We start from the raw sequence: 71,884 nt of genomic DNA, 5'->3' as shown, positions 1-71,884 counted from the left end.
CTGTGGGAACATCCACACCAGTGGCTTTGTCAGGAGCAGGAGGAACAAATGGGAACGAACCTTCCTGCGTCATCCCTGGAAAACAACACCCACTGCCTGTCAGGGTGTGAGGATATAACATAATAAATACATTTATAATGGAGCCTGCAAAAGAAAAATAACCCCAGCCATGAATGGCGAGCTCTGCTGACAGGAGGTTTGTTATGGGTTTGTTGTGGAGATGCCAACTCGGATCCTGGCAGGTGATTAATTACCCGGAATTGGAAAGATCCCGCAGCCAGTTCCAGGAGCTGAGTGAAAAATGAGCGAGGGCAGAGGCTGCAGAACGTGACAGGCTCCTACAGACAGAGGTGAAAAATGTCTGGGGGAAAGCATAGCTTAAAAAGCAACTCAAAACCAATCAGGACAGCTATAAAAACAATTAAAATGTAATGGAGGCTATGACATTCTGAATTTTCCTCTTCCCAAAAGTCTGATTAAAGCAGCGGTGGAGGAGTGTGGGCTCTCATCCTGAAGGGAAACACTTGCTGCAACAGTGATCCATCAGGCTGGGAGAAAAGTTCATCATCAGGGGATTACTTATGGCAAAAGAGAATGCCAGCCCCAAGTCACAGCAAACTGTGGGATTTGGCTCCAAATCCCAGTGGAAGTGGCAGGAGCCTCATTCATTTATCCAGAGGATCTGTTTAATAAAGAAGGAACAGGTCAAGCAGCTGATGGCTCTATATAAATATTTAAATGGCACCAGGGCAGCCAAGCATTTGTGTTGCCCAGGGCTTTGGGCTAAACAAATGAAGTTGGCCTTTCCTACTTTGTCCTCTGTAGCTCAGTAAATATTTGGGATGCTCAGCCTCCGAGGACAGAGTTTGGGAACAAACCCACCCCAGGCACTGAATTTAGGAGAAAATATCCCCATGCTCCCACTCTGGGGGAAGAAATGACTGCTGCTTTCTGGTTAAGTCAGGATAATAAAGAACTTAGTAAATTTTCTGCTTAAAGGCATCTGAAATTACAGACAAATGATGTAAACTGAAATCTTATTGATCTTTTGATCCATCTCAGGGGCAGGCGGGGACGTGCAGCTCCACATTTCTGGCATGTGATGCTAATGCATGGAAAGACAAACTCCAGCCTTCAGCTTTCCCTGAGCAGGAGGAACTCTGCCGGGTTTAATGGGCTTTGAGGCACCCTGAGAATTCCATCTCGGACCTGGGATGTGCTGTGTAGGTGAGGCACGAATGAGTCAGGGTTTTTCTCGCTTGCAAGAGGCACAAGGAGCTCCTCCCGCTTTTCAAGGGCAGAGCCACACATTGATCCCATCCCTACCCAAATCAGGGTTTTTGCGTGTCTCCGTTCAAGGCAAAATCACTCCAATCGCCGTGTGAGTGCTTTTCTCTCCCCCCAGCCCACGCAGAGCAGGGCAGAGCACCAGCAGCACCAGCCAGAAATAGAAACACTCCTCGGCAGAGCTTGGAGTCCCTGCACTTGCCCAGCCTTCGCCTCACGCAGGGGAAGGGTCACGAAATCGTTGCATAACGGGGCTGCTGCAGGAGCTGCTGGGCTGGAGGGTCCCCAGAGGGGTGGGAAGGGACAAATCCCAGCTGGAAATTTCCGACTGAGCCGGCTGGGATTCAGGCTGGTGGCAGCGTGAGGGGAGTGTGGTCTGGTGGAAGTGCCTCGGTGCTTTCCCTGCAAAGCAAATTTAAATTTCATCGTTTTCTGTACAATGCAAAATAAAAGGTGTTTTGTGCAATCAGCGAATGGTTTGGGGGGGAAGGGATGTTGAAGATTTTCCCATCCCCTGCCACAGGCAAGGACACCTTCCCCTAGCTCAGGTTGCTTCAAGCCCCATCCAACCTGGCCTGGGACACTTCCAGGGATGGGGCAGCCACAGCTTCTCTGGAAAATCCTTTCCAGGGCCTCCACATCTCCTCAGGGAACAATTCCTTCCTTCATAAACCCTCCATTCCCCAAAACAGAGCCCAGTACAACCTCCTGTAACAGCTCAGGGACAGGAGAAATGCCTGGAAATGGAATTCCAGTGACCAACACAAACCTCTTCATCCAACCCCTGGCTCGACCAAGGCAACACAAACATCTATTGAGAGGATAAAACTCTGTGATCAAGGAAATAAATATTCCCCCACCAGCTTTATTGGGATCAGGATTTACCCACTGGGTAAGGCAGGAAGGTTTGGCAAGGAAACACCTTTTGTATCCACTCCATATCTACCTCCCCTCTCCTTGGGGGCTCACCTTGTTGAGATAAAAATGGGGAATTTTATTAGATTGATTTAGATCCTGCAGCTTGTTTTGCATCAGAGGAGCTTTGCTAGCTCCAGTCAATTATCCATTTGAAGTCTCAACAAGAATTTCTTTTAGGGGTGGGAAGGAGGGGCCTGTATCACATTAATGATTAAGCCTGGTCCTGGCTGCTGTGGGCATTGGGATCTCACCATGGCCCTTCAAACAGGGAAATAAAGTGTGCCAAACCTGGGAGTGTCCACAGGCTGCAGTCAGAGGGGGATTTGAGATGGAAGAAAAGTATGAATCCACACTAGGTGATAGAAAAGATGAGATTTCTCCTAAAATGAGCCTTCCCAGCTCTATGAGGTGTGGAGAAATTCACTCTGAAGAGGAGAAAACCAAACTATCATCACTGTGAGCGCTGCTCAGAGACATCTGCAAGAGCTGTGCTGAAATGTCACAGATAAATGAACACAATAATGTAATATTGATAAATGAACACAATAATGGGATATTGCTGTGCACATCGTGGGAGCAGAGCATTTAAATGAGCAATCCCTGCTGGATGTAAAACCCTGCACAAGGTGAGTGTGCAGTGCCTCGGGACCCTGTGTCATCCCAGGTCACATTTCCAGGTGGGCTGGGACAGATAAATGTGTCCTCCTTGACTTGGCATGTGGTTCTGGAGACTCTGCTCTGGCATTTAAATGGGATGTGGGCAGGAAAATGCAGAGGGAAGGATCCTGAATGGCACCCAGGAGGCCTCTCCCACCCCTCCTCCTCCTCCTCTGGCCCCACCGAGTTCATCCAAGGTTTCTCTCCCAGCTAAACACAGCTCTGCCACCTGAGCTATCAACATTGGGGATTTTTTTCCCAGTCCCACTTCTTTCCCACTGCTGTATATTTCCAGGAACATCAAATCCTACAAGCTTTTTATAGTTGGGTTAACACACACCTTTTATAAAGAGAAAATCCTGCTCTCCCCATATAAAGTTATTTGTGCTGAGGGGGAAATAAAGGGAGTTTAGTGGACCTTCATCACTAAAGTAAAGGGGAGTACAGGAATTGTGTGTTGAGGGAATTTGCATCCTTTCACCCCAGAGCAGCTCAGACCTGTCCCACTTCCACAGTGTCCAAACAGGAAAATGAAGTCACAGCTGAAATGTCTGAAACAGCCAAATCCTGCCTGTTTGCCCAGGAAATAATAATAATTGGAAATAATAATTGGAAATAATCAATTTTCCAGTGATGGGACCTGCAGGTGGCAGCCTGGATATGACACTGGAAGTAGGAGCTGCCAGGGCCATGGGATCACCTCTGCCAGACAAGAATAATTTGGAATCTATTTCATCATTTGATGACTATTTGATGTTTCTTCCATCCTTTAATTCCCCCTATAAACTGTTTCCCTGCTCAGGTTTTGGGGGCTGTGACTGCTCAGAGGATTTAGAGATTTGCATCCTATGGAGAAGGATCATTTCTGCTCATTTAGAGCTGCAGCTGGAATTTTAACCACACCTGGAACACAGAGGTGCTTTTATCTCCCCAGGTGATTCCAGGGGCTTTCCTTCCCCAGCCTCATCCATCCCCTGGCAGGTAACCAGGACAAGCATTCCCAAAAGCTTTTTGCAGATTCCTTGGTTTGTTTTTCACTAAAACAGAAACACCTGAGTTAGATTTACTCAAATAAAAGAATAGCAGGGGAAAACTGAAAAGGACATTTGCCTGCAGAGCCAGCCAGGAGACAACACTGCACCCAAGGCACAAACAAGAAAACTTCAATGAAATAATTTTAATTTGCATAAAATTGAAGGCAAAGAACTTCCAGAGATCCTTATAAGGGCTCCCCTTCCCAGGGCTGGGAAAAGGGAGAGGGCTAACCCAGCCCCTCTTTTTATTTACTCAGAACACCTGGTGGCAATTTCTTGCAGGACATAATTAGCTTTTAATTACCAGGCAGGTCATTTGTTACCTGAACCTGTTGATCAACACCCTGGGTGCTGCAGCTCTGGCCATCCTGTCCTTGCTTGGTGAGGGACCTTTGCTCTCAGGAGCTGAGCTTGTGTTTGAGGTGGTGCCTGCTACTAAAAAAACCCAAAAAAACTTTATTTCTGGTATTATTTACTGTGGCATTGATAAGACTGTGGGGGTTTTTTATCCACCTGCTGTAATGAACTGGACCTCCCCCGGGGGTTGCTGAGGGTGGGGGAGTGGAGATGAGGAGCAGAGAAAGGGGCAGGGCTGCTCCAGGAGGCTGCTCAGGAGCAGGGAGAGGGAGGTTTTGGAGCAGTGCAGGAGCATTGCTGCCTGCTTGGGTGTTTTGTCACCTTATTCCAGCTGTGCCCACGTGGTTTGAGCTGTGTTTGGAGCTTGGTATTGGGATTTTGTGAGAGAGACCACTTAAAGGTGTTTTAAAGCATGAGTTATTATTCTTCTTCCACAGTCTCATGAGGGAGTGAGATCTTCATCTTCACCTTATTCACCAGATGTTCTTGCTCAGTGGTCACAAGACCACAGGTTACAGGGGTTTTAAAGGTTAATTAACCAATAAACTTCTGCCACAAAATCACATTTCTACTTTTACACCAATAGTTAATTATTTTGTTTTATACATCTTTGCTGCAGTGCGGATATTCTTAATCATACAGCGGCACACAAAACTCCTTATTATACCTTAAACTTCTTATTACCTCCATAACTACTTCTATATCTTAACTTTAAAACCTTAAAACTTTCTTGCAACCTAGCTTAATGTCTTTTTATTTAAACCCACATGCTTGCTTATGATTTTAAATCCAGAAGCCTTTCCCAAGGTTTCAGGTCAAACCCTGTGTTCACGTCTATGAGCTCACATTTAAGAGATCCTGAGAGCTTTTTGGGCTTGGAATTCCCACAGCTTGGAGCAGTCATTAAAGGAATTTCTGCCCTGGATCAGTCAGCAGAGTGGGGGATGCTCAGATGGGGTTTGGCAGAGTTGCTGAGTGTGTCAAGGGGTGCAAGAGCTTCTGTTCCTGCCCTGCTGCTCTGAGGGGTTGGATGGAAAACCACAGCATGGACAGGGGAAGGATGAGGTTATTTTAGGGAAAACCAGTTGTTAATCATGATGGAAATCTACTGAGGAGGGGGGAATTTCCTGGGTGCCTGCTCACAAAATATCCTCATAATGTGGATTAAAAATCCTGGATTTTAATGCACCTGCCCATCCATCTGATTCACCCAAACACTTGGAAGCTTTCCTCTTGACTTTCTGTGGGGGAGAAAAGCTGTGTAAATCTTTCATAGGATGGTTAGGAAGGGTAAATTTGATTAGGGTAGATCATATTAGGGGGTTATTGCCTTCCTCTGAGGTGGCTCTGTAACAAACTGCTCCTTCCCTGATCTCCCTGTCCCAGGCACGGGCTCCTTCACAGTTGCAGAGTGTGCAGGAGAAAAGAAAACACTAAACTGAGGGGAATGCCATGGAGAACTTTCTTTGCTGATAGCTGGGGGCAGCAAAATGCTTCCTGACATGTATTGATTCAGCAGAAAGTCTATGATATATAATGATGCCACTTTGTCATTTTATATCCAATTATTTCTGCTCCACATCCTTGGGATTTCCCAGCTGAGCGTTATGAAGTGGGCAGAGAGCAGCCTGCACTTTTTAGTGTGCTTAAAAAACACAGATTCTGCTGATCCTGGAGGAGCAGCTGAAATTCCTCAGGGTTGGCTGGGCAAGAAGTCCCCTCTCATGGCCAAAATGCCCTTTGCTCATGTTTGGGATTCCCCTAAAAGTGGCTGCTCCTGATTTTCCTGGGCTTTGCTGCCTTCTCCTTGCAGGAAGCCAAGCTGTGATGTTCCCTAAAATCCTCTGCAGTGGTGGCACAGCAGCCTCTGGGTGGGGGCTGAGGGCTCAGACCCCTCCCTGAGGTTAGGAGGGGTTTGATTTTCTGCACAGATCATCACTCACCTGAAATTCAGCTGCTCTCACCTGGCCTTAGCTGCAGTGACTCCAAACACTGCCCGAGCTCATTACACAAATAACCTACCTAATGAGCTTTAGAAATTAATTGTTATTGATGTTCAAAACCACTGCAGAATGATCCTGTGCTCATGACCATTGTTCCAATTAAAATTTCCTGCTCTGAAAATCCGAGACTTGAATTAAAATTAAAAAAATAGCAGTGGAGAAGGTTCCTGTGTGCCACTCACAGAGCCCAGTCAGATGTTCCTCATGCAGCTGGGCAGATGTGACCTGAAAATAATTCTAGGCTGAAGGAGAGATCAGCTATTAGGAAAATTCCTCTGTGTGAAGGTGGGGAGGCCCTGGAATGGATTTTCCAGAGAAGCTGTGGCTGCCCCTGGATCCCTGGAAGTGTCCAAGGCCAGGTTGGACAGGGCTTGGAGCATCCTGGGCTGGTGGAAGGTGTCCCTGCCCATGGCAGGGGGTGGAATAGGTGATCAATAGGTGATCTCTAAGGTCCCTTCCAGCCCAAACCATCCTGGGATTCTATGGAATGACTGGATAAGGTGTGAGGTGAGAACACCTGGAGCCACCAGGGGAAATAATGTGGCTTTGTACCAAGTTCCAAGGAAAAACCATTTCAAATACAGACAGCCAAATACCCAGAACTGATCCTTGCAGATCACAGACCACCTGCACTTCCACGTTTCCCTCTCATCCCACCTTTGCCCGTTTCCAGTACAAAGACAAAGCCCTGCCATGCAGACGAGGAGCAATTCCCGGGAGCTGATCCATTTATTTTCCCCTCCGATATCTCAATTATTCCTTTCCCTTGCACCCTCGCCGCCTCGGGCCCATCATTACCATGCAGAGCACGGGCTCTTTAGGCGCTGTTAACATTCACTGGCACTCCAGGTCCTCCCGCAGAGCCAACCTTTCCTGGCTCATTGTCATTCTCTCCGTGACACCGGTGCCACCGGGAGCCGAATTCCGACGGTGGCATCGCCGGGTGACATCAGAGCCTGCGTCACCCTGCTCCTTCACAGTCGTCCCTGGAGACACGAGGAGTCTGGGGTGCTGATTATTCCGATTCCTCTCGAGCTCCAGAGGTTTCCGAAGGGTTTCTCGCTCGCTGTCCTGTGCGATCCCGTTGTCATGGTGACCGGGCCGGGATGCTGGGCGCAGCCCGGCTCCCCTTCCCCGAGGATGGGCTGCCTCGCAGTGGAGCTGGTGGAATTTTGCCACACCTGAGGAGAAATGTTAAAAACCAGCAGAACAGGGAAATCTGCTCTAAAAAAGACTTGGAATTTTTTGCTTAAGCCCGATGACTGGAGATTCGGGGTTTTCAGTATTTTCATAGAATCACAGAATGGTTTGGGTTGGAAGGGACCTCAAAATCATCCCACTCCAAGCCATGGCTAGGGACATCTTTCACTTTGTAGATTAAACACAAAAATTAGAAGCCTAATCCTGGGACTGGACCAAACCTCCCATGGATGGAGTCATCGTGGAGCAAACCTGAGCTGGAGCTCCTCGGTGTTGTGCCTTCACACAAATTTATTTCCTCCACAGGTGATCATCACTCCTGTGACCACACATTGTCCCAGCAGGACTGGGGCTCCATAACTCAGTGCTCTGCCATACTGATCCCTCTCCATTTCAGCAGGAATGCAGAATTCACCTTCCAAAGAACTGCAGGACTTTCTGCTGCAATGTCAAGTCTCCCACAGGACCACGTGTCCTGGTGGTGCACGGAGAAGTGTCTTTGCAGTTTTGAGCAGGTCACCCTTTGTGACCTGGTTTTTGTCAGAGCAGCTCAGCTGACGTGTTCTGCTGGACACCGTGTCCGACACAACCTGTTTGTGGAGTCACTGCATTCATTAAATACAAAGAAACTGAAAGAACATAAATTTTGCATTATCTATTTGCTCACATCTCCCAGACCAATTGTTTATTTTGGTGGACTTCCAATGCCCTGGGCAGACAGGTCATTGGAGCCACTAATAACATTTCTTTCTCCTCTGCTCAGCCTGTAATTATTATCTTTCTCTCCCTTTTATCTCTTCTTCTCTGTAGTAATAAAGTTCTGGTTCTTCAGTGGTACCTCAGGATGTCTGACTTACAAGAGATGCCCAAGGGGATGCGCTGCCACCAAAGCAGGAGACGTCTCCAGCTGCATTTTAATGGGATGTTGTCAATTCAACAAGAAATCTGCTTTTTCTTGCTGGTCAGATGAAAACTTCCAGGCATGGGGAAGTTGGTGACAGAGGAAAGCAGGAGTGCTGCTGCCCAGGGTGGGCACCAGTTGCTCAGGGGCTGGATGAAATGAGAAGAGATGGATTTAACTTACAGAATTCCCCTGGGTCACACTTGCTGCAAAGCCCACGTGGCCAAGGGTAGATTGTGGTGGTTATGGAAAATATTTTTACATTGTCACATTTCTCTTCATGAACCGTGGAGTGTGGGACACCTGGAGAGCACTTCCCTGCTGGCAGATTTTATCTCACTTTAACTGGCTCACTCTGGAACCAGCTCAGCATCATCTCCAAGCCCTTTTCCCTCTCCTCCAAGAGCTCTTGGATCTCTGTGTCAGTGCAGGAGCCCTGGCAGAGGCACCACTGCAGCTCCACTCCTGGTTTGCTCCTGGTTTGCTCCTGGTTTGCTCCTGGCTGGTTCCGCACTCCTTGGGAACTCGCCTCATTTCTGGGCTGCTTTTGATCACCCCAAGCTTTCTGGGGAATTGTAAAAGCTCCTGCTGAGGTGATTTCAGCCCAGAAATACCCCAGGAAGAGGTCACCTTACTTTTCTGGATCCTGGACTACCTCAGGCTGCCAATTTCTGCAGTGGCAGAGCTGAGGGTTTGTTCTTTACCACCTTTCAACCCTTGATGCTCCATAAACACCCAGGGCTTGATCTTAGAACATCCAAATCAATATCTCCTTGGATCTGTACTGCACAGAAAATAGATAAAATATCCCAAAACCCTAAAGGATGTTGATCTTAGGGAAATTAGTGAAGGCCAAGTAGCTCCTTTGTGTTTTTCTACTACCAGACAGATGTTAATTCTTAATGAATTATGTTTGCCTGAATCCAGGAGCACCATTTATCCCTCGTGACCTTTGCTGAGTTGAGTTATTAAGTGTTATAAATAACTACTCTTAATATGCAGGCAGTGTCCAAGTGCTTTTTATACTGATTCAGGAACAATCACAAACTAATTCCCCACAAATAATTCCTCAGATATTTGAATAAAAAGAAGACTGCATTTGCATATCTGCCCAGAAGGAACTCATCTCCCTGAAAAATATTCTGGTTTGTGAACTGCATTAGTCAATGGCTTTAGCACAGTCACTCTCACAAGAAATTATGCTAATCCATGTGGGAGATTTCATTTTCCTTCAAAAAGAATGGAAGCACAGTAAGACACAGAACAGCCCAAACGGCTGCAGGGAGAGGCGCTGCCCTGAGAAATGGATTGCAGGATCTACTCAAATAAATCATGCATGGTTTGTTAGGGAAAAATAGTAGGCAGGTTTAAATCAGATATAGCTATGGACAAGTATTCAATAAAGAAATAGAATTTAGGATTTAATTAGAATATGCAGGTGTTGTGTTACATGTGCTGGACTCACTGGGCTTGGCTACTGAAAAATACCCACTTGGAAATATCCAGGAGAGAATCCCAGAATCCCAGAGTGGTTTGGGTTGGAAGGGACCTTGAAGCTCACCTCATTCCATTCCCTGCCATGGGCAGGGACACCTTTCACTATCCCAGGTTGTTCCAAGTCCAACCAAATCAGCTGGAATACAATTTAAAACCTCACGGGCCATTTGGCTGATTGACCCCACATATCCCCCCCACAACCAACAGGGTGGAAAATAATGCAGAAATCCTGGGATTCTGTGATTTCCGGGCTATTTAATTTCTGATTCAATGAGGAGGACATGGAGAAGCTCAGCACAAGGCACAAGGCACCTGAGGTGACGTGCAGAGCTCAGATCCAGAGTTTGCTCCTCACCAAACCCAGTGCCAGAACCGAGCACAGAATATTTCAGCAGCAGAGATGTGATGCCTTGGCCAAAACCCTGAGTCCTTAATTGCCAGCTTTGAATGTCACCTCTGTTTGAATAAGACCATCAAGCTGTGCTTTAAAGCAGCTTTTTAGTCAAAGGAAGATACAAATATTCTCATGTCTGTGAAGAATCCCATCAACTGAAAAAATCATGAGAAAACCTCTCCTGAATGAAGCCTGGGCTGGGTTGTGAATCTTTAATGTGCATTTCTGCAGCTCCTTTCAACACTCAGCAAATTCACATTCTCTTTGACAGAGTAGACATTTCCATGAAGTATTTATAGCAGCCAAGCAAAATAACCTGATTTCCTTTTTAACAGAGGTTTTTGGGAGGCAGCTCCCAAATCCCAGTCTTCCTTATTTACACTATAAACAACAAAGAGATCAAATAATAAAATGGAGCTGCAATTGCACTGGTTGTTCCAGTGGAGAATACCTTCTTTTGTAAGAAGATCTGGGTAGATTCTGACTGTTCTGTACAGCTCAATTATTTATGAGTCAGGAGGAGAAGGGAGAACCGGGAAGAGCCGAGGGAGGAGGAAGGAGCAAACCCAAACATCAAAACACAGCCCATCTCCTGGGCATGTCCCAGCGAGGGGAGGATGGTTTGCTCTCCAGGGGAAATGGCTTCATCAATTGATAAAATTCACTGCAAGACACAACTGGCAGATTTCTCTCAGGAAAACAGGAGAGACAAAGATTCTCCATCCTTTTACTTGGTGGAAAAAGTCCTGCTGGCTGGAGACCCTTGGAGGGCAGCTCCTCTTCCTTCCTTCCTCCTCCAGCTGCTCCGTGGTGGCCAAATCCTGGTGCTGTCCCTCCTAACACCACAAATATTCCAGACTTTGGATGGATTTTCTCTGTTTCCCACAGGCTTGTGACTCACAATCTGCTGCTTTTAAAGTGGCTGGGTTTAACCAGTGGCAGAAAGATGAGATTCTACAAATGTGAATCCTCATCTCCAGCTTCTGCATTTTATAAGTCACTCGATATTTCCCCGTTTAAATGACTCCAATAAATGTGGCTTGCTGGTCAATTTAGCAAGATGAGTGCTTCCAGTGAGGTCAATGCAAGACAAATAAGCAGGTTTCAGTAAAATGACTCGCACCATTTCATAGAAATTATTAAAAAATCATAAATGAGTGTTGCTTCTCACTAATTGCCCTTTTACAGCCGTATTCCCATTGCTCCCTTCAGGAGTTTCACCAGTCAGACCTTTAAAAAATATACAAGGAGCCTAGAGAAGACATTTGTTACGACTGATTGGATGCAGTTGTCTATAAAAAATGGAAAATGGGAAAAGGAGAGCAATATCTCTGAGTTTTTCTGGCTTTTATAGGCAGCAGAAGACACGGCTGCCGTCGTTCCTCTGCCTGAAGGCAAAGATTTCCATTACCAGTTTATCAGTCACATGGGCAGGGAAAGAGATAAAAATTGGTCCTTTGTACAATGTTCAGCCGAGGTAATTAATTGGGGATTGATTCAGGAGAAATCCAACTCATTTGAAGTCTGTGGTGATAAAATCACGACAGATGGGTTGGAGCAGGAGGAAGTCCAGCCTGGCAGGACATGGAATGAGCTCTGGGTGTGGGAGCAGCCAGCCTGCCCCAGGGCTTTCCTGGGTTTTTCCAAAGCTGGGAATTTTCTGTTTAACTCTCTGGAGTGGCATTTCTGTCCCCATTTCAGCTCCATGTGGCTGCTCCCACCTTGAAGGGCTGAGGCTGCAGCCTTGTGCCTGGATCTGCTGGGATGGGACTTTTTAAAGCCTGTAAACTGTAATTATTCATAAACCACCTCCATAAGCCACATCATTCTTTCCATCTTCACAATTTTTCCTGCTCTGAAATATGATCCAGACAGTGTTGTGCTGTCACTGGGCTGTCCTGTCTCCATCCTCATGGAAAAACTGGTGCCATCTACTCCTGGTTTTCCAGCCCAGCATCCCCAATGTGCTGGATTACTCAGAGCATTACTGCTCTGTAATCTCAGCCTCCTCCCTCTCCCTCCTCCTTTCCATGCAGCTCTGCTGACCCTCTAATTGGGAATTCCTCAATTAACACTGTCTTTTTTTTCCTCTTCCAGGCTACCCAGGGCAGTGGCTTCAGCAGCCTGAAATATTCTCTTTAATACCCACTTTTCATCCAATTATGGATCAAAAAATCCATCAGGCAGAGCAGCATCCCTGCTGATGGTGATGAATGGAACAGGCAGCAGCAGGATTTCGACCACTGGATCTCCTCCATTCCATCTCATTCCATCCATCCCATTCATCTCCAGGGCCAAGATCCTGGGATCTGCACACCCATTTGGAACCTGGAGCTGGAAAAAAGAGAAAACCCAGGCAGCAAAGTCCTGCTGCAGAATTTAATATTCTCCCTGACAGTTTTTAAGGTTTTGGTACAAAACAAGGGTTCTTAAACATGTTACTCCATAATGAAGGGGGATTTTAAGCCATTAAAATTAAGGGGGATTTTATTCAGTATTCCACTGTTTCACCAAGCACACAGAGAACTGGACCAGAGCAAGAGTTTTTTGTATTTTATGTACAGCAGAGCTTGCTTGTTGTATTTTAGATACAGCCTTGGCTGCTCAAAGCAATTTTCAGTATTTCTAGTGAGTTAAATTAAAAAAATAATGAAGTTTTCTGTCGGCTCCTGGGGGAAATAGAGGTGGAAATAATGAATCCACGAATATTCCGTGTGCTCCATAAAATGGTGACATGGAACAGCAGTGGAGGAGGCAGCCACAGCAAAACCTGGCACAAAACTTCCTGTGGAATTTCCTCCTGAATTCCCTGAGCCTTCTGGATACCCAGGAGAACACCAGCCAGAGCAATCCTGACTCTCATGTTTTGTCTGCCTGATATTCTTCACACTCAGGTGTTTGGTGTCCTCATCTCCTGGAGCTGAATGGCTCTGAGCAAATTTTACCAGGATGCAGGAATGTGATGTGTGGATAAAGGAAAACCCTAGAGAAATTTGGTTTTTTGCCAAATCTTGGGAAAAACACATTAAGAGGAGAGCTCCTGCATGTGGCAGCGCCAGGGGTGGTTCAGGCTGTTTCTGTGTAAGCAAAAAGAGCCTTTTTCAGGTTTGAATTTAACTTGGATATAATTTGAATTTGTGTTTTCTGCATTTTGAATTGTACAGAAAACGCAGAAAATTGACTTCTCAGTTAATCACAGTCCTCCCCCAAAAGCTACCAAACTGAAATGTAGCTGGTTTTGCAAGCAAAGGAGTGGTTTTGCAGCTCTCAGTAATAAAATACCTCAGACAGAGCTAACAGCCTCTCTCCAGAGGCAGCACAGTCATTCCCACCCTCCAACTTTATAGATCCTTATTTTCATTAGGTTTTTATTTAATGAAAGAATAAAACCCCACACACACACAGAGTCAGCACGGAGACAAAACCCCAAGAAAGTCTATTTTAAATAAGAAATCAATGTAATTTTCATCACAACCTTTCTTCCCAGTCTTCCCAAAAATCTGCTCAGAAGGATCAGTTTCAGGTGGGACCTTGTGAGCAGCACTCGGTAGAAGATATTTTTATTTATGAAATATTGTATTTTATCATAGATCCATGGATGCCATGCCACTGATTCCCACAAACCTCATGTCCCATCTGAGCTCTTCCAGATGTGAACCCCTGGATGTGCTACAGCTCTGCATCCCTTGCCAGGCTTATTTAACACCTTATCTCCTTCCCTGCCAGGAATAACATTAATTTTAATTGAAATTTTAAATTTAATTTTTATTTTAACTTTAATTGTAATTTTAGTTAGTTTGATTTTTTTTCTAATTCTAATATTTTTATCTTCTTGGTGAGGTCCCAGGTGCTGCCAGGAGATGGGATTTTCCTGGGCATCCTGGCATTGTCCAGGTATTAATGTGGATGAATATTTCCTGAATATTTGCCTGACACAGATGACCTCAGGACCTGGAATTCCTCGCTGAGGGATGAATTAAATTATTTTCTCTTATTTTCCTGGCTCTCAGTAGCAAGAGGAATGATTTATGCACTTTGAGTTGGCTTCTAATCTCCTTCAATGGGCTCCCCTAATGGGAAATGAGTAGATCAGGGTCAAACCCCTTGTCTGATGCTCACATGGAGATAACTCTGCTAACACACCAGCAGGAAAGAATTTCAACTCCAACAGGTCCCAGGGAGCTCCTCCCTCTCGGATACCACAGCACAAAGGTGGTTTCAGAGCTAAAAATAAGCTTTATTTCACCCACTGCTACAAAGTGATGAGGAAGCTTTAACCTATTGATCCAGGGCACGGCATCATGTGTGGCAATGATCCCTGTGGGAGCTCCGGGGCTGGATGTGGAATTAAAGGAGCATTTACCACACTCACACGGAGCCTCCAGAGCTCTCTCTGCCTTCAAATGTGTTTTCCTTGGTGTTTGTGTGAATTGTGTCCATTGTTTCCCTGCTAGGAAAGAGCAAAATGCTTTCCAGCATGGAAATTATTTGCCATTTTATGAATAAAATTATCCCATTGTATCCAGCAAAAGGGCATTTGCTTGGGTTCTCATCACTCCCTGTTCTCCCTCTTTCAGTGCAGTTTCCAGGCTTTATTTCATTGTTAACAGAGAGGGGAAAGCATCACACGCGGGGAAAATCCCAATTCTGCCCTTCTGCAGGAGCACAAGCACAAACCCCATCCCAGAAACAAACCTACCACCAAAAAAAAATCCCATTTTTGCCCTGTTTTACCCTTGGTACAAAGCTATATTCCAAGAAAACAAGCAAATAGGAGGGAGCAGTGTCCATTACAACCAGACTTCCATGGTATGAAGGCTGAAAAAAAACATCTACTGTGAGGAAAATTAAACTTTTTATTTTTTTTTCTTTTGCCCTCCTTAATGGTTCTTAAGTCACTCAAAGTTTTGAAGGTGAAAATTTCTTCCTAAGCAAAGCCTTGGACCAGCTCAGTTCTGAGGGATGTTTGTGGCCAAGCTATAAAATGATGGTAATGGAAATGTTGGTAATCTTTAACCACAGTGATCCCAGCTGGCCCCTCTGATAAAAAAATTATATAAAATGAGGATTAAAAAGGACTCTCTGATTCACCAGGGATATCTGCAACTGAGTGGTGAAAACAAGTTGGATTTTCAGCCCTGAAATGTGTTTTGGGTTTTTTTTTTTCCCAGTTTTTATTTTGACCCAACTGCTGGAATGTTTTAAATTAATGTTGGGGATGTGTAAAGATTTTATATCGTGAATATTTCAGTGGATATGAGTCTTTAATACTCTGCTCTTTAATATTCTGCTTAGTTCAGGAAATTTGAGAATTATGGTGCAGAAATGACACAAAAAACATTGTTCTGTGGTGCACCAGCAAAACAACCACCCGAAATTTTTCAGGGCTGTTTTTCAAGTGCAATTTTTGCAGTGCTGGCTGCAGTCTTGTAATCAATTTAGCTTTGTACACATGCAAAAATGTTCCCTTTGGGAATGTGCTCGATATCAGATTTTCCCCGTGCCTCTGGAGCACTGAAGGGATCAATAGTGACCCAAACCAGCCAGCAGATGGATGTTTCCTCCACAGCCTGTTCAAATGGTCCCCATTTAAAATTCTAATGGCTAAACAAGTCAAAATGCTTTAATATGCTGGGGAAAAATAAAAAATAAACAACATGGATTTAGATTTGGCCGTGGATCCGGTTTTGGAGCAGGGAGCTCCAGGTTTCCTGGGCAGAGCCGGGCAGTGGAGCTCAGCCACGAGCTCTCGCTGCACAGCCTATGCTAATGAGCCTCATTATTTAATGATAAACAGCAACATTTAATTAGCGCAGCCATTAGTGCACATCAAGCCCTTTAATTAGGCTGGGGGCTGGTGGGAATGAGCCAGTCCGGGATGAGCTGAGCTCCGCTCTGGAACGCGGCCACGGGCAAAGGCAGAGCCGGGATGCGCCTTCGCTCACGGGTTAATTAACCCACCGTAATCACTCCTCTCTGGGTGTTAATTGGCACAGGGTGTCTCTGCTGCCGGCTCGGGGATGGCTCCAGCTCCCTGGACACTGTCCGGGATGGTGCAGCCGAATTCCCGAGGCAGGATCTCAGCCCTTCACTCCCTGCGAGCAGAGCCTGCAGCCTCCCTGCAGCCGCCCCCGGCGCCTCGCTTCCTTCCTCTCCCTGGCGCTTTTCCTCCTCTAAAACGCATCCTCAGACCTGCCCAGGTCTTTCCCACCTGCAGGAGCATCCACGGGCACAGGGCCATGGACACGAGGAGCCGGGAGGAGGTGGCTGCAGCATCCATCCCCTCCCTGCCGAGCAGCCGCTCCCATCCCCCGGCTCAGGAGGAGGCTGAGCCAGGGGTTTGGAGCTCCCCGGAGGGATCCATCTGCCGGGGCTGCTCCAGGAGGAGCCCGTGGGACCCCACACGTAAATTATTCCTTGTGTCCTCCCCGCTGGAGACACAAATCCCTGGAAGCCGCGGACGGGCTGGAGGAGCCTCAGGAGCATCCCTGGAGTTGCCAAGTGGTTCCTTGTGTTGTCACTACACGGGAGAGGAGCTCGGGACGCGGCTGTGGCTGGCTGGAAACGATGGAAAACGATGAAAAACTATGAAACTGCCGAGCTGGGGTGGAATTACAGCTCAAAGCTTATCCCTGGAAGGATAAACATAGGCAGGATATGGACCCTTGGGGTGGAGCTCTGCTGAAATCACCACTCAGGTTTTCTTTCACTCCAAAGACTGTGCCTGTACATCAGCCTGCCCCAAAATTTGCTGCCCCCAAAGCCAGGAGGATTCACTGTCTGACACTGAAAAGTATCTTGCAGCTTTGCTGGTGTTTAAAAATGAAATCTAATCAGTTAATCAAATATTTCATAGTTGATTTTATTCACTACATCACTTTTCTCGAGACAGAGCTTTGAAATTGTTGAAGACTTCTATTGTAGCCTTTTCTAACTGAGAAATAACCATTTAAATAATAAAGCAACAGGCCCAAATCACCCCAAAACACTTTTAATAATGGTATAAGTGTGGAAAAGCAGATTACAATGAATTGATGAGAAATGCCTGTGGAGTCTGGGTCCAAGGTGCTGGGTGAGGTCTGCACCTCCCACCTACCTGGGACCAGGGTGTGCTGGGCTGGGTGACTTCATCCACCTTCTGCTCCTCCAGCTGCATAATTTCCAATCTAAATGATTCCATGAGATGTTTCAAACCCACTAAAACAAATGATAAATATCTGGCTTTGTAACAAATACATATTTTGCAAGTTTGGAAACTTCAGTTTTTTTGTGGAATGCATTTTCTTCTGGAACTTTGTGCTTCTGCCTTTATTCATCAGAAATGCTTTAGTCTTAATTTGCCATTATTCTGTGGCTGCTTTATGGAGGAGAACCACGTTTCTCTCCCCCCATCCTTGCATCTGCTCGGAAAACAAAAAGCTGATCCTCTGCACCTGTCCCCAATTCACCACCAGCTGAAATGAAATTCACTCACTCAACAAAGTGCCAGCAATGACTCAGTATGGAAATAAGAATTATTTCTTTTAAACTCTATTCTGAGGCAGCACAAGAGAGCGGGCCCATGTTCCACGGCAGAGCAGATCTGCTGGGTCACGTCCACAATCCTCTCCCAGAGCTTCCTCAACAGTTCAGAGACAAAAGGACAAAATACTGATTTTCTATCCTAGACTGAGGCACATCTGCCTCAGTTCCTATTTACATTTCTGAACGTTGACAAGGCATGGTTAAAATGCAAGAAAATGGAGCAAAATTAGAGGAAGCGTTGCAGGTCCCACGTTACAGCCAACCTGCACTTCAGTTTTCCCAATATCCACCAAATGGAATAGAAATTTCTTTAACAGACTGGGTGATTTCCCAGAGACTGAGGGCTCCATCCCTGAAGGTTGTTAAGATGTGGCTGAGCAAAGCCCCAGCTGACCTGGGCTCGCGGGATGCTGGACTGGATGAGTCCCACGGTCCTTCCAGTCACCCTGGCTGGGATTTGGCTTTCCTGCAGCTGTTATGGATAGAGCTGAATCCAAACCATTCCTAAAGGTGTGGGTTAGGAATTTCACAGTTCTGCACTGCTGATGGTTTCCAGCCACCAGATCTTTCCTGTGAGGGTGGGAGGCCCTGGCACAGGGTGCCCAGAGAAGCTGGGGCTGCCCCATCCCTGGCAGCATCCAAGGCCAGGCTGGATGGGGCTTGGAGCAGCCTGGGATAGTGGGAGGTGCCCATGGCAGGGCTGGAATAGGATGGGATTTAAGGTCTCTTCCAACCCAAACCATCCTAGGACTCTATACTGAAATAATAAACCAGGAAATATTTCAGCTCTGAGGATGCTGGGGCAAGAACCATTGAAACTTAAAAAAATTCCTGTAGCAAACCTGGGGATATCTGCTGTTCACCTTAACCAACCCAGCTCCCTTCTCCACTCAGATTCTACAGCCATTAACTTCCAACAAAAGTTTGGGTTTCAGGTCTTCTATCTGTTCCCTGTTTTCAATAAAATCCTTTTTGTTGTGGTGAATAAACCTCATCCATTCCTCATGGCAGTGAACACAAGGAGTTTTTGCAGCCACATAATACAGCTATTTAAAAATTGCTAATTGCTTCTTTTGGAAAAAAAGTGCCTGAATGTTCCTGTTCCAGCACTGAACGAGCCACATTTGTACGCTGCTCTCAAGAGTGTTTATCTTCCCTGCTCCTCTATTCCTAATATTCTCCACTTCAGTTATTCTGAAGCCTCCAGAAGCAGGCTCCATATAAAAAGAAAATGAGTAAATGATTTAAAAAGGAGCTGGTTTAGAGTTGAGCTGAGTGTAAAGCAATGAGTAAAACAATTTTATTGCAGTTATGCCATCCTAGTGTGGAAAGCCATGGAAAACCATTGTACCCTCACCTCAGAGAGGCACTGACACAATTATTTCTCTTTCCATTTGCATAACATCATTAAGAATTAAGAATTAAATGCAGGAATATTCATCCTCTGAAGGATATGGCTTGGGGACAAAAAGGCAGCAAAGGTTTTCACCGTGTCACCCAGAGAGCAGGAAGAGGATTGCTCTTGAAAACCACTCCTGAAAACCACTCTTGAAAACCTCTCTTGGAAACAACTCTTCCAGTTTTCCCACTTCATGTTTGATTCACATCTCTGTTAAAAAATAAAGACAAGTAAAAACTGTTCTTTGTGGCCCAAATAATGATGCCAGTTAACAATTGTGATTTATGACTCTGGCTGCTCCCATTTGGTGCTTTCTGCCCACGATTCCATTTGGAAGTCACCGCCAGGATTTCACTCGCTGTCAGCCGATGGCTCCAAAGCTTTCTACAGGTCTCAGGTTTATTGCTGTGCTAATATTTGGGAAATAGGATTCACTGTTGAGGAGCATGAGGGAAATGATGTCATTCAGTCACCATAATTTTGTGAAGAATAAAAAATACTGGGCCTTTCCTGGAGGACAGAGAGGCCACCTCCTTCTCCCATAAAACCAAGCACCACAGGATCTGTCTTGGAGACAGACTCCTGCAAGCCAGACAGAACATTTGAGCTGTAGAACAGCTCCTCATCACAAATGGCTCTGTGCCATTACAAACAGGAGAGAAAACTCTCGTTAAAGTGTATTTGATACAGCAAAGTTCAGCTTGACCCATTTGCTAGGCTTGAACGGTCAATTTTTTGCCTCTCAGTGTTAATCCAGCCCGAAAAACTTTGTATTCAGAGTGAAAGGTTATCCAAGACTCCATGGAGATGTTGCAGTGCACACAGATTGACAAAATCATTAAAACAAAGCCCAATTTTAGAGAGGCAGAAGTTGATCCAGGTCACAGAGCCCAGAGGGGTGGATATGTTGTGTGAAGCCAAATTAAAAACATCTTGTGATGTGAGGATTGCACCAGAACTCGAATTTGGGGCTGTTTAAAGCCTTGGTGATCACTGTGGGTGCAAAGGTGACTCTGACCCCGTTTCCAGGCAAAGCCAGAGCAGCCATCCCGTGGATGTCACTGCTGTCCCATCCCTGGGTGTGACTCATTCCCGAGGCTCAGGGAGCTCCAGCCATGCAGATTGCCAGGGACAACATCCAGCTGTCCCCTGGATCTCACCTGGAGCTTTGCAAACAGCACTTAGGCACCAAATCATCCCTGGAGAAGCTCTCCTTGATTCACCACCCAGTGCCACTGTGGGATCCTGGCAGGCTGTGACGAATCCGTCATTCCCATGGTGTGATGGGAACACGGTGAGGATAAAAAATTGCTACAAATCCCTCTCCTTTCTCTCCCATCATGAGAGCTCTGCCATCCCAGCCAGGAACAGCCCCTAAATCTGAGTCTCTGCTTGGGAAAAACCAAATGTTTGTGCACACAGGGCTTCAGGCTCTGCGAAACAGGAATTTCCAGTCTGAGCTGCCCAGGAGTGACAGGACAAGGGGAAAGGCTTCCCTCTGCCAGAGGGCAAGGTCAGGTGGGATAATGGGAAGGAACTCCTGGCTGTGAGGGTGGGGAAGCCCTGGAATAGATTTTCCATAGAAGATGTGGTTGCCCCATCCCTGGGAGTGTCCAAGGCCGGGTTGGACAGGGTTTAAAACAACCTGGGCTAGTGGAAGGTGCCCCTGCCCATGGCAGGGAGTGAGGCTGGAATTTAAGGCCTTTTCCAAACCAAACCATTCTGGGATTCTGTGATCCTAAAATACTGCTGGTAGATTTTGTATGAGTTGCCTGCCGGGAGAGACATGGACATAAAATCTCATCCCTGACAGGGAAATCCAAAAGCAATATTTTATCCCCGGAAAATGCAATTTAGTTCATGCCTGTAGCACAACACCCTTAAAAATGATCTCAAACTGAGATGTGACCGGCTCCAGGCTGCCCACACAGATCAGGGACACCAAAGACATCCAGCTGAAGCAAACACCAAAAATGAGCTCAATTTGAAACTCCAAGGATGGAGTTTCCAAGACAAGCAGTGTCTCCCCTGAATCTCTTGGCAGAGATCCCTGCTCCTGCAGAAAGGCTTGTGAGCCAGATCTCAGCATTTTTTGGAGAGGCAGCAGCAGATATTTGATGAGCTCTATGAATAGAGTTGTTGATTCACTGCAAAATACAGGAAAATCTGGGGAGAAAACAAATCAAGTCAATTTAAACTGCTGACACATTCCTGGGTTGGGGAGGGAAATGAAAAAAGTGTTTTGAAGCAAGGCAATCACTTGGTAGCCCCCACAGCAGAATAAATTTCTGATTTGACACTAAGTATATTCAGAATAAAATTACCAAGTGTGATTTGAGAACTGAAAAACCCCCCCTTTTGAAAAATTTCTGGTAATGGAAATATTGGGCAAAAGTTTTCAATGAAGAAAATACTAACATAATCCATTCAATATCTCCTATTGAACTTAAAATATTTAGATATTTTGAATGAAGAATTTATCCTTCCTCTCGTGCTGGGGAACTGGAGAACAACAAAATGAAATCACAGTTCAACTTTCCCCTCCAATTTTGCCAGTAAATGTGAATGCCCAGAGGTTTGGCCCAAGAGATGCTTCAAATGCAAGAGAATTCAGGGAACTGAGGTCCTTTTCAGTGTTGAGGAGTCTTTTAAAAGGCTGCATTTACAAGAAATTATTCTGTTTGTGGGGTTTTGTTGTGACATCAAAAATCAACAGCATGGAAGGGACCAAAGCTCAGTGTTTGAGCTGGAATTCACAACCCCCCCTGGGGTCCCTGAGCAGGAACTGTTGAGCTGTGATAACCCACCTCACCTTAAAAACAAGTTCTGCAGGGTGATTAATTTGCTCTGGGATTATTTACTTGTCTAAATGTCAGCAAAAGATTTTGTGTTCTTAAAAAAAATTCTTCTCAGTGATATTTCTTCAACTGAGAGACTTTGCAGGTGCTGCCAGCACAGTTACAAAGGCTTTGGGCTTTTCATCCAAATCCTTTTAACACATTTTACCAAAAATTCTTCTTTTGGTGCCTTCCATGTGTGTGAGCACAGAGAAGAACTGAGGGGCTTGAATTTTTAAATTTGGCTTTCTCTTATTTTTCCCTTTAAATGTGAACTTCTTACATTTCTGATGCTCATTTGGGACATAATTAAAACAGCTCTCTTGTGTATATTCCTGGAATTGTTACAGCATGTTCTCCACCTTGGAGTCACCATCTCCAGGAATATTCCTGAATGTGCTCCAGATGAGTCCCAGAGTCAGAAGAGAAAGGAATCTTCCCCATCCTGCTGGGTGTTCATGCCCACATTACAATATCATTAATTAGTTTGCTCTGCAGTAATTAGATCCTTTCTGAGGCCAGTGTTTAATGAAAGGCCACCAGGCAGCAGAAAAAAAAATAAATTCATAAATCCATAAAGTCTCATTAACCACTGGAGCCATTGGAGGGAAGATCCACTCCGAGGAGTGAAGTTTCTCTGCTTTTCCTCCTCCTTTAACAGCTCATGGATCCCTGAAGACAAATCAGGGTTGTTTTCCTGCTAACCCCAAACTCAGGATATCTCTGAAGCCCCACAAGCACAGGACCATCCCCTCTGCTCCAGGGGAGCTGTGCTCCATGAAATCCTCAGGGAACAGGTCCTGGCTGGAAGCACTACAGGTGACCCAGCTTTTTCCCTGTGTTTTATGGATAATGATCTCCTGGGCAGCAAAACCAGTCAGGCCAGATGCTGCCCAGCCACCCAAGAGGGTTGTAGGGAGGTTGTTTGCACGGAGCTGTGATAGTAGGGCATGAAAGGAAGTTAAATATGTTTTACTGAGTTTAGATTTGCCATCTCCCAGGCTCAGCAGGTTAATTTCCCTTCTCTTTGTATCCTGGCAGGCTGTACATAACTTCAGTGCTTCCCAGGAGGTTCTTCTTGTAGCCACACAGTAAATGTGGGTTTGGATGTGAGATGCAAGGGGTGTTTCCAATGGTCTGGAAGTTGTGGATATTTTTTTTTAAATGAAAATTAAATAAACGTGAACTTCCATTCATCAAAATTGGAATGGAAAAGGAATATTCATTTAGACCTCACAAATGGAAAATAAGGAGGAAGAGGGCAGGAGCAGAGACCACTCAACTTGGCTCCCAGAGGTCTCATAGGGATGGATATTCCTGACGTGGGGGGTCCTCCAGGTCAACAGAAAATATTAATTTATCAGCCTGAAAATTAAGTTTTCTATATTCCTAAGAATTTAACTCAATCAACACACTGAGAAGTCATTCCATTTCTGCTCTTCCTTAGCTTTTGGTTCCCTGCTGCAAAGAAATAACTCTCCACACTCAAGAGGTTATTGAGAAATTGTTTTATTAAAGCTCAGCCAGAAGATGAAAAGAAATTTAAGAGTGGCTGAGAGCACTGGCATGAGCTGATAGGAACTGCCAGGACACAGAGGGACCTTCCACAAAGGGTCCCAAAAAACTTAACCAGGCCCCAGGCTCTAAATTGAAATGTTTTAGGAAACTCAGGTGGTGATGTGGGGACCAAAAAACCAGGGCTACTCAAAGTTTCCAGCATTTCCAGCACATGTGGGATATTGGCTCATTTGGCAATGTGCAGGTTGAAATAAAAGCCTGCAGATTCCCCCCAAAATTGTGCAAATCTCCTCCTGGTGTCAGAGCATGGGATGAGCCATGAGGAGCACCCAGCCCAAAGCTGACCCACTGCCTGACAAACCACCAATGACCAAAACACAGCATGAATGCACCAAATAACCCCAAGGGAGCAGAAATTGGAGGAAGTGGGGAGAATCACGACTGAGATGTGGTGGAGGAGCCTTCACAACAGCCTTGACAACATTGAGCCATTGAGTCCCCTCACATGTAACCACAGACCTGTCAAAAATTTCAACAGGCTTTTTGCCCTCTCTCCTTGAAACAGTAACAAAATCAAGAAATATTACAGTTCTGAAATCAGGTTTTGGAGGGTTAAAAGTGCTTTTCTTGGCTGGGTGCTGCAAGGAGATGCATGGTCCCTATGATGCCATCAAGGTGTGCAGGGTCCCTGTGCCACCAGGAAAGGTGCTGGTGGTCCCTGTGCCACTGTGCATGGTGTTCTGGGTCCCTGTGCCACCAAACAAGGTGTGCAAGGTCCCTGTGCCACTGAGCAAGTTGTGCATGCTCTTTACATTATTACACAAGGTGTGCAGGGTCCCTGTGCCACCAGGAAAGGTGCTGGTGGTCCTTGTGCCACCGTGCAAGAGGTTCCTGGTCCTTGTGCTTCCAGGCAAGGTGTGAATGGTTATTCCATCACTGTGCAAGGTGCAACTGGTCCCTGTGCTGCCATCTAAGGTGTGCATGGTCCCTGTGCCATCAGGAATGGTGTGCACGGTCCCTGTGCCATCAGGAATGGTGTGCACAGTCCCTGTGCCATCAGGAATGGTGTGCACAGTCCCTGTGCCATCAGGAATGGTGTGCATGGTCCTTGTGCCATCAGGGAAGGTGTGCATGGTCCTTGTGCCATTAGGGAAGGTGTGCATGGTCCCTGTGCCATCAGGGAAGGTGTGTGTGATCCCCATGCTGCCATGTGAGGTGTGCACAGACCCTGCATCCCTGAGCAAGTTGTGCATGGTCTCTGTGCCATCAAGGAAGGTGTGCATGGCCCTTACAGAATTATACGAGGTCCTTGCACCATCATACAAGGTGTCCCGCTTCTCTTGGAACCCCAAGGTGTCCCACATCTCCTGCCCTGCTGTTTGGGGAGCACAGGACAGCCTCTCTCCCACCAGACACCGCTTCTCGCCCAGCGCGGGGTGCATCCCCGAGCTCTGCTGCAATCCCCCCGCAGCCCCGGCTCAGCGCAGGCCCCGGCCGGGGCAGGGCAGGCAGGGGCAGCAGGAGCAGAGGCCGAGAGCCGCAGTCAGCAGGGCCGAGCGCCGCGACGGCCGCTGGTATTTGCCGGCTCTCTTCACCTCGCCGCCCGTCTGGGCCGCGTAGTCGAGGGTGCGCAGGACGTGCTGCTCCACGCTGTCGGCAGCGCCGTGCTGCTGGGCCAGGAGCCCCTCCAGCTGCACGAACAGCCCTCGCAGCTCCAGCATCTGCGCCTCCAGCTCCAGCAGCTGCCGCTGGCGCGCCTGGGCCAGGCCCAGGTGATGCTTGGCCTTCAGCTCCTCCAGATCGCGGCCGACGATGCGAGGCCCCTGGGGGCTCTCGGCCAGCAGATCCACGTCCTGGGCGCCAAGGTTGATGCCCGCCAGCTCCGCCTGCCTCTGGATCTGCTCCTTCAGCCGGTGCCGGTAGCGGCTCTCCCGGGCGTAGTGGCGGGCGAGGACGGCGCCGTAGCGGCGCAGCAGCAGCCACAGCTGGGTCTGGCGGACGCGGGGCCCCGCTCGCCCCGAGCCCCCGGCCGGGGCCGCCGGCAGCGCTCCCAGCTGGGGCTGCAGGGCCGCGGCCTGGCGGGCGAAGGCGGCCCGGGCCGCGCCGAGGCCGCTCTTCTCGCGGGCGATGCTCTCCTCCGAGGTGCAGCACAGCACCGACTGCTGCGTCCTGTCGATGCTCTCCGAGAGCTGCTCCAGCCGCTCCAGCGCCCGCCACAGCTCGGCCGCTTCCCGCAGCGCCCGGCCCACGGGGCTGGCGTCGTCCCCGACGAACGCGGGGTTGTCGAAGCGCGGGGAGTCGTCGTGCGGGTCCCCCTCGGCCGCCGCTCGCTGCCGCAGCTCCGCCAGCCGGTCCCTCATGCTCCAGGGGCTCGGGCACCGTCTGAGGGGACGTGTGAGGCTGGAGCTGCTGCGGGAGCGCTGCGAGCCTTCCCTCCCGGCACCAGAGCAAATATTGATGGAGGAGGGCAGGGCCTGCGTCAGCCCCGGGCCGGACACCGCCGGCGCAGGGAAGGGTTTGTCCCGGGCAGAGCGGGAGGAAGGCCCGGGCCGGGAGCGCTGCCAGCACCGCCCGCACCTGCGTCACGGGACGGGCTCCGGCTCCACACCTGACCGGCACAAAGACGCTTTTATTCACCCAGAAACAAGGACATCCGAAAGTCCCGTAAGTGCAGGCATGGAGGTGGTGGCCCACTCGGCACCCCCGGCCTTCGAAACGGCTCCGAATTGGCACCGGCCTCACAATGTGCCCAAACGCAGCTCCTGGATGTACCAAATGGAGGGAAATGACACAGAGTCACTGCCTCTGCCAAGGTGGGAGGGACCCACAGGGATCACGGAGCTCCCGGCCATACAGCACCATACCCCAAAATCCCACCCTGGGCCTGAGGCGCTGCCCGAACGCTCCTGGAGCTCGGGACGTTCCTGTTGTGAGCTGGAAAGGTGCGATGGACCCAAACCTTGGCCTATCCCTGGTGAGCATGGACTCAAAAAGGTGCTCTTGGAGTTTTCCAGGCTGGAAATGAGCCTTGGGATGACCCAGCTGTCCCACACAGCATTGCAAGGCAGTGTTCACTCGCTGCTGCAATGCATAGAAATCACAGCTATGTTGTAAGACATCTATAAAAAAATACCTTTAAAAAGGTACTGCTACAAAATGCATTTCCAAAGTGCATGGGAAAAATAGTTGTTTCTCTACCATTCCGGTGTTTTTTATAATGTATTTTATAACATGTATTTTATATTATGTATTATCACATATGACCTAAACATGATGATATATGATATAAAGTATATACCAAGTATGATATATCAAATCAATATATTATCGACAGAGGGACAGCCATGGGAGGTTTAGCAAAGGTCAAGCACCTCTGAAGGGAGTGGAATTCCTTCCCTCTAATGCCATCTGATGGATGTACATAAAGGGGGGTCCAGCATCTCTGCAAAACAAGTTTAATTTTGTTCTCTCTAACCATCAAGGCCAAGGAAAAAATAAAAAAAAGCCCTTTTGTCCCTGGGTTTTGGAGAATGAGTGCATGTTAAAAAGGAAATATTCATTCCCATCAGAGAGGAAATGCCACTGGAATCAGCGCAATGAAGTGAAATGTCAAATAAGTGAGCAGATTAATGAGGGGAAAAGTCAAAATAGAATGACAGAATCCCAGAATTGTTAATGTTGCAAAAGGCCTCCCAGACCTGTGCCCAACCCCACCTTGTCACCAGCCCAGAGCACTGAGTGCCACCTCCAGTGGACACCTCCATGGGTGAGGACTCCAAACCTCCCTAGGCAGCCCCTTCCAGTGCCTGACCACCCTCTCCAGGAAGAAATTCCTCCTGAGTTTATTTCATATAATATTCCATATAATATTCCATATTGCCAGCACCTGCCCTCAAGCTGAGCATGGAGCACCCCTGGCAGCTCTACACCAACCCAGCCCCATCCACCCCAAAAATCCCTGTTCAAACAATGTTAGCACTCCTATTTAACAAGGGCAAGAACAGAGGAGTAATTCCTTGTTTCCCATGAAATATCCCTTAGGTAACAGGCACAACCTTCTCCTGGAGCCGAGTCACCCCCTGAACCCACCCGTGACCCACAGTGGCTGAGGGTCCTCACCCAGAGCCTCCTCCTCTTCCTCCCCTGCTCCCTTCATGGCATTTTTAGCCATTTGACAGCACTTTTAGGCATTTTCCCTTCTTTTTCCAAGAAATCATTAGCTGCTCCTATCCTTTTTTCCCAGAGAAATGGTATTTTGGAGCCAGATCGGATGGTGATAGGGGTGAAGGCCTCCATCCCATCCTGTTCAAGACCTTCACAGTGTATAAAAGCTTCTCTATCCATATATAAAGTTTCTATATCCATATATAAAGTTTCTATATCCAGTTTATAAAACTTCCAATTAAACCTCCATTTTACCTACTTTTTTTTTTTTTTTTTTTTACCTTTTAATGTCTCACCTACTCAGGAAGCAATGCAAAACCAAAGTAAGAGTTTCTCTTTTTATTTTTTTTTATTAAGACAATCCCACAGCTGGAAAATGAAACATCCTAGATTACATCAGTGACTTCAAAAAAACTCTAGAAAAAAATCTTTACAAATTTACATTTGTACAATACAAAAAACTAACAGCTCATTGCATATAAATATTACATTTGGTCTGCCAACATGTGGCATCAAAATCCCTGAAGTATTCATTAAAGGGACCTGAGATAGCGGATGTGAAGATATGGGCATAAATATCACCTGAAAAAAAAATAATATAGAAAGCAGACATAATTCTAATAGTTTTGTGCATTTTTGGAGTATTTTAAATCCAGAACACGACCTGGAGAGCCTAAATCATGTGAATTTTGCTTCGACATCAAGTGGTATTTCTACATGAAATCTGCTCTAATGACTCATGGAGGAATGAAGAGCCTGAATTAATATTTCTACAGATAAATAATCCTCAGACACTGAGTTCTGAACACACCCAAACAGCCACCACTCTCTGAGGAAGAATTTTAGGAAGAGAAACGGCGGATTTGGATTTTACCTGCCAATATTCCAGCAGGATTTCACCCCCCACCCCCCCCAAACAGCTTCTCTCAGACCCAAAACCCAGGAAGATCTGCAGTGCTTGCCAATGAAAACCCCCAAACTGAAGAATTGCTCCTGATTTCCCACTGCTGGAATTATTTCCCAACTATTTACACATTTGCCAGCTCCCCAGCACGGCTGCAGTTACTACCAGGAGTAGTAACTCCAAGTGCTTGGTTTGCCTTGGAAGTCTCCCAGACTCGGATCAGGTATCCACATCCACGCACAAAAATGTATTTCAGCACCATTTTTAGAACACTAGAGTTAAGGCTGTGACAGCAATTCCCACTGGAAATCAAAATTTTTCAGGGATTCGTAGCACAGTTGTGTGAGTTCGCTGTGGGCCGAACACGAAGTAGTAAAAATGTACAAGCTTCCAACAGGTCCTTGCATTTCTAAGACTAAAGAAAGATGAGTTTTTAGACTAAATTTTGCAGGCTGTTACTTACTGTACATAAAGGAGATTTTTTACCATGTGTAAACCTCGGATATATTGAAGAGTTGAAAAGTCTCTGTCGCTCATGCGCAGGGATTTGCTATAATACACATTGTAAGAACACAACAACAGCTCCCTACCTATTAAATATTGAGTTAGCCTTGGAGGGTTAACTACTCCTTCAGGAAATCATCAGCATTTTATAAAACTCTGCAGGATGGTTTTAAATAAAAAGATAAAATTAAGACATGTAAACACACAAAGACGCTTTTAACCCATAAAATCCATGACAGGACGCTCCAGATCAGGACACAACATCCCTAAACTTTTAACTGTTCACTTTTCCCTGGTGCTCACCACTCAAAGATGGAATGAATCAAGTTTTTATCAAAAATTGATGATTTAAATTGATTTTCTCACGTAAAAATTCTGTGATTTGGAGTACAGAGACATTCCTGAGACACCCAGGAGCAGCTTTTCCAAATGCTTGGCAAGGGTCATCTTGGTTTTGGGAGTCAAGAAAGCCTCCAAATATTTTATTTTTTAAAATTAATTTAAAAACTCTCTGCCACACCCCTAGTGCCAGCTCTCTTCCATGCTCTCTGAACCAACTCAGTCCTTCTGCTTCCCCACAGGAGGAGCAGCTGAAATGGACATTGAGGAAAACATTCCAGGAAAATGAAATTACGCAAAAAGGACGCAGAATTTGAAACAGCTAAAAATCCTCCATGAATTATTTCTCCACAATCATTTTTAGTTTTTGTGTCTGCAGGGTGGGGGTGGTTGGGATTAGGGGGTGGCCTCTGCTTGGCTGATGGAGAAAGGAGTGATGGAAAGAGGGAGGAAGGATAAAACTGCCCAAATCCATCCAAGTTCAAGCACCATCAGAAAGGTTTAAATTAAACCAAACAGCCTGGCAGGCCAGCCAAAATAAAATTCATCAAGATATCCAAAGTTTCCAAGAGAATAAATAAATAGCCCATAAAATGAAACTACAGGATAGAGGTGGGGCATGGCAAAGAGGAAAATAAAAGGTGATGGAGAAAATAAAAAAACAGGTTAAGTTTGGGCTGAATCATGGAATTATTAAGGTTGGAAAAGGCTCCAAGATTATCAAGCCCAACCTTCGAACAAATCCCACCAAGGGCCACAAGTGCTCAGTTCCCAGATGGTGACTCTGCCACCTCCCTGGGCAGCCTCTTCCAATGCCTGGCCACTCTTTCCATGAAAAAGCTTTCCCTCACCCAAGACAACAGCACGTTCCACTGCCAAATAAGCTTTGTCATCCCTGCCCTGGTCTGGAGAGAAAGGGACAGTGCCTTGGGGCAGGGAGAAGCTGAGAGTGAAGACACCCAAGATTTCAGCCCTGTCTCTGGAGGATGGAGTGTGTGTGCCTTTCCCAAGGTGTCCCCAAGGTCCTGAGGTGCCCCAGCAGCTCGGGATTGGGATCTGCCAGCAGGATGGGACATCTCAAGGGAACACAGGCACCAGTGCCCAAACACCTACAGGAACTGAGGAGCCCCTGGCCTGCCTGCTCTTCCTCAGGAATCCCATTCAAAATCAGACCTGAAATCCCATTCCTTAGGCAAAGTCTGGAGTTTTTTGTGAAAGACAGCACATTCCTGACTCTGCAGCCTGCCCAGAGCTTGACAGGGTCAGGAGCAGGGAGACTTTTGGATGGTTTAAATCACTTTAAATCCTGCTTCTGCTGCACCTGGTGGGCTCATCCTAAGTTTATCACACCCATAAGTGGCTCCTGATAGGATTTGGGATTTGAGAGCATCCAAGTTCCTATGAAAGTGTAATTATTCCACAGAACTATGAGAAATCAATTGCCCAACTCAGAGAAAGAATCCAGACACAAATCCAAGCAAAAAGAACAGCTCTAAACCCAAGTTATTTGTCATGCTTATAAAAGGTTCACATGCACAAAAAAAAAAAAAAAAAAGCTTTTTTTTTCAATTTTTACACTAAATTCTGCAGTCCCAGCACCCCCTGCTCTAGCTCATAGTCATGGGGCACGGTAATACTTACGCCACAGCAAAGTGATGCTTCATTGGTATCTTCACAGTACAGAGAAAAGATACAGTTAAGAACATATTTAATCTTAATCTAATTGCTGCTAAAATACACCAACTTATAAAATGATTTCTCTGGAATCCCTGTGGTTTCTCTCTCCCCGACCCCTACACAAAATAAATAAGGAATAAGTGGATTTTCGGCCAGTCAGAAATAGAGGAAAAAAGCATTTCTTTTGCATTTCAAGCTTTTCAGGCTTTAGCACAGAACCCATAGTGTTTACATTAGCTCACAGGACTGATCTAAGGGATATGATTCCAACTATGGACTGATGCATACATGCTATTCCTGGTTACCATATGTAAAAAGACCAATCAGTCAAACAAATAATACATTTCTTATAAATATAAATGCGTGTATATATACAGATATATGAGAGAGATGATAGGACAGGTGTTTATAGTTTAAAGCCCAATGCAGAACTAGGAGAGCCTCTGCACTTGGTTTTTTCCCCACCCCCCCCATCAAAATCAAATCAAGTCCAGCAATGGATTACGTCTGATTCCAAACATTCCTTACAAAATTAAAAGTGTAGTTTTTGTAATGTACCATAAACTCATATTAATGAGCAATTTAGGATATACTCTCCTCCATCACAAAACTAAACCTCTGCTTTTATTTTCAAGTCATTTTTGCATCTAACTAGGATTTATTTTTTTTTGGAAAGCGAGATAAAATAGCTAGTGCTTCATATAGAAAGTCAAAAATTAAATTCCTTCTGCATCTGAGAATATACACGGGTCACTCTTTGCTGCCTGAGGTTTTCCAGAATTATTGACCAAGCTGTGCACAGAAGAACTTCAGGATATTGGATGAAAGCTTAAAAAAAACCCTAAAAACCTTGCAAAACTCCACTGGAACTTTGTAGTCTATACTGACTTGCTCTTCTCTGTAACCTGACTCTGAACTGTCAGACAAGAGGAGGAAATTGGAATCCCACATCTATTCCAGCCAGAGCCCAGGAAGGAAGGAAGAGGCCGCTCACCTCCAGCTCAGCCCACGCCACCGCCGAGGTCACCGAGGAGCCAGAGCAGGGATCTCCTCACCAACTGCACTACCACTGCCAGAGGATTTCAAGTCAGCATTTCCCAGGACAACAAGAGCACAGTGCAACAGGAATTCTCTTCTGGAAGCTTGAGACACAAGAGTCAGTGTTGGGGGGCAACAGCTCCCTCAGCACCTCCGAGGGGCCAGCAGGCCCAAACCACATTTCCATGGAGCATGGGGCAGTGGGGGCCAGGCAGCCCCTCTGCACAACCAAACCCCAAACCTGCCCCAAACATCTGCTGCTGAGAACTCAGAGCCACTGCATTTGTTTTCATGATGGCAACACAAGGAAGATAAAGCTACTCACAACTTCCACCCCTCTACGCTCCTTCTCGCCTCTTCTTCACCACGCTCTGAATAACAGCATCTATTTTCTTTTCAGTTTCCAGTAGTTGTAAATAAGAGGTAGCTGAGCTACTATTAAAAATCATGCTTTGAAGAGGAGGAACCTTTCAAATGTTGAAGTCACCCCTTTAGCTGCACAATCTCGATTAATACTATAAAAATATGAGAGGACAAAAAGAAAATAGATGCAAGTAACTTTTGCATTTGGCACCTTTTGTCTAGATATTCATACTTCTCAAGTATTCTCTTTTTAATAAAGTTAATGCACACATAGGACACACCACATCAAAGGTTTGCTACATATTTACAAGGCACCAACCCTTTGTCACTGTTTTTACACGAATAAAGAACCGATAGAAAGCACATCAGGACCCCCAAAACTGTAGTATGGGCATACTTCAGTTCAGCACAATTCCATCAACGTTTGGCCTGGGAAGATTAAAATAATCCAGATCCTTCTTACAATATAGAAACTGTAAACATTTTATAGCTGCCTTTAGGATTGGTGTATTGTGCAAAAGTTATAATTATTACTGTGTCTAAGGATTTATGGCAGAAACCACATAAAAACTCTGTAAGAAGGTGCTATTTCTATAATACAAAAACAAAACGAGGGAGAGAAGTCATAAGCGTGACTCGAAAATGTCATGTTCTTACTGAGAAGCTGGAAGCCTCTGTAATGTGATGAACTTGTAGTGTGTGGGGAAGAATTTCTGTAATTTAAGGCCTAATGACTAAGGCTTGTTTTGACCAATGAAGTGTGGAGATCTGAAGCTTTAAAACAAACACAAACTGACAGGATGGAAAAGCACCACTGTGAAACGTGAGTGGAGTCCCCGCACAACTTGCTTGGTAGAATTTCTGGTAAAATCCCTGCAGTAGAAGGCCATTGAAGTTCTTTTAAAATTGTTCCAAAGTTTTCCATCTGTCAATAATTCCATCCCATGAGATGGCTGACCCTGGCTTTTTCTGTCATTTTCCGCACCCTGCCTGACCTGGAAGTACCAAGGTTCAAAGGATCCTCGGTGTGCACAAAATTGTCATTGTCGGAGTCATCGTTGTACAGGACAGTTCTCCTGCCCTCGTTCCTGGTTTTGATCCGAGGGGGTCGGCTGAATCTCCCTCCAAACACGTTCTCCCCAAACTGTCCCCCAAAGAGGTTTTCAAACTCATCGTCGGCGAGCCGGGCGCGTTTCGCTCTGGTGGCTCCTCGTGAGGCCCCTCGGCCTCCTCGGCCTCTCCTTCCTCCTCGGCCGCCGCCTCTTCCTCTGCCGCAGCCTCTTCCACCTCTGCCCCCTCTTCCCCCTCTGCTCCACCTGCCCCACCTGCCCCACCTGCCCCTCCTCCCTGTCCCTCGGCCCTGCCAATTCCGTTTGCCCCCAGCGAGTTTCCGTTTGATTTTCCGTTTGGGTTTTTTGGATTGCACGACTTTGCTGTAGTCGTGGTCGCCGTCGATGTAATCCTGGTCTGTTCTGGAGGTTGATTCCGAGTCGGAATCAGAGCCACTTCTGCTTTCAGAGCTGGAGCTGGATCCCGATTCCCCACTTTCTGATGAAGACAAAGCAGATTTTTCCTTTAATTCTCTCTTCTTCTTTTCCTCTTCCTCTGCCTCCTCCAGGTGCTCGTCCTCTTCCGAGGCGCTCAGCAGCTTCCTCTTGACACCTGCCCGGGGTTCTCTGCCGTCCCCATTGGTGAGTGGCCCATCAGGACAGTGATCTAAGCAAACACAAAATAACCCCATCAGCATCACACCACAACCAAACAGGACACAAAAAGTGGGATTTGCCTCAGTTGCCTTTGGGATTCTCCTCAGCTGCCTCTGAGGTGTGCTCAGGGGTGATCCACTGGGAGCTACTCACCCTTTATGTGCTGTGGACACAAGCAGGTGCTCTAAAGGGAAAATCTAAACTCTATCAAAGTAAACAGAGTTTTTATCTGGAAACAATGACTGCAAACTCTCCTGAGCAGGGGTTCAATGAAGATCCAGGCAAAAAAAGGAGCCTAGAGTGACCAGGTTGGACACAAACATCTAAAACTCAGTCAGGTGAATCCTACCTGGGGTGCCAAGGCAGGAAAACTCTTAAAATCCATTTCAAAATTGTACATACACAAAAATAACATTCTGCAAGCAGAATTTATTCCCTATCAAATGCATGTTCTCCAAAGAATATTAATGTTCTCCAGGGAATATTAATGGAAAGCGTAACTCAAGAGAGTCAACGACCCAAGAAAGCTCCCTGGGATTTCTGAACACCTTAAATTAAAATTAAATAAAGTGTCTTGCTGGCTTGGGACCCAAAACCCTCCATGTTTTCAGGGTTATGAATCTGACATAAATATCTTCTTTAAGACAGGAGAGGAAAAGCTCACCTGCAGCATCCAGCACCACTACAGCACAGCAGTGTGGACTTGGGAAAGGCTCCAGGGTTCAGGAAACACCCATGTAGTGCCCGCCTTGGTGGAAACTCTGAGTAACTCATCCCAGAGATTACCACACCTGAACTGTCTCCCTTCTATTCACAACTATTTTCTTTTGCATGTGAAAAAAATACTTAATTGTTTTTGTAAACTTTTTGTATCTTTGGTTTCATCTTGATTAATAAAAGGTGAAGGTTTCAGGGTGGGGATTCTCTTGGTTTGCTTTCTGTGAATCTTGAAGCAACTGTAGGAATTTAAGAGCAATCAAGTTTTCCATCTGGAGAGATTTTAAAGGACTTCACTAAAGTGCACATGGAATAATCTGCATTCCACACCTCAGACAAGACACCACAGAGTACAGGAGTAAAGTCAATTCAATTTTTTGGTATGGTTTAGGAAAACATACAATGCTACACTGAGGCAATAATTCCATAAACATCAGATAGAAGCAAGATCTTTCCTCTCTAGTGAAACCAGTCAGTCAAAGCACAGAATCTTATAATTTCTCACCTTGTTTCACTGGTGTAGATTTGCTCCTGACTGGTCTGCTTTTCCCTGGATCTATGGCATTTCCACTCCGGCTCTGTGCATTTGAGCCTGATGAAGATGGCTGACCCTCCAGCTCTTCACCAGTGCCTGAACCTGGAGGTTCTTCTGCTGTATCTGAAACTTCAGACAGGACACCACAAAGGGACAGGGTGATTTTTATGCTCTGTTTACAGGGCTGTGTCTGGGGAGGTTCTGTGTGTCCTGAGTTAACAGCTCAAGTCAGGGTAATCTCACCAAGCTGCTCTGCAGCCATGGAAAGGCAGATTCCTCCAGAGTGCAACTTCAAGTAGGATAAATTTCATTAATTATTCATCACTGCTGTACAAGAGACGCCCATAAACAGCAAGTCTAGGCTTTTGCCACTGGAATAATTCTTATTGTGGCCAAACCCAGGTTCCCAATTCCCCGATCCTTACCCAGAACTTCCCAACAGCTAAACTCAGCTAAAACAACCTACAGACAACACATTTCCAGGACCTTGCTCCTTCTACAGGCAGGTTTTGCATGTGTCTCATGAGGACAAGACTCAACCTGCACAGACAAGCTGCTGTAAGAGAAAGGCTGGATTTTCCTCACCATGAGATGAGACTGAAGAGTTAGTCCTGGTCAGGGGCAATGAGGTATTTTGGTTGGGTTTAGGTTGAATCTTCATTTGCTTCTGTTTCCCTTTTGGGCTGCAAACACAGAATACCCCGAAGAGAGAAATCTGTTATCACCAGACTCAAATATAAAACTGATTTCTCCTGTAGTGATCTCTTTTTCTAAGTGTGATCACACTAAAAATAGTTACACCATGGTACTGTTTGCTTAAGGTGTAAGAGTTTACAGGGACAAGATTTTATCTCCCATTTTAAAACCAAGTCTGTTTACTTAGATAATCTATCAGATGAAGGTCGGGAAGTGTTATACAACACTTTTTTCAACAGTTAAAAAATAAAGAGACAGCTGATCTTTCATTTCCTCCAGAGGGAACACTTGTGGCCACATCATCTTTGATTTACCAGAATTACAAACTACAAACTGAGCATGAATTTATCTCCCAAAAGATCACCTTCATCAGGAAATGAGCAACACTGCTGCTGGTTATTCCCAAAGCACATCAACCCCTGTGCTCTGGAATGGCACTGCCAGCCAGGCTCACTATCCCTGCTTTACCTGGATGCTCTGCTGGTTGAGGGGGAACTGCTGCTGCTCCTCAGCCGTTTTCGGTACCGAGGCCTTTTCCTCTTCTGACATTGCATTGCTGATTTGTACTCAGAGATGATGTTTTTCATGTGATTCTCAAATAAGGCAGAGAGTCGAAGGGTCATGCTGTAAATCTGCAGTGGGGAAAAACGGTCAGGCTTATTAGAGCTGAATAACTCGATGATCAACCAAAAAACCATCACAGAGATGTCCAGACTTTGTAGCACAAAGAAAACATTCACAGTGATGTTCCACTATGAGGTTCTTTACAGATTATTTCCTTCCATGAGCCATGTGTATTCTTGCAACAGAAAGTGTTTTCATAAAAGGATTTAATAACAGCACAAAATATTTCCAGAGTTGAAGAAAAATGGATTACTGGAATACAGTCCCTTTTGTCAATCTCCATGAAGCATGAAAGTGGGCCTTAAGATAATTTGAATACCAAGGGAAAAACAATTGGATTTCATGTCTCCTCACCTTTGTTTTTGCACTAAATCCCTGGTGAACTGTCCTTCCACAACCCTTACAGAGCTACAGAGAAGCAACCCAAAATGTCCTCAGTCCTAATTTCTGTAAACCAGATGTCAAAATCCTTAAACCACTTTTCTGTCCTCTTTCTAGGCCTTGGTTTTGTGTAGCCTCATCCACAATATGTGCAGTTATCAAGTTTATGACCTTGTTTACAGGGATAAATTAATGAAAAATATAAAAGCAACTTGTGACCAGTTTTCTGTTACAAATATTGCAAGGAACAGCTGCAACAGTGACCGTCGTCCCAGATGAAAATGGATGTTAAAAGTCATCTGGGAGAACAGAACAAAGCAAGTTTATAACCACAGGATTGGTGTATCCTGGTTATTTTTATTACACCAAGTAGTGCTTTGCTTTTCAGACCTCATTTCATGTGTCTTATTCATGTAGGGCCAAGATCTTTGTTAAAAAACAAACATTAAAATTGATTACTTACACGAGACTTTTTATTAGGAGTGTAAGCTTTAGAGTTGCAGAATATTAAACGAATATCTTTGTAGAATTCCAAGGGACTGGTGTAGTTTCCTGCTTCCAAGGTTTCTTTCACAGTGCTGAAGTCCATGGGAGTGTCTACAATATCTCGATAATCCTGTAAGAACACACAGGAAGAAAATCAAAGCTCTCAAATCCCCCTAGCATCACCTCAGTGTTCAACCAGTGGCTCAAGTCATTCTTTAACTTTGAGAATTGTTACAGATAATTCCCTGAAAACATCAGCTCATAAAGGGAGAGGACAGAGCCATGCCCAGCATGGATGTTCTGCCAAAGGAGGAACAATTCTGGATGTGGAAGCTGCACTTACAGGGTAAGAGAAGAGATCAACAGGCTGCCTGAAAGGCTCTGAGTCCTCCCGTTCATAAATCAGGTTTAAGAGCTGCTGGCACTGCTCCTTCCAAGCATCAGCACTGGCTTTCATGGGCTGCCTCTTCACTCTTCGTCTCACCTGCAGGGAAACAGGTATTGCTGATGGTATCAGAATGTTCACATTGTTCCTTTGAAGTTCCTACTGATTTCCCAGAATTCTGATTCAAAGCATTCCCCAATTAAAAACAGAAATTCAGGAAGATTAAAGCAGAGCTGATGGCACAGCAAGACGCAAATTAGACAAATTTGTTTAATTTGCCTTTTCTGGTCATATATAACACTCAAACCCATAAGAAACTGAAATATTTCAACTCCAGCCTTGCTGTATTTATCAGCTGCATAGAAATTTGACTGCTAGAGATGTATTTTTAAAATCAAATTTTAAAGAAAAAATGACCAAAGCAGAAATTTTACTCACTCGTCTCTTCCCAGAGGAAGTGCCTGGAGCATCTGAATCCACATCTACTTCTGCCACCTAAAGGCAAAGGGAATGATCACACACAGGCAGGTCTGGGTAACCCTCAGCCACAGAAAAAGGGTTAAACACCAGCCAACGACAACCACAGGACACTTGGCAACAGGAACTACAGCACATTTCAAACTGCACTGAAGGGGAGAAGGTGAGCGAGCATCTTCCAGGAGAGGGAAGTAGCTCAAGGCAGTGAAATCTACCCTGGATTCTACCTGATGTTTCACTCCAGGGATAAACTGATGGGAAATGACAGAATTACATAAGGAAATCAGCTTTGCTGCCTCACTGACAATGGAGAGCTGCTGCCCTTCTGACTGAATAACAGCTCCACTTCCAGCTCCCCTCATTACTCATCCCTCCAACAAAACATCGTGTACTGGGAGAAGATTAAAGACAGGCAGTTCCAAGAAGCATTTTTACTTCAGGGAGCTTATTGTTCCAGGTGAGCCTAAACAGCCTCATCTCCAAAACTCAGTGCAATTATCCATAAAATAAAGACTCAACAAAAATCAAGGTTTCTTTCATGTGCTGAATTTTAAAAGGGAAGAAAATTATCTTACCTCCTCTTCCTCATCAGTACTGCTCAGGTCTTCTGCTTTCACCTTGTTGTAGATTTCCAATATATCAGTACAGCTCTGATCTCTGCAGGACAATGACAAAAACCAAGGTACACAATGAAGGATCCCAGGAATTGGAGCTGTGGGGTCTGTGAGGTCCAAACTCACCCAATAAAGCGGAGCAGGACATCTGTCACAATTTTGGCTGCTTTGACTATGGGGCTGTCTGGCTCGTTGAAAGTCCTGGCATTGTGTTCAATGTATCTCACCTCCCACATCAGGGCAGAGATTCTCCTGAGAAATACACAAAATTAAAGGAATGGGATGGAGAGGAAAGTGTATGTTATTTTTATTCCATGTTCAGAAGGACTCTTTGGTAAAAAATGGAGTTGGGAATTCAGATCAAGCAGAAACAGGTGGTCCTTAGAGGGGAAAATAAGAGCAGGATTTTATTTATTCCCAAATTAACTGGAAAAACTGAGATTTCCAGTTTCCAGCATTATTCAGTCCCCTTCTGGCAACTGCAATACAAACAAAGCCCCTGCTCAAAGGCAGCAGGGTTGGAAACAAAGCAAACATGCTCTGCCTCCAGCACAGAGCCAGGCTCAGGGTGTTAAACCAACACTCCAGATCCAGCTACAGCAGCTTTTGCCTTAACAACATAGCCAGGAGAATTTATTATTCAGGAAGACTCACTTTGCCCAAGGCCAATCTGATCTTATGTAGTTGCTGAAGTGACTTTAAACAGCACTCAGCTCCACATAACAACAAATGCAATAAATGTCAGCTACAAAACCAAACTCACCTATAAAACCTGTTTTCAAGCCGCCTCCTGATGGTGGTGAGGTCAGTTGGATAAGCAACGACAGTGCAATACATGGGATAGGCACTAAGGTCCACTGGAACAGCAAAGGGATTAGAAATGTCTGCAAGACAAAAGACCACAATCACTTAGATGCCTCCTAGGGATGCAATACTGAGATTCTTTTTCATGGTTTCTGAGGTTTCTGTCGAAGAATTCAGCAAAAGCAACACAGAACTACAGCTGAGAATGTCATCACCCACAGGGCAGGGTTCCTCTTCTTGTACCATCTATTCCTATTCTTGAAAAAGCACTTTTTGTTGAAGTATCCCATCTGAGATTTGTGTGCCAGCAGCCAATCTGACTGAAGGGAATGTGGCATTTGCATTTACAACAGGAATACTACAGCACATCATCAAGAAGAACACAGATATGTCCTGGGTGTAAACAGAGGCAGAATTTAAAGCACAGTGTGCTATTAAATGGGTACAAACCAATTACAAAGAATTTGGAGGTGAGGGCATTTAGTGAGGATTTGCTGGGTGGTTTTGAGGGGTTTAATTACATGTTTTGCTCTTTCACCTTTAGATATGACCCACTGGGAAGCCCCTGCAAGAAATGAAGCAAAGCCCCAGAAGAAAATAGGGATTCAGCTTGGAAACTGAAATGTAAAATTTAAAAGGCTCTTTTCAGTAATTTAGTTGAGTACATTTCAAATACTCCACACAAGTCCCAGCACTCCATCCAATCTACTCTTCAGCCTGTGCCACCTCCCTGCTACTGTTAATCCTTCCCCCTTTTCTCTCCAAACATACCGAGGGAAAGAAGCTGCTCGATCCCTCGGATTACTCGTTCACATTCTTCATCTCTGGAATGGGCCCCCCATTCTCCTTCCTGGGGTTTGTAGAGAAGAGCTGTCAGCTCCTCTGGGGTCACAGGAACTCCAGCACCGACCTCCTCCGGATATGCAGCTGGAGAGGAACAATTCCAGAGGGTAAATCCAGAGCCCCAGAGCTGTTTGCTTTGTGCAGGGACAGGAACCCAACACACACTTACTTCCTTCTGGGATTGGTTCCATGTCCCATGGACTCATCCTCTCTCTTTCATTGTTGTCCCAGCTATTAAAAAAAATCATTCAAATGCACAAGTTAGAGCTGAATATATAAACACACCTTTTCTTTACCAGATTTGACTTAAAAGGTCACTCCAGTTAGAAATAAGACATTCCAACTCCCCATTTTCCTCTTGCATCTCCTATACAGTCACTGCACTGCTGTTTATATCAGAAGTGTTGCTTTAGGAATAAATTCAATAAAAAAGTAAATAAATTTTATAAATATTTATAACATTTAAATAAATAAATAAAATATTCAAATTAAATACATATTCTAACATAAATAAATAGCAAGTAACAAATAAGAAGTACAATACATGAAATTAAATAAAGAAATAAAAGTATCTGGGTATGTGTTTAAATGGAAAAAGGGTTTCTAGTTCTTGAGGTTCTTGATTCTATTTTTGAAGTTCTCTGAGGTGTGTAGGAGCCCCAGGACATGGAAATACTCACTGGACACTGTAACACTGGAAGGAACTATCAGGATATTCTGCCTGGAAAGGCTGCTGACTCTCCACAGTCCCAAACCACCAGGCATCATCAATAATACTGCGAAATCTATCCCCTGGAAGGGCAAACATTGCATTCAGAAAAAGAACAACATCAAGAATTGCTATGTATTTCCTTCTAGAGAATCAACTCCCTCTTTTGTGAATATCCTACTTCCATCCTTACATTTTTCACCACAGGAGTTGAGCCCTTGCCCTGAGGGCAGGACCTGCCCATCTCTGGGAATTATGTGCAGCTGCCTCACGCCTCAGATCCCAACAGATCAGGAGATTCTCCTGCTCTCACTGCCCTTGGAACAGTTTCTCTCTTTTCTTTTCCTTTTCTTTATTTTTTTTTTCTACAGGAATTGCAGCAAACATCAAATAAAAATTTTCAATAATCTTTACAATATCGTGTGTGTATAGTCCTTTACATCATGTAATAAAGACACTATAACCCATTAAACAGCTGCAGAAATAGTGCAAAACACATGGAATGGAAAAAAAAACCCACTCACCTATTTGCCAGTTCCTTTCTTTGGCTTCATTATAAAACTGATGCAGCACAAGGAAATCAATAACATCTGGCATATCGTGGTACCTTCAGGATATAAGTACAAAAGAAGTTATTATTACCCAGAAATACAGTTCTAGATGAACTAGAGAGTCCTCAAGTTCCATGCATTTGGGATAACCATTACTGCCATCATCATCATCATCATCCTTGCACAGGAAATAAGAAAGGAGGAAGGGGAAGCCTCTACTCTGCAAGGAAAGCTCTTGAAGAATGTCATCAGCATTCCAGTGACTTACTTTATGGAAAAGGATTCTCCTGTCATTTTGCCTGTGATTGGATCCAGGAATGCAAGCTTCAAGCAGCAGAGTGTGGGAGGCCCAACTTCATATTTAATTCCTACAGTCTTCACAAATTCTTGTTCCTAGTTAGCAAGAAGCATGGAACAGGATTATTTTACCTTGCCAACAATAAAAATATCCATTTTAAAGTGAAACATATTAATAAAACCCAAATATGTTTCCACTCTGCAGCACAGGTAATTTCACCCATTAATTTTTCTTTTCCAAATACTAAAATCAATCACTGTCACCTCAAAGAGAAAAATGAAGAAGCTCATTCCCTTGGCAGGTTTGTGAACAGGATTTCTACATATTATTTAAGAAGTTTCTGAGGAACAAACCCAGTTTTAATCACACCAGAGGTCCTCCCTGACCTACCCCAGGGCCCCTCACTCTTGCACACGGGGAGAAAAAAGGAAATTCTTCCTCTGAAAACGGAAATTCCACAATAGCCTTTATGTTCATGTCCTGTCAAAGCCCATCCTAAGTGAACAGCTATTTCCTTTTCCTCACAAACTGATCATGCCTTGGAAAATTACAGCTGGAATCACTGAATATCTGGGACTGCTAACTGGGTGTTTTCCCACTTAAGCCATTATTTTCATTAATAGAACCATGGGCAGGGTTAAGGGAATATGAACACATATATGGGCTCTTCTCTTGATATGAAATCCGAGGAAAGCAGGGAAAAATACAGCAACACTGTGGATTAAGTCTTGGGAGATCATTCAAAGCAAGATCCAGTGTTTGAGAGAACTCCTGCACACATTTAGGTGTTTACACCATGATTTCTTATTCCTTACCACAGCATTAAAAACAAGAAACAGAACCCAAATGCTCAGGTCACTGTAGAGTGGTGAGACAACCACAAACAGCTCTGCAGTGTTGGGTTCTGAATGAATTCAGTGTTCAAGCAAAAATAATTAGTGTTGAAAGAGACCCCTGAGAATCAAGTCCAAAACCAGTGAAGTGATGTAAAGAATTTGTGTTAATAAAAACTAACTTTAATATTTACAATTAAAACTTTGATATTAACATTTTAAAGCGATGCTTTCTTTACATTTTTCATGCTGGTTTTTCATGTCAGTTTAACATTACAGAGACATTCAGCTCTTTGAAGTATCTCTTGAACTTACCCTGAGTTCCATTTTGTTCCATGGTTGTTTTTGCATGTTAATACTGTAAATTTTGGCTTTCCTCACTGCCCTCACATAAGCTTCATGACCTTGCCTAAAGTAGATAATCTAAAAAGAAAGAAAAAATAAAAAAAAAGAGAAAATTAAGAGAGAAAAAAAAGAGCAAATGAAAAGAGAAAAGTAGAGAAAATTATTTTACTGATTCTGCTCTTTCTGTTCAGTCTATACCAGGTCTTATCCCTTTCAGAACACATTGCACACTTACTTATTTCATCATAGAACACTCTTCTGGTTAAAAATATTTATATCAGCCCACAAACTGTCACCTTCTCTGTGCTTTAAAACTGGGGTCATTAAGAAATGTGCAGGTGAAGATGCACAACCAATTTTTCCTGCTAGTCCCAAGTTACCTGTTCAGAAAAAGGGACGCAGGATGTGGATCTGTCAACAACAAACTGCCTGGCAATTAAGAAAATTATCAAAACTCGGCCTGTCCTGAGCACAATTCCCTGCAGATGTTGCTGGGTGGATCAGTCCTAAGCAAGCTGAGCTGCTGATTCCCCTGGGAATGTGGGAATTGCTGAGGGCAGTACCTCATCCCCCATCTGGGGCACGAAGGGCGAGCGGCGGGGAATGGTGTCCAGGATCCACTGTGGGGCCAGCCACTCCTCACTGGGCTCCCCTTCCAGGGCCAGCAGCCCACTGGCTTTCTAAACACAGCACAGCAGGACATAACAGAGGTAAGTTACATATAGGAGTTAAATATTTGCATTAACTGAGAATGCAATCAACACAATATTCAGAATACAGTTAATTACTATGGAAAACTCATCATGCAGCAGTTACTGCAGGTAAGATACAAGGAAAAGCAAATTGTGGAGGATCATCCTTCCCAAAATCTCCACTAAATAGCAGAGAATAAGACAGATTTGTTATAACTGAAAATTAAAACCTTGATAAATCATTAAAATGCCTTAAAACCTTCACAAATCATTAAAATGCCCATGGCAGGGGGGTGGGCTAAGATGATCTTTAAGATCTCTCCAAACCAAACCAGCCTATGGCTCTATAATTAAGAAATAAATTGTATTTTTATAAATATTCTAAATGTCTTAAAAAAAAAATACCAGGAAAAAGTAATCTGACCACGTGAATACAGTACAGATCCATTATAATGTTACAACAAAACCACCCTGCTGTAAACCTGACTGTGGTGAAGAGCATAAATCTGGGAGAAAAAAACAGGCATTTGTAATGAAGAACCACCTGTGGGAAACATGGAAGCACAAAAAAACAAACAATAAAATTTCTTGGTACCACTGGTACCACATTGTGATTTCTGTCATTTCTTTTTTTGTTTACTCTATACCTATTTATGAAAAATTTTACTTTGAAAACAACCACTAAAACCCAAATTTATATTCATAAACTCCAAAAGACACTGAGAATTACACTTGCTGACCTTTTTCCTTGGCTGTTTAAGTTTCCTTCGCTTTGGCTCCAGCCCTTTTGCTCCCTTCATATTTTCATCTTCAGAACTACTACAGATTTTCCGAGCTGCCTGCCTGGTTTGTCTCTTTGGGGGCTGCAGATTAATCCCAGCATCTGCTGTCCAGTCTGAATAGTCACTTGATGAATCACTGTAGATAATAAAAAAGTTGTAAGAAAGAGAACAGAAAACTTAAATTTCCCTTCAGTGGATTGAGAAGTCCAAACATTCAACCTGCTCTCCTGGTTCTGCTCAGGATTAGCACAGAATTTTATCATGTGAATTTAAAGAAAAACAAGTGCTCTCTGATGTGTGATTTCAGTAATTCCTTTTATCAGTTTGAAACTCACATTAAAACTACACCTATGGCTGATATAAATTCTCACTGATTCACAGACTGACTTCATATGAACTGGCAGCAAAAAAATGCATGAAACATTTGAAAAACTACAGCACTTCCCCAAAAATCCAGTTCTGACTTCTTTAATACCAAATAATACATATACAGGATTTATGTGGGAAACTAGCATTGATTTCTTTCAAGTAGCTCTTTAATTAAAGACAGTATTTTCTTATAAAAGGTTTTTTAGAATTGTTTTTGACTTTGAAAATAAAAAGAACAGAAAAAAAATCGCAATACAAAATGCTTCATGATAAACTGATTAAAAATCAGTCTTCAAAATGAAGTTTGAATATCTGAATATCAACTGTCCTACTTAGATCCCATAATAAACCAGTGTTACCAATTCAGAGCCCAGTGGAGGTACCTGGAACTGCTTTCACTCTGCCAGGCTGCCACAGGATCATCCATGGATGCATCACTTGTGCCAACAGTCTCATCTTCCTGTAGTGAAAACAACAGGATTCACTCTGAGGCCAAGGGGAAAATGTATCATTTTTGTTTGCAAGCAAGCTGTGTCACCTGAGGAAAGCTTTGTATTCAAGGGCTGGTTTAGCTTTAAAGAAATAAATCCAGAATTTCTTCCTATATCTTAATTAATATTATACTATATCCTTATGTAGCTCCTATAGAAACAAATGTGAATTTTAATTCTATCAGAGCTATAGAATGAGTTCTTATTTAAGTGTTTGATTAATAAATTTTAGTGCCCAGGGCCCAGCTTTTTGAGCTGTTCTGTACTTTCAATGCATTTACAAAGCAACAATGTTCAGCCTCCTCCTTAAGGAGAACAAGTTATATTTATCTGGTATATTTTAAGTTCTTCCCTTGCCAAAATCAATGATTAATACCAATACTCCATCTCTTTCAACAGCAGTCTACAGATGTAGATGAAATCAAAGCACTGCAAAATGAAATCAAAGTCCTGACCCAGAATCTATGTGCTGTATGAAATCCCAAAATAGCAAGTGGTTTAACAACCCAGTTAAATTTACTTGAAAATATTTCAGGTTTCCAAAAATACAGGAGCTGTTTTAAGCTACTTTTGAACGCTGTCCTGGCATTTAGGTAAATGATCCTTTACTCTCCAAGACCAACATGCCACAGGAACACCACAAATCCTGTAGACTCAATGACCTGAGTGTTTCTTCCCATGTGGAGAATCACAGAATACCCTGAGCTGGAAGGGACTCACAAGGATCAGAGTCCAGCCCCTGTCCCTGCACAGACACCCCAACAAATCCCACCCTGGGCATCCCTGGGAGTGGTGTCCAAACCCTCCTGGAGCTCTGGCAGCCTCTGGGCTGTGCCCATTCCCTTGGGAGCCTGGGCAGTGCCAGCACCCTCTGGGGGAAGAACCTTTCCTGATCTCCAGCCTGACCCTGGCCCAGCTCCAGCCATTCCCTGGGTCCTACCCCTGTCACAGCCTCTCTGGATTCCCAAGACTGCTCAAAAAATCAAGAGAGGATTTGTGATAGCATCAGCAGCATTTTGAGGAATCTTGGATGAATTCTCTCAGGCCCCATTGATTTGTAGGGATCCAGCTGGAGCAGCAGATCCCAGACAAGTTCAAGGCTGACTGGGAGTTGATCACTCTCAGTCATGGCCCTCCAACTCAGAGCACTGGGACCCCTTTGCTCCATCACCCATGCACAAGACGGAGACAAAGGATGTGTTAAATCCCTCTGCCCTGTCCGTTTGTGAGGTGACCATCCCCATCCTGGAATGGACCAATGTTATTTTTACACTGCCTTTTGCCATGAATACATTTGAAAAACCCCTAAATTTTTACTGCCCCCCACTACAACTCCTGGCAGCTCCAGCTCCAACTGAGCTTCAGCTGCACAAACTTCCTCCCTCCCGTGGACACGCGGAACCTTAACGTGCTCTGGGATTTGGGAACGGGGAGGCTGCTGGAGGCTGCTGGGAGGCTCAGACCTCAGAGGAGCTGTCGGACTCGTGGCGTGCACAGGGGTTCTGGCTGGCTCCCTGCTGGCTGTGCTCGATGGTGGAGCGGGTCTGGTACGCGTGCTGCCGCTTCCGCTGGTTCCTGCGCAGCGATCGGCCGCCTCCCGCCTGGAACTCGCTCTGCCAGGGGCACAGACAGGAACAAATCAGGGAGTTACTCATGAGTTACACAGTTAAAAGGTGCCTGGTTACAGTGGTTGAGTGTTGCACCCCGGTTTGAATTTCTGAGTTTCAAATTAATTGAGCAGTAAGAAATCACTTTATAATTAGACATCATCTAACACATAACAGAATTAGACATCTCTGACACACTGTGGATGTTTCAGGTGTGGATTTTTGGTTCAACAGAAATTCTACTTTATAAAGTAGCAGTCTTTGGAAAGACTGCTATTTTTTTTTCTTCCTCTGCATAAGATAAATTCAGCCCCTTATAAAAGTTTGCCACCTCTACTTCCCACAAGTCAAACTGAAAACCCACCATGGCTCTGCAATTTTCCTTTCCCAGCATCTTCCCACCACTGAAGCCTCAAGGATAGAGATTTACCACTATTTGGATATTATAGACAGCCAAATCACAGATGCAGAAGGAAGAAGACAGTGAGCCAGAGAAACAATTAGGACTATTGATCTTCTAAATAATTCAACAAAATTGGTTTGGGGTTTTTTGTTGGTCTTATTTTTGTTGCTCAGTGCTCAGAACTGCTTCCCACCCAGGTTGTCTCTTCCAGGGCATTAACTCACCCGTTGTAAGGTGTGAGATGGCTTTCTCTTCTTGTCAGCAGTGTATAAACTGATTTCTATTTCACCTTTGGCAGCTCGACATTCTTCCTGGACCCTAATTACACATAAGAAACACACATTATATTCATTAAATTATCATGGAAAGCAACAGCCTCCTTAATATACCCATTAAAACACTTGTGCTGCTCTGAGGAACCTGTGCATAAATCCCCCAAGCAGCATCCATCCATTCGCTGCTGAATCACAAGTTAAAGAAGTAAATTTGTTCACTGAGGAGCCGTAATTATTTTCAAATGTATTAAAATTATTTTCAAGTCTTTTTTAAATAAAACTTGAGGGAAATGTGGTATTGGAAGTACTGAAGAAAGACTGAATTGTGAAAAGAAGGAATTGCCATTCTCAGCTCTCCATTCTGATCCCAATATTCCAACCAACCCAACCAACCAAGCCCCAAAGCCGACGCATCGCTTAAAAATCATTCCAGGAGTACGGAAGGATCGTTACACATTACACAACTGAACCTCTTGTCCCACTGAGTCTCTTACTTGCTGATGCCTGGAGGGAGCTCGTTGACCACCACCCTCCTGCTCCAGGCCATCAGGTCCCTCTCGGTGGCCATCTGGCTGCGGGGCGCGTTGTGGTGCATCTGCCGCACGCCCTCGATCTGCCCGCTGCGCCGCAGCCCCACGTTGGGCGGGGAGGACACGTCCAAGCCCGGGCTGCGAAGAGCTGGGGAGAGACAAAGAAAGAGCTTCTTCACCTCCATGAACCACCAATAAAATCCTGGAGTCACAGGATGGTTGGGTTAGGAGGGACCTTAGAGATCAAACAGCGCCAGCTTCTGCCATGGGACAACTTCCACTATTCCAGGCTGCTCCAAGCCCCGTCCAACTTGGCCTTGGACAATTCCAGGGATCCAGGGGCAGCTACAGCTTCTCTGGGCACCCTGCGCCAGGGCCTCCCCACCCTCACAAGGAAGAATTCCTTCCCTGTATCCCATTCACAATTTAAAGCTTAAGGATGGCACAAAGATTGATAATAATGGAATCACTGCCACCATTGTCCTTATTTATCCCTCAACACAATTCCCACAGTAAATCACATGATAATATTGCATTTATGGTTGTGCAAAGCTATATAAAAATACCTGGCTATTTAAATACTTTATACACACTCCAATTAACCTACTCAAATGGGCAGTTCATGTGGGCAAAATCCTTGATCAATGCAAGTTCTAGAAGGGAACTGCTTTAACTTCCACACTACTCTGGAAATTCCTTTACACAGCTACAGGGACACACAAATAAAACTGGGAACTGGAGCTGTGCAACACATCAACATATCCTAAGCAGCAGAAAAGACTTTGTGTGAGCTGAAGCTGCCTTTTAGGCAACCTTTTTGAAATATCAATTTAGATCAAAGCAAAAATGCATTTTTGTACTTTTCCCTGGTATTTTTTCCTGATATTTTTCTTACTCCTTGAATTGAAACACAAGCAATTCCACATCCAAATCCTAATGAGCTTTGCCAGGAAATCTACTTCAAACACATGTAATCAGTCACTTAACCTAGAAGTGATTTATTAGCAGCTGTGAATTCTCCCAAGGCTCAGGCTGACTTGCAGCACAGTCCTGGGCATCTGCTCCCTCCCATCAGCTGCACTCACTCAGCTGCTCACTTCTGATTGAGTGTGGTTTCAATTTTTAATCACTTTGTGTATTAAAAATAAAATCACAGTAGCAGAACACTTACCAGGAGAATAATCTCAGGCTTTCTAAGGAAACACTAAGACAGAGCAACATGTTTATTTTATTAGCACTGATGCTCAGCCTTGTGCTGCAGCAGGAAACCATTAGTCTGTCACAACACTGTATTGCACTGACAGCCCCTAATTATATGCTTTCATTTTGGCATTTTGCAGCTATGAAGTTTCATCTCTGCACTGATATCAAGACAATACAGTGAACTTCATGCTTATTTTTCATGAAACTGGTTTACAGCAGGAATAATTTCAGTCTAATAACTCCAAGCCATCAGATACAGCCCAGTTAGACCATTGGATGCCCTCAGCTGCCCCTTAAATTTATAATTCAATTCCTCTGTTGGGATCCACAGAACATCCCACTGCTCCACAAGGGTTAGCAAGGTGTTCAAAAAAAGGAGAGAAAAGCATCCTCAAAGACATCATCTCCTAACTGCATTAACACTTTGACCAGTCCTCCCTGTGAGAAGGAATGAATCTGTGATGGAGATAAGGCTGGACACTGACCTCCATTAACAGAGTGGGATCTGTTGAGTGGAGGGTTTGGAAGAGTTTCTCCTTCATTAATTAGTCTGAGATCTTGTTCCCTCTGGAGCTCTCTGATCATTCCATCGAGGATACTCTCATCCTGGTCATTGGTTTGCTGCCCGATGACTTGTTCCACCACCTCACCATCACCTTGACGAGAACAAAACACAAATGCTGATAAAATGATGGATTTCTGTATTACCAAACACCACAGAAATAATCCCATTTAAAACTCTGCACTGCTATTTGTCTGCTCTGCAAAACATCTGATCACCAGCTGGCTTTCTGCTCTCATGTAATAAATGGAGGCAAAGTTTAGAAGAGAAGTTACAATAAAATCCTAAAACTCCAGACCACATGTAGAACATAAACACAAACCCTTAGAAAGAGCAGAAATAAATTATGCTTCAGTAGGTAAGAATGGAAGGTCTTTTTTGGGGATCAATATTTTGCTGAAGTTTATGTCTACAAGAAAAAGTAACTGTTTAAAAAAAACAAAAGTTTTTTCCATGTTTTCCTCACCTTCCTGCTTCCTTTCTCACATCCACAATTACAGAGATTAATAGACAATTAAACATCTGCCACATACCTGGAAAAAATCCACTGATTTTGGAATACTCTTGCCTACAGTCAATTTGATTCCACACACAACCCCAACCCCACCTCCTCTTCTACCTGTACATTGAATTTAAACCATTAATTTATACATCCCCACAGCACCATCCCAGGAGCTGGTGCTCAATACTGTGCCACACTTGTATTATTCATGAGCTTCAGACAGAATACCATTAGCCACATATCCCAGCTGAGGAATGAGTTGTTCATCCTTGCAATTTTCCCTTCCTGGCACCAGCCGCTGGAATCTCGTGGGATGAGGATTTCCATCAACATCCACCAGGAATGGAGGAGGCATAAGGTGTGGAGCCTGTTGAGTCTGTTCATCCAGCACATAATTATTGGCATCCCGGATCAGGGGCCGATAATCCGTGTGGAAGAACATCTGATCGGGAATCTGAAAGAAAAGCAATTCAGTAAATAAATCAATGGCCATTTACAGCTGTCTTGCTGCTCTGGAATGGCTCCCATAAACCTCAACTCTTACACTTGGGATCAGCACAAGGAATGTTATGACAGAGAACAGATTCCTACCACTAATGTAGCAAGGCCTGATGCAGGAATTCAACAATAAAATAGGCCAAGAGAGGTGGACAGAGAAGATAATGCTTTTCTCCTCTATTTCTGGAGTCACTTGTCTAAATCTTTTTGCATTAGATAAAGAGCAACTGCTCCATGACCTAATTATTATTTTGTCTGGGGCAGGGTGAGGGAATAAATTGTAACACAAATACTTCCAAGATAAAATCAGGTCAAGACAGGGAAGAGTTTAAAATTCATTCAACCCACCTTTTCATAATATTTATTGCATCCAAAACCAAATAGTAGCAGATGTCCATGAGAGTCTGTGCAGGCAAAATGCTGCCCATCTGGTGAGAACTTGCAATCAAAAACAGCTCCATGGCCTTGGCCCTCAATCTGTACCAAGCACAGAGAATTCCTTTCACAACCAGACATTCTCTACAACAGCATTTTCACCAACATTTCCCCTGTGTTCCAACACATACTGAATCCTCTTTCTGTGATTTCTTATCTCACTCAAGACTGATTTACACTTTTATTTATTAAACTGAATAACACAGTAAAACTTCACATTTTTCTCTCTGTCCTGGAATTTCAGACCAATTTTTAATGTATGTTCTGGAACAACCACCTAAAAGTCTACGTTTTATGTTAATGGCAGACACAGGGCAAGATCACCAAAGATCTCAGAGCTGTACTGGCTCTGCAGGTATTTAATGAAATCTGCTTTTGTCTCAAGGCCAGTTTTGTGAAAAAAGGAAAAAAACAAACCTTCTGTGATCCTTCTTACCATGTTAAAGTAATTGCGAATTTTTGTTCCTTTGTCTATATCCCAAACAAAAATATTCCCATCGTGTCCCGCCGAAAGCACAATCCTTTGGTCAAAGGGATGAGCCTCCAGAACAAAAACTTCATCGTCATGACCCTGCAACAACAGCAGAGGGGAAAAAAGAAGTTTTATTTCTGCATTTGCTATGTCCACATGTGCTGGGAGTTACTCTGCCCAGACCAGGCCACCTCAGTTTACTGGAACTGTGCTTGGTCACCACTCCTGCCTCAGGTTTGGCAGTGTCACAGCTCAGCACCGCTGAGATGGGGAGGGATGGGGAGGAAGGAGGCTCCAAAGGGTTCCCTGTCAGCCAGCAATGACCAGGATTCAGCTCCTTGCCCCATGGTGCACTCTCCTCCCAGCAGGCAGGAGACAGCTGGATACTTCAACACCAAATCCTCCTCATGGGAATGGTGATGAGTTCAGCCTGAAATCAATCTCAGAGTGAACCACATCCACTTGGGATTCCCCCCTGGAATTGTACTCACAGATAAGCTATGCAGAAGCTGCCCTGTGGACGAGTTCCACACTTTGAGAAGGAAATTGTTGACTGCAGTGATGACGGTGGCATCGTATCGATCCCAAGCCACCATGGTAACCTTCAGCTTGGTGACCTTGTCCTCTCCAGATGCCACATTGTTTCTAAGGAAATCAACAATTTAAAAAGGAATAAATCAGTAACCACATATGGAAACATTTAGTAGAGCTAATTCAGAATGAAATTCGGGGGAGGATGGATCACAGGCACCTCTGTGACTCTGGCTAAGGCAGGAGAATAAAGGATGGTTCTGCAGTGGTACAAAGTGGATACAGGAAATATTTAATGCCACTGAGATTTATAGAGCTCTATTTCCTTAAAAAGGACATTTTCTCCTCTGCTCCTAAGCCATCATCCCTCTCTACCCTAATTTTTGCTTTCAGCTCTATTAGGCTTTTTCCTACAAGGCATTTTTCTTATCAGTCATCAATATCAGTAAACTCCACAATGAGCAGGAGCCTGCTAAATAAATCCAACTCACACTTCCGACTGCAAACACTGCAAATGCAACCACTGAAATATGGAGAATTCTGCAAAGCAAGTGCCTAATGGATTTCTCAATTTCTGCTCTTTGTTGTTTCGAATATTCAATTACAATTCAATTACAGGGCACTTAAAGAAGTCACTTGAGAATCTCAAAAAGAAAAACTCAAAACTCTAATGGAACCTGAGAACCAAACACTAATTTCACCTCTTACTTGGAAACCTAAGGTAGAAATACAATGTTAAGAAGTATATTGGAGATATATATATGTATATATATATATATTAGCAAATGATCACTGGAGCTCTACCAAGACCTCCTTCTGTGAGATAAATTGTTTGACATTCTTATTTCATGTATAAAATACTAAATATTCCTCAACAATTAGGATAGAGAAGTACCAACAGATTATTAGTTATTTGGGGGTGAATTAACGATGTAAGTTGACAAAGCCACGACACTTTGAATACATGCATGGAAGTCAACTAAAAATGGAAGCAAATAACCAGTTTTCCATACAATGGAGGATTTTAGCTTGCAGGTAAATGTACCCATGAGGTGTGTGCTGCTTGCTTTGCTTTACCCTGTCATTTTTGTAGCCATATCCAGGACCAGACTCTTCCAGTCGTGTTGATGGTAGTGCCAGATTCTTGCTGTTCCATCCCTGCTCCCACTGACAAACCTTAAGCTGTGGGACAAAGGGAAAAAAAAAAGCCATGAAATTCTGAATAAAGATGGTTTCATCCCTACATGGACACCAATAAATTATATATATGCACTTGTAAATGTGTACTTGTGCATCTCTACTTCTCTTACTCATGAGGTTACAATTTTCCTATCAGATATTGTAGGGTACAAGAGAGTTTCTAGCCCACAACATTAATTACATTTGGCTCCAGCAGCAGATGGCCTTGGAATGACTTCAATGTCGTAATTCATACGAGCTGCACATTCCCTTTTTAATGACATCAGCAAATCCCTGGAGCAGCTCAGAGTGGCAGCAAAGAAAGGGAAACTGTGTGCCAGGAGTCTGGCATAAATTATAATGCATTAACTTAGGGACAGGGTGAAGACAGGCAAGGGAAAGAGCCAAATGGAGCACAAGGAGGTTGTCCTGCCTGTGGAGCTGAAAGGGAATATTTTAATTTTTAAACCCCTCCTTATTGAAAAATTTCAAGCATGCAGCAAATGTATTTAACCACATCATAGTGCTTTGGCCATCAATGTCAACAGAAATAATTTTTATTGAGAAACTGGAAAAAAAGCTCTTCAGGTAATACATTTTCACAGGATGGCCAACACCTTTGGAAGTACATTCCATTTTGTCTACATTTATATACAAAATTACACTTAAAAGGCAAACCTATTAAATTTTATTAAGTAATTGTTTCACCTTTTCAGTTTCCCTGACCTAATTTTTTTCACTGTGATGAAAAAGAGTTAGAAAATACTTGTGACAAATTAATTTTCTTCTTTACTTCTTTATATTAAAATAAAATGGAAGGTACCCCTTTTCCATTCAAAGCATTGTTACAGAATATAAATTTTCAGTATGTGACCTCATTCCCTTGCACATGGCTTGGAAGGAACTGGTGGTACAATTACCCCCAGCACAATCCCACATAATTCCACATGACAAAGCTCTCCCAAGTACAGGTGCACAGTTACAGCAGGACTTGGAAGGCTCATCCCTTAAACATCCTGCCCAGCAAAATAAGGAATAGGAGCAAAAGTTGAGTTACAAACATCCATATTTACCAAATTTTGCTTTAGACTACACTGATTACAATGCTCTTCCTCCACAAGCAACCCCTCTGTGGGGGCTTCCTAGGAGGGAAGGTTCTTACACAGAAGAGTTATAGAATTTGGGTTCCAATTTGCTCTTTGAAAGTAAAAACAAATCAAAAGCACAGTTACAGAACACGTTTGTTGTTACAACAGAGGACAACGAGTTCGAGCTTGTGGACATGACACACATCTTGCAACACACTGCAATAATTTGTCCAAGATTAAGCCAAGCCCACAGGCAAATCTTCCTGTTGCACCAAATTTTCCATGAAATGTTGCTTGGAAAATTAAATATCATCGTTATCAGGTCAAAAACCCAGCACTCACCTGTCACCGTTGTTACAGAACTGCACTGCAACCACTTTGTCCTAAACAGGAGGGAGGAAAAGAACAGAAGTGAAAAACCTCAGCCTAAAAGATCTCCATGATGAGCTTTTTACTCAGCTAATAAAAAAAATGTCAAAAAATTCAAGCACAGAAAAGTTGTATTTGAAGTTAAAACATCACCAGACACATTGTGTTAAACACTGAAAGAGAAACCTTCAGAGAGAGGTGATGGTTTCCTGCAATTTTTAGACTTAACATGAAAGTGCATCATAAAATTTAATCCAAAAAATGCAAACCTTGGCTTTATTAACACTTACATATCGTTGAGAAACAAGTGTTATGTTTTAGACATAGTTTTGCCCTTTTTTAAATTCCCAAATACTTGTGCTGGCTCCATGATTTGCTCTCCTTACTCCCACTGATGTCTCTATCTCCTGCTAACTGGGATTTGTTTTAGGGGGGGTGATGACAGCTGTCTGCAGGATTAAGAGTGGATTTAAAGAAATTAAAGGAATTACAGCTTCTTCCAAACCTGTTCAATAGAGAAAACATCCTTTTCTTTTTGTGAGCAAAATGCTTGTTAGATGTGTTGGCTTGGAGACTTCAATGTGAGAGCCACAACTCCCACTGAAGTTCAGGGAATCAATTTAGACCTTGGGCTCAATCCATGAAATGTTCCTGAGCTGGTAAATTTGTAGTTTGAATTTTTATGGGAACCTTTCTGCATTATCTGAAAAAAATATGCTTTTAAGCTTTATTTTCTAAATGAAATTACCATCATGATACAAATTTTGACAGCACAGTCCAAAATCTGAATTACTTTGTTTTATGTGGATTTAACTCAACATTCAACAGCAAGTTTAATAGGAAAATATGACATTGTGTAATGACATTGTGAATTAAAAATGTTTTAATTCCTCATTTCAACACAGACTTTTTCAAGAAAAAGGGAAAATTACCTGGTCCCTCAGTTTTCTGGAGGAATGGAATACATAAAGCCTACTTTGCACAAACCTCTTGCCTCAGAGGGATTTAAAAATAAACATCCCACAAATTTCCAGCCATTTAAATACCACAATGTTGAAAGCCAAACAAATTCTAGACAGTAAATAAAAAAAAAAAAATAAAAAATAGGATGTACAGAAATCAAACACCTGAAAGGAGGAAAAGGTGGGAGGAAAAAAGAGATTTTCTTTTGGATTTGCCTCTTACCGTGTGAGATTCCAGCTCAGCCATTTTCTCTGGAGATTCTGAGCCCAAATAATAAATTCTTATGACATGGTCAGTACTCCCTGTTGCAATGAACATGCCACCTGAAACAGAGAATTCTCTGTGAGAAGAAAAGTCATCCAAGGAACAACTTATTTTAACTTCATTTATTCTAATTTGCAGTTTTCTTGTGAAAGCAGCCAACTAGTTTGAAACAGAAAATTTCAATGTAAACAGGTAAATGTCGAATGAAATATTTAAATGCAGTTTTAATATCTACCTGACACACATCAGAGAAATTATTGCTGAGTTGGGATGCAGTGATTAAGGTATTTTATTGTAATTTCTTTACAGTATTGCTCAAAAAGGCCACTGCTGTATGGTTTACTGCATTGAAATGGGTTTAGTTAATTCAGGACTTTGGCCTTTAAAAAAGGAACATGGCACTACAAAAGTTCTCAATTCTGAGAAAGAAAATTTAATGAGTAATTACACAATTTTCTTTGTAAAAATCAGTATTTTTCTTTGCAGCATTTAAAGCTGCAAAGAAGACTTATTAGGCTGAGATTTTACAATACATTGAATTGATCCTCTTAGAATTCAGCCAAATTTGGAAGATTAGCAAAAGTGCAATCTTTGACAGAGGATTTCCACAACTTTTCACTCAAAAACTTTACAAGGTAGAGTCTTAAAAGGATGTTACAGAGAAATATCTCTGATGTGCAGAACAAGAGACTGAAAGCCTTGGAAATGGTCAAGATATTTTAGCTTAATTTATTGGAAGAGAAAGAGCAGCTTGAGCAGACACTTTGCAGGGAAAATTTCCAATAATCACAATTTGACAGGGATAAAATTAACTGGAAAAGAGTTTAAGCATATTTGTATTTAAAGAGAAGTAACAGAACTGTCACCAAAGCCCCAAATTCATGAAACAGCTGATGCTGCACACATACCAGAACTGAAAGATGAACAGGAGATCTGAACACCAGGTCTGGACCTCTCTGCAAACTTCACAGGACGATCCCTACATGCAAAATACACTAGTTTTATTTTTCCTTCTTTATTCAACACAAACAGTTCCCTGCAGCTCAGCAGGTTGAGGTCAAGCTCATCTTAAGTCTCTTAATTTTGTAATTCTCACCTAAGTTTGCTGGAATTTATTTTTTGTTTTCGGAATTTTCTTCCTTAGTTTAACAAGAAAACAATAATTCTCTAAACTGAGAAGATTATTTAACTGATTTAACATTACCCTCACCAATTCAAATCTATTTAAAACTGACCCTGCCAAACCATTAATCCAATAGCATTTCCTCCCAATGAAATATGGGTTTGATGACATCTACATATGTACATTCTTCTGATTAAAAGCAAATTAATTCTTCTGTCTGTACATTTTGGACAGGGATTTAATCCTGAATGTAAAAACTGGAATTCCTTCCACAACTTTGGCTTGCAAAGCACAAACCTCAGAAATAACAACCCCAATCTCTGCCTCCCCTTTGGGTTCCAACACCACAGAATCCCAAAGTGCTCCTGCCCCACACACCAGTTTACTGAGCAAGAAAACGCCCTGAATTCATTATCTCAGCACTCTTCTCCATGCCAAAATCAAAAATAAGTTCCTCCTTGAGTTAAAATAATTGTAATTATCTAAACAGTCTCACTTGAATTTCATGGTGTTCGCATGCCACTGCCAGAAACAGATTGTTCCGTCGGCACCAGTGGAAGTGAGGTATCGAGTTGTTCCTTTCCTTGCTGGAGAGAACTAAAAATAAAAGTTGTAACAATTAAACCAGCTCCTACTTTCTCTTCTTTCATGCTGGAAACTTGTTGACAAGAATGTTTTTCTCTAACATATTAGTTTCTCCCCAGGAGTAGAGAGAGCAGGGGAAAGCACAGAACGTAACCTTCCATAAAAATAAAGCTGAGGAAATGGAAAACACCTACATTTTGGTTAGGAATTCTTTGTTTTTACCACACAAAGGAAATTGGAGAGATGAAACAAGCCCAGACCCTGTAAATGGGGTAAAAATAGTTCTTTCTAGGATAGAACTGGATCAAGCAAACACAACTAACTATTCCTGCATCCAAGGCCAACGAAGAGCAGCTGCACAGCAGGATCCCCTCTTCCCTATCTTCCTAAGCCTCTCTAAGGAGTGGGAAAGCTTTTTATTCTTAATTTCATAACTGCAACAATACCTTTAATCCTCAGGCTACCTGGTAATTTGATAAAGGAATCCAGGACTGCTTCCTCAAAAAGCAGTGACTGATTATATTCTAAATTATCAGTTTTACAAAGAGCTTGAGAGAAACACACCCACCCACCCACCCATATATATATATATATATATACATGTACATGTAAACAAATAACACACCAGTTAGAAAGTCAGGCTGGAAAACACATTTCTAACATGATCACCTTAACATGGTTGAAATCAGACAAAACTGGAAGTGTAGGGAAGATGGGGAGAAATGAGACTCCTGGGGAATACTGGCACGATGGAGAAGCCTGTGCTGAATCCAAGGCAGCACAACTCCAGGAGAGAGGGATTCTGAGCCAAACAGCCCCACTCACTCTCCCCTCTATGTGCATTATCTGCCAAATTGCAGGGATTGTCTTTTTTATCCTGGAATTTTGGTTTTTGGAGGTCTCTGCTGGCAGTTGTGAGGTTTTTTTTAAGAAAATCTGCATTTGCTACAACATCCAGAAAAGTTCTTTAAGCTACAAGTTAAAATAAGAAGGAAACAAGATATGGGGAGTAAGAAATTTTCACTGATTCTTCTGAAAAACAACTATTCTCTGTGAACACAAATGTTGGGTCAGCTGCTGTGCCAGGAGCACCACCAAAGATGCCAAACACGTCAGCAAGTTGAGCCAAGGAGATGCTGCTGCTCTCTGAGCTGCTTTAAAAGAGCATCAGACCTTCCATTTTCTAGACATAAGGAAGCAGCAGTGGGATCACACAGCTAAAAGCACACAGAAGCAGAAGGATGATTCCCTGGGCACTACAGGATTGATTTAGCCAGGAAAAACACCACTGAGTTGGGACAGATCACAGACAGAATAAGACCGCCACAGCTCTTACTACCATTCTACCTCAAGAGTTTAGGGGAAAACCCCATCAGTCCTTACCTGTATGGAAGTGATGGAAGCTGAGTGGCCCTGCAGGACTGCCAGGGGGGCACAGGTCCGGAGGCACCACACCCTGACCACCTTGTCACAGCTGCCCGCGGCCAGCAGCGTGTTCTCGTAGTTGACGGCCATGTCCGAGATCTCGGCAGAGTGGCCCCGCAGGGTGGACAGCAGGCGCCCGTCATCCGTGGCCCAGATCTTCACCAAACAGTCATCTGACCCCTGAAATTGCACAGGAATTCCCAAAGATTACAGAAAATATGGGACATGTTCCATGCACGTCACACACGGATCGCTGTGGATGGACAAGGATCCCAACCCCTGGGAACCGGCAGAACAACTCAGTGGGATTCCACAGAGGCACAATTTTAGAGAGAAACTCTTCCCTGGGAAGGTGGGGAGGCCCTGGCACAGGGTGCCCAGAGAAGATGTGGCTGCCCTTGGATCCCTGGGGGTGCCCATGGCCAGGTGGGATGGGGCTGGAGCAGCCTGGGACAGTGGAAGGTGTCCCTACCCATGGCAAGGGGTGGGGTTGGATGACTGAAATATTCCATCCCATCCAAAGCACTCTGGGATTCTATGATTCCATGAACTGTGGAGTCTGGGGATCACCTTATAGAGTCAAGGATTTCAATTTGATAAAAGAGAATCATGGAATCACATGATGATTTATGCAGGAAAGGGATCTATTTGGAAGGCAGGGACACCTTCCACTATCCCAGGTTGCTCCAGCCCCATCCCACCTGGCTCCAGGGATGGGGCAGCCACAGCTTCTTTGGGCACCTTGTGCTAGGGCCTCACCACCCTCATAGAGAAGGATTTCCTCCCTACATCCCACCTAGCCCTCTCCCCTCTGGCAGCAGGAAGCCATTCCTCCTTGTCCTGTCACTCCACACACAGGGATTAACATTAACAGCTAAAAATGCAACATTAATTTGAAAATTCTGTTCATTTTAAAATATGTCCAACAAAAATCAAGGGCATCACCACAGAAATGGATGTCACTGCGTTCTGGAGAAAAAACTTAAAATAATTTCCATGTATTTACTGACACACTACAAATCCAGGAAGGTAAATTTAGCAGAAAAGCAACTTGCAGCTGAACAAAGTCATGTCTGCTTCTCAATCAGTGACTAAGAGGCTCTTGAGAGACTCAAGAAGGAAAGAAATCAAACCAAAAAAAGCAATCTTTGAAAAGAAAAAGGTCCACATTTTAAACTTACTGTAAAAATTCTCCTCCCACTGCGATCAAAGGCTATGCAATAAACAGAGGAGAGGTGCCCCAAAATCCTCTTGTGCATCTTCATGTGTTGGTAGGTGGATGTTGGGAACAAGTGGCTGAAACGGCCACATCCAGTTAATTGCCTGGCAGAAAGGATATGAACTGGGAGAGAAAAAAGAAGCAAAAAGAAGAGTGAGACATGAATTTTGTCCAGAACTCAGAGTAAATAAATATTAAATCAAATATAGTATTTACTAACAACTTTATTATGAGAATCAGTAATAAATCTGAACATCTTCCACCTCATCAGAACATTCTGACCAGTGTTATAAAAAGAAATGCCACTCTTGATGGTGCCTTTCAATACCAACCACAGGCTGCACCTTCTTCCTTACCAAAAACTAAAGTAGAATGAAAAGTTCCCACCACAACTGGGAGTTATTCCAATGTTCAATTCATCAACAGGTTACAGATACATTTATCCTACATGGACGTGCAAAATCTTTAAGAAAAATCTTTGAAGGAAGAAAGGAAATTTAGGAAATTACATGTAACTAATATCAGTTACAAGAGGAGTATAAGAATAGTTTATTTTAAGTGCTTTTTTTGTGATAAAAGAAGTGATAAAAATCTTTCATTGGAATAGCTTCTAGATCATATGTGAGGGCCAAAGGACTTCCACATCCACATCCTTGAATTCCCATGCCAATGGAATTGAAGAACAAGAAATAGGTGGCACTGATGGAAAACTCCCAGTGGCAGAATGGCAGGTAGGAGAAAGAACTGCAGCAACAACAAACTCCTTCCTATTCCCATAGCCAGCAGCTCTTCCAAGAACAGCCCAAAACTTAAATGCACAAACCCATCCTGTAATGCACAACTGGAGAACACTTGGGGTTATTTAATTTCACCAATCCTCTCCTATTGCTATTTTCCCCAACCTATCCTCAGTCACAGCACTTGAACTTTGGATTTGAAAGTTTTGAGAGGGTTTTTCAGTGGCACTTGAGGATCTAACAGAGCTGTGCTGGTGGGTTTGTGGCGTCCCTGTGATAGCAGATCCCCTGGAGCAACTCCTTATCTTCCCCTGCACCTTGATGTGGGCTGGGCTTCACAGGAGCCCCACAAAGCTCTTTAGTGCCTTTCTCTCCTTTAGCTTAAAAGTCTAGTGAAAAACTCGAGCTATTTCTTAATTGTCTCATGATATCGCTGCCAATCTACACAAAAAAAAAATCATCATGGAATACGTTAAAAAATTAATCTACAAAGTCAAGAAGTGCCATTTCAAAGGGTTCCTAACCCGTAACTCCTTGTGTAAATTGATACCATTGAAGTATTTACACACAAGCAAGGAAAAGAAATTGTTTCCAGCTTTAAAGAAAGCATTTTTGTGTCTCAGTTTTAGGCTCTGAAACGTGGATTATTTTTAATCACTCAACACAATTGAAACATGACACACGAGGGAAAAAAGCTGCATAAAAGATGCTTGCAAAAGGCATCAGGCTCCAGCATAACCTCACCCTCAGTCAATATTTGCTTTGCATGCAAAAACTGACATTCTGCAATACTAAAAAGCAAAACACACTAAAGCAAATTAATTTACTACCTACCTACTATTCAATTGATACCTGATATTATACAAGGCTGTTAAACAAAACTCTCTCCCTGAGCAAAGTAAAACTGGAATTTTAAACTCTTTTTCCTACCTCTAATACAGAGATCCCGCAGTGATAAATGCTCTATAAGGTACTTCAGCTTTGCCTACACATTATTTTATTTACTCTTCAAGTATGACAGCTTAAAAGCTGAATTCTTAAAAAGATTACACCTCCCTTTCCCCCACCCTGTGTGCCAACAGAGACGTGGAGTTGTTCAGCAACATGGTGATTCTGCTGTGTCTTTCAAGGCTTCAAGCATTTCAATATATATTTATATATTTAAATACATAATAACAGTGTATCTGCCTGTAAGCAATTTCAAATGGCTTTGAATATTTTTTTTAACCACACAAAGAACTGTGTGAATCAAAAAGATACACTCTCATGTCAAAATACCCCTAATAATCTCAATATTTTCTGTATACCCCTGCAATGCTTCTGAACATTTGCCACTGCTGTTTGTTGTAAATCCCATGAAGGAAGCACCAAAAGGCACCAAAATCCCACAGTTTTGGCACCTCATTTTTCCGGTCTATTCCCAGCCTTGCAATCAGTTCAGCTTCAGCGGATATGAAAGTAATTTCTTTTTTTTTTTTCTGTGTTTATTTCACTATTTGCACAATGGGGACAAAACTCCTCCATCTCCCACAGATAATTACCAAATAAAAAGCCCTGTTTATGAAATGCTTCAATCAGAGACATCCAGAACTGTTGTTGAGCCGTGAGGAGCAACAACTTTATCGAGGCAACAGCATCTTTGGACAAAAAAAACCCAAACCTATCATTGCTTCAAAGGAGCAACTCAAACATTCTCCATTCCTGTATTTTTTGGAAGATTAATACACAATATCTAAATAGGGAATTACCCCCACATGACAAAAATCCCTGTGAAGTTTCCTTTCTACAGCACAATGAAGTTATTGTCCTCCTAAGGCCCCAAAGCACTAAAACCCAACAACAATTCCCACATGGAGAAATAGCAACTTAGTAACCCTAAAAAATTTTACTAACCTATCTCATTAACTGATGTATTTCATGCCACACTGGATGTAAGAGCTGCCAAGTCCACCCCCTCACTATTCCTTGCCAGGAAAAACTTTCAAGACAGTTATTTCCCATAAAAAAGGGAGGAGATCCAGCCTTCCTGATAAGGAAAGTTAATTTTGTCCCAACATTGAAGGGCTATATCAGCTCCTCCAACTACCAACCTGTAAAATACAGACATTTTTCTCTTTCTTTCCCACAGTCCTTGGTCCTGGAAGGCCACACCTTGAGGAAAATTGCAGTGCTTAATGCAAGACTGACAAATAAACTGACAAGAGCAATTCTTAAATCACAATTTACCTCCTATTCTACTATAGGAAACAGCACACCTTGCAAGAAAGCTCACCTAGGAAGGATAAACCCCAAACCTAGCAACAACAACCCACCAGTGAAAGCTAGATTTAAAAAACAATCACCAGACAGCCCAGACTTCAAAGTTAAATCACAACTTCAGAAGGAATTCAAGCATTTCAGTGAGGCAAAGTCACTGAGCAGCACCAGCTGCGATTCCTGCTCTCCCTAAAAACTCTTGTCTCGATCCACTGTTTGCAAGGAAAATTCAGAAATGGGAAACTGGTGCAAATGTTTGTTTTAAAATCAGTTTCTTAGGGGTGATGAGCTCCTATCAGACTTTTACCTTCTGCAAGAAGCACTGTGACTTTGTAATGAGGACCTAGATTTTGCCCTCATCACAAATCCGAGCAGGGATCAGGTACCACTCACAGGAGAGACACAAGCCAGGATTTCACAGGAATGCCAGGAAACAAACACAGCTGGCTCACACATGGAAAACACCTTCTCAGAGAGTGGATGTGTGGCCACAAAGAGCCTGGACCCAGGAAAAGCAGCGAAAGCACAGCATGTTCCAGCTCTGGGAGCTGCTGACCTCATGGAACTCATTTCCAGCACGAACCATCATCGATTCCTGACTTCATCCCAGCGCTGCTCTTTGGCAGGCCCAAGGAAGCTGCATCACCTTGACAGTGAACTTCCACCCAGCTAAATGCTTGCTCACTGAGACTGTGCTGAAAACCTTCTGCTTCTACATTTTGTGTTGTTTTCATTAACAACAGCTGCCCATGGAAAGATTTCCATCCTCAGGTTAGAGCAGCTCTCAAAGAGAGAAAACAACCTTCCTTCTGATCTGCTCTGAGCTGCCTGTAAAAAACAAAAGAAGCCCTGACAAATCGAAGTAGCATCAAAAGCATGTTTATCAAAGGGGAATCACTCCCAGTCCTGAGGTACTGCATGACCAGTCTTTCCACTTTCTGTCTGGAAGAGCACAAAGGGAGCCCTAAAAGTTCCACTACAGCAGAAGCTGCCCAGAATGGCTTGAGCAGATTCTCCTCCTCTGTGTTTTCCTGTTGGCTGCAGGAAGCTCTGACAGTGTTTTCCCTCCCTGTCCCCCTCCAGCAGATCACCACAACCCCAGCACACAGCCCTGGGAATGATTTCCACAGCTCAGCACTTTCCCAGAGACTCCCTCAGCCAGAATATTCCCAGCTCTGCACAAACACACTGGGGAAAGGCAACACGGATTTCCCACTCTGGTTCTACTGTGCAGGACCTTTTATTTTGGAATACAGACCACAAGGTCCCATCCCAGCCACATGGAAAGGCAACCACTGCAACTCCCAACTCTTGCAGCTGGGCCCTCCCAGTTGATCCCAGCTGGACCATCACTGACCCCATTCTCCCAGCATTTATGGTGGAAAGCTTAAATCCTTATCACTGGAAGGGAAAGGATGTGAGAATACTCCTGGCTGCTCATTCCATACCTTATTTACCACTTTGCAGGGGTACTTACACAACCACCTCACTCCTGAATACACATTAATGGGTGTCTTACTTCAGCCCTACTCCTTCAGCAAGTTATTCCAGAAAAGTCCATCTGCCTGAGCCAGCAAAGTGTGGGAATTCACTGTTATGCCAAAATACCAAAGAGGTCAGGCACACTTCTTTGTCTTGTACACACACACTGCAGTATCTCTGGCTGGCACCACTCACCAGGACAAAAACACCCATTTTGCACAAATAGGCACAGAATTTTCTTGACTTCCTTTTCAGGACTAACAAGGAATCCCAAAATCAAACTCCTGCCTGAAGTCAAATCCTTACTTTAATATTTATCCACATTTTCCTCTCTTAGTAGTAGTTTATGTAGCTACAACAAGGACTGTATTCTTCCAGAAATCAATACTTATAAAAATTATTTTCTGGCTATTAGAGACCCTTTTTCATATAATACCTCTGCATTTCTTAAAAGAAAAGAAAAAAAAAAAACAAAAAAAAACAAACAAAACCCAAACAATTAGGGAAATGTCCAAACCAAAAAATTATCCTGTTCTTTAATTCACTAAATAGTTACTAAGCAAGCAGCACAGCCCTTTGCCATGAAAACATGATAAATGCTGAAGTCCAATCTGCCAGGATGCCTCATTAATAATACCTCATATTCCAAAACCACCCAGTCTGATGGAAGAATTGATCCAAGAATCTGTGCAGAAATACAACCAGAAGAGTTGTGTGCAATAAATCTGCAATTCAGACTATTAGTAATCCATCAGCACAACTGCTCACAGCAAAGTAACTGCAGAACCAGCCTAAAATAATAAATACACAGATAGGGTAGAAACAGGAAACTGCCAGCACCATCCCTACTTCTCCAAAGAGAGGAAGGATCCACATGTGAAAGGACTCTCTGACAAACCAGGAAAATGTATCCATTTGCACAAACTGAGATAAAATACCCTAAAAAGAAACAAACCAAGATTTACTTTTATGCCTGCAAGAATCAATTTTTTTGTGCTATAAAAACGCTTAATGCAAGTTCAAACCATACAAGGCAAACTCTTGAGTTTATATAAAACAGAGCAGCTCTGTGATGAGATGTAAGCTGAGAGCCCACATATATCTGAGTTTTATACAAGTTCTTTATCTAATTGTGTGGACAACTGAGGCTGAAGGAACACAAATGTTGCTTTGGTGATTATTTCCTTTTTGGAGAGGGATGCTGCAAGCAGTCTGTTTTCTGTCATAATCCAACTAAAAGGAATTCTTGAGTCAAAAAGGTTCCCTGGGAGCCAGACGCTTTGTTCTGGCTAAGATTCCATGATGATTCCAGGATTCCATGCTCCTGTGGCCATGCCCATTCAATCTTACAGCCACATGTACATATTATGGAGGCATAAAAAGAAAAAAATACTCAAGCCCATTGCTCTCCAAACAACCATGCAAAACATGGCTACACACACTGTGGCAAATCCAAGCCTGAATAACACAAAAATCACCCTATTGCCAGGGAGAGACTTGTTTTAGACAAATTCATCATGAAATGTCAAAGAAAACATTAATGCAAACCCGGAGTAGTGTTTTAGTCAGTGAGAGGAACTTTCTGTGGGACAGGAATAAATAGAAAGAGAAGAAAAGAACATTTTATGGACTTCCAGACTCACCCACGTTTGGTGGTTTCCCGTAGTTCACTGGGAGTTCTGGGGGTCGGCCCCTGTGCAGAGCTGCAAATGCAGATCCTTTCCATAGTGTGTGTCTGAAGTCTGCACCAGAAAGAGTGGCAAGGGAGAAGAAATAATCAATACATCAAATAAGCAAGAGATCAAGCACCACTCCCAACAGCCCAGAATAAGATTTATCTGTTTGTCAGATTCCTCATTTAAAGATTGCAGCTCTGCTTTCCAGTTCCTCAGCAGTGTCACTGTAAATGGTTTCAACTTATTTTTGCTTAATTTGGGTGATTACTGACTCTAAATCCATGGAGAGAAAAAGTGAATTTAAAAAGTGGGTGCACTTTATATTGAGGTCCAGCTGAACTCTGCCATGTTTTCCTTCTGCAATGGCAACACTTAAAGCACCTCTGCTTAGGAACTGCACATTGGAGAATTCACATTTTGCTTCCTAAAAGTGAGAGAAGTGAGGGTTTTTTCCAATAAATCTGTTTTCCTGTAATATGTGGCAATGTGCCCTCCTTTCAGATTGTCCTCTGCATACCCCCCACCCCCCCCAAAAAAAAAATCATTGTTTTAAAGTGAAGACTGTTCTCTTTAAAGACTCTCCAGCTCTCTGCTGCCAACTGGCCTCAGAGAGGCTCCTCTCTAGAACAATAGTGATTTTTCTGAGACTGTTCAAAGTGCCTCAGAAATTAGACCTGGATTTCTTCCATTTCTGGCCATCTGGAGGGAGAGAAATGAGCTTCCACGGTGAGTAAGTGCTAAAACAGAAGGACAGTGCCGCAGGTTGGTGGATCTGTGTAGCACCATGTAGGTCTCTGAACATAAAGTGCACAAGCTGAGGTGACTCAGACTCCTGAGAGCACCTTCTGATTAAACCCCAAACTGCTGCTGCACAAAGTATTAAATGATACTCATTAAAAACAGCACTCAGACTTCCTAAAATAGATCCTTCCACCTAAACCCTTCTGTTCCCCTGCAGAAAAATGTTTATTTTCTCTTTACATTTTGCTGCTGTTTGCTTCTAAGCTGCAAACTGAGTGTGAAATGAAGGAAAGTTTTGCCTGAATTTCTGCACCTAATTACAGCAAAGCACAGGCAAAACAAAACTCAGTCCCAAAACTCTGTAGGCCAACGTGTTTGAGAACAGCTCATCCCTTCAGGAGATATCCAATGGATCAGCAGATGCTCGTCAGCATCACCACAGGATGCAGGGAATTAAGTGCTCAACTGCCACCAAAACAGGAAGGTCCTGCTCTGCCATCCCTCCTCCTCTCCCAGGATGATGCTCCTCCTCCTGTGTCACCTCCAGCCCTGTGATCCTTTTCCACCAGCTCATTTAACTCACTACAACAAATTTTGCAACATTTCAGCTCTCTGAATCAGCACATCACAGGATCAAGGAAGTTCTGGCTCCTGCAGGGAGGAAGTGGCAGGGGCATGGAGTGAGGAGGGAAGGAGGAATCACTTCAATAGAAGATGGCTCTCAGATCTCTTTAGTTCTAACACAGAACTGCTCTCAGGATCATTCTCTCAACCAGAGAGAGTTTTTCAAAGGGAAAAGGACTGGTGCTCTCTTCATGAAAGGAATGGGGGCTTTCAAATTAACCTGAAGTGAGGACAAGCAGGAATTGTCAGACTGGCCTTTTCCTACTCCCCAAATGTTGCCCCAAATGTCACCACCCTGTCCTGTGTCCACACAGCCAGGGAGTCATAGAATGGAAAAAAATGGGCTGAAAAATAGCCCAGCTCAATGATTTTAGACACAGATGTGTGTAAATGTATGAGAAAAATTGGTATTTTTCAGATGCATCAAGCCCCTTATCCCATTCACACCATTTACACGAACACACAGGGAAAGGAGGAGAGGAAGTAAAAAGATCAGGCAACTGTAGGCAAGAATTGCTTAAAATTACATTTTCAACCCAAGAAAATATATCCAACAGGGCCAGCAACAACTGCATTTTAGGAAGAAAAAAACTGGCAAGCACAGGAGGCAAACCAGTGCTCATGAAAACACACAGCTATCCCAACAGGAATGGCAACAAAAGGGGGTTAATCATTAAAACAGAATTCAAGCCCAGATAAACTGAGAATCTTACCTTTTGCTGCCCTCAGGAGAGACTGGCGCCCAACACCCAGCAAAGTCTGCACCCCCAGGACACTCTGGGGGATTTCCTTGTCTAAGAGGGGTCCAAGTCTCTCACAGATCCTAAGAAGATAATCCGGAGGGATGTGTGCATTGACAGCCACCTAAACACACAAACAACACAGACAGTTGAAAACTGGTTTCTTTTTCCTTCTACTGGTAGTACTTTGCTACATATTCAAGTGTAAAATTACTGCAACCAAGCCTAAACCCCCTGAAAACCCCCTCAAAATTAATTATACTGCATTTTAAAGTGATGTGGAGTGTTGCAAAAGCCACATCAGAAATTTCAGGTTGTAACAGCTTAATTGTAAATTTAGGATATCCCTTCATAAGAAACAAAAATCCCCAGAGCAGTCCTCTGCTCAACTTTTTAAAAGCCTTTTTTACCTTTCAATTAATTCTCCTCCCATTTTTTGCTTAACTGAAACACCCTTGCATTGACATCACTGTATGAAGCACATGTGCAAAAGAATAAAAACCTTAAAAATTTCCTAAACGCCCTAAACATTACCCTAAAATCAATACTCAGTCTCCACTTTTCAGCTCCTGGGAGTAGGTATCTTTAAGACCCACATGTGTAGGCTCCAATTTTGTCATGTTGGGAAAACATCCTTTATTTTTCCCTTTGGACAGAGACTGTTTTCTATGGAGTGACAACAGTTTTTTCTGACAGTCTGTTGGAACAACAAATAAATTGTGCCTCATTATCCAGAATGTCCTGCACTGCCTGACTCCTATATTTACAAACTAGCAGGAAAACTGCTCATCAGAGCTCCTCTGACACAGGACACACAGCTCCATCCACTCCTCTGCAGGGATCAACTTCTACCTTCCTACCCAGATCCCAGGGATGTGCCCAGCTCCCACCCCAGCACACGGGAGGGAGTGCCAGGCATCAGGAAGGAGAAGGTCTGTAATTCCCTGCTGCCAAAACATTGTTCACTCAACTGTGTCATCAAACAGATTATTAGGACACGTCGTTGGGAATTTTTTCATTCCAATTGGGCAACAGCAGTGGAGCTACAGGACCCAGCACAGCCAGGTGGGGCTGGATAATGTCACCACCTGCACCATGAGTAGGATCAACACTGTCCCATATTCAGATTTTAACCAAAAAATAAAGGGAAATGTCGCTAATTAAATATAAAAATTATCAGTTAATTAAATCTGACTAAAAACTCTTCCAATGTGAATGAAATTCTTGGAAAAGTGAGGTGTTGGAGACGGTTCCTCCCTCTACTCATCCCTCAGTCACTGCTGGTTAAAGAATCATCTCATCAATCATGATGATTCTAAAGATCCAAAATCGTTATTTTTTCAGTGCAGGAATGAGAGACCTGATGAGTGCATTAAAATGTTCTCACTCCAGGACTTTTCATCCTGTGAGTGAGCATCAAGGAATGACCCTGTGAATGCTCTCCTGCACTGACAGGTTTCTCCAGTCATTTTAGCTTTTTTTCCCTAAAATGGGAGTTCCAGAATTATATTGGCACCTTCCCAGAAGTACAGCCAGTGAAGTTCAGTGTATGAGCACGAATTGTCTTTCACTGTAAATGATGGGATATAACAAAAAATGAAATTACAGAAAAGGATTATCCAAACTTTGGTATTTGCCCCTCTTTCTGAATTATTCCTGAAACACTGTGTAAGTGTTCACACTACAAAATATTTTATGATGGTGCACCAGCCTCCCTTTAGCATGTAATATTTCTGAAAGGGTCTGAAAGGGAAGTCCAAGAGAGAGAATCTGCAGTTAAGTAAAATCTGAGTATGAAATTCTTATTTCCATCTCTGATAACCAGCAACAAGCCCCTGAGTCACCAAATGCCAATACACAGCGATGTATCAATTTTAAGATTAAAAGATCAAGAAGACCAACCTAGAAGCTCTGAAATCTTATTTCCAGAGCATCAAAAGAACCCAAACCATACCATTCTCTCAGGAAATGTAAAAAATCCAAATCATTTTCCCCACGTAGCACAGCAAACACTCCACCCTGGAGCTGGTTTGGGAGTTTCACCATATTCCATGCCCAGGAAGGTGTTGAATTAAGCCTAACAGCAAATATCCCACTGCAGAGACAGAGCCCAAGGTGTTCCACAAACAGTCCTGATTAACTCCAAGATGGAAAAGGACTTGGTGGCTTAAAGATGAAGGCACAATTTAGGGAATAGCAAAGAACAAACACTGACACACATGGGGCCCGACAGCATTCCCTGATCACACTTCTTTCCCTGCACATTTCCATCTTTCTACAACCCACAACAGCCCCAAATAAGCAGCCCTTAATCTGAATATTAGCACTGCTGTTACTAACAAACAGCTTCACAGGCAGGCAGCAAGAGCAGAAAATTCTCCTGGTGATTTCTTTTCCATAATAATTTCCAGAAAAAAATGCTTAAATCACAGCCCAGAGCTAAACAAGCAATTCTATTCTCAGGTTCCCAAAGAAACTTGAATCAAAAATCCTTCCTTTCACCTCTGTGTGAGACAGTTGTAAATGGATTTTAAGTATTTTT

General features: G+C 43.7%; 2 protein-coding genes across 2 annotated transcripts; both read right to left on the bottom strand.

The window, feature by feature from the left end:
• Positions 1 to 25,004: 25,004 nt before the first annotated feature.
• Positions 25,005 to 25,886, bottom strand: LOC107203685 (syntaxin-1B-like). The gene has a single exon (XM_015625997.3). It carries the CDS (start codon positions 25,884 to 25,886, stop codon positions 25,005 to 25,007), a length of 882 nt encoding a protein of 293 aa, XP_015481483.1.
• Positions 25,887 to 28,014: 2,128 nt separating this feature from the next.
• BRWD3 (bromodomain and WD repeat domain containing 3) lies at positions 28,015 to 69,466 on the bottom strand. The gene is made up of 36 exons (XM_033514031.1): positions 69,316 to 69,466; positions 67,205 to 67,303; positions 61,049 to 61,209; positions 59,826 to 60,047; positions 58,354 to 58,454; positions 57,643 to 57,713; positions 56,693 to 56,793; positions 55,481 to 55,521; positions 53,949 to 54,053; positions 52,832 to 52,985; positions 52,305 to 52,439; positions 51,782 to 51,910; positions 51,164 to 51,389; positions 50,357 to 50,527; positions 48,633 to 48,816; positions 48,088 to 48,181; positions 47,317 to 47,466; positions 45,746 to 45,822; positions 44,952 to 45,129; positions 44,083 to 44,199; positions 43,490 to 43,597; positions 42,312 to 42,436; positions 42,017 to 42,099; positions 41,464 to 41,575; positions 40,953 to 41,014; positions 40,712 to 40,867; positions 39,900 to 40,020; positions 39,263 to 39,388; positions 39,098 to 39,179; positions 38,484 to 38,540; positions 38,004 to 38,144; positions 37,638 to 37,790; positions 36,638 to 36,801; positions 36,059 to 36,156; positions 35,444 to 35,602; positions 28,015 to 34,231 (listed from the first exon to the last, which is right to left on the bottom strand). Exons 3-36 carry the CDS (start codon positions 61,130 to 61,132, stop codon positions 33,444 to 33,446), a joined length of 4,875 nt encoding a protein of 1,624 aa, XP_033369922.1. The 5' UTR covers positions 61,133 to 61,209; positions 67,205 to 67,303; positions 69,316 to 69,466; the 3' UTR covers positions 28,015 to 33,443.
• Between the last annotated feature and the right edge of the window lie 2,418 nt (positions 69,467 to 71,884).

This window comes from Parus major, chromosome 4A, assembly GCF_001522545.3.
Source record: "Parus major isolate Abel chromosome 4A, Parus_major1.1, whole genome shotgun sequence".
In the NCBI taxonomy this organism is placed as follows: Eukaryota; Metazoa; Chordata; class Aves; order Passeriformes; family Paridae; genus Parus; species Parus major.
This window is presented reverse-complemented; position numbering and strand designations above follow the sequence as displayed.

Bases quoted from the DNA above. Each gene is read 5' to 3' on its own strand.
- LOC107203685 (XM_015625997.3), bottom strand. From the start codon at position 25,886: ATGAGGGACCGGCTGGCGGAGCTGCGGCAGCGAGCGGCGGCCGAGGGG.
- BRWD3 (XM_033514031.1), bottom strand. From the start codon at position 61,132: ATGAAGATGCACAAGAGGATTTTGGGGCACCTCTCCTCTGTTTATTGC. The intron at 48,817-50,356 runs GTCAGTGTCCAG...GTCTCTCCCCAG, and splicing joins ATCCCACTCTGTTAATGGAG to CTCTTCGCAGCCCGGGCTTG. The intron at 35,603-36,058 runs GTGAGGAAAATC...TCCTGTCTGAAG, and splicing joins CTCTTCAGTCTCATCTCATG to TTTCAGATACAGCAGAAGAA.